The sequence below is a fragment of the Convolutriloba macropyga genome, chromosome 11 (genome assembly GCF_964194025.1).
Source record: "Convolutriloba macropyga chromosome 11, txConMacr16.3, whole genome shotgun sequence".
Taxonomy (NCBI): Eukaryota; Metazoa; Xenacoelomorpha; order Acoela; family Convolutidae; genus Convolutriloba; species Convolutriloba macropyga.
The window spans coordinates 35803163-35875251 of record NC_134478.1 but is presented as its reverse complement, the minus strand read 5'-3'; the positions used below and the strand labels follow the sequence as shown (position 1 = coordinate 35875251).

Below are 72089 nucleotides of genomic sequence, written 5' to 3'. Positions count from 1 at the left end.
CTTCGAGTCATGCAAAAATAATTGTTTAAATTTTAAGGGTCAAACAAATGGGCCTATTGACGTGCGGGCGGAGGTTATGTTCTGACCCTCTCTTGTACCCAAAATTTACTAATGAGGCACCCTTCAAATAACAATTTCTGCGCCTCAAATTTGTTTTTTTTTAAAGGGTCTATCACAAACAACTTTATCAACTTTGAATCGCTTTTTCCAAGCTGATAAAGTATGAATGTAATTCGCATCTTGACTTTTGTGACTCACGATGCCAGCAGTAATTACAAAAAAGTAGTTCTATTTGTGTGCAAATTCACGTAAATTTATCCTCTGCATGTTTAGAAAGTAGAAATATTTTCTTTATACACTACAGTTTATCTAAAAACTTAACCGTTGGCAGACTTGACGGATGTCATTTTGCAACAGATTACGTTTCATTTTGGATGAAACTAGGGGGGGTGTGTAATGTGCGTGCGCACGTAATGTTCCAAACACATCGCATCATCATAACCCTTTTGCACAAAGAAAATATATAGTAGAACTTCATAGTTTCTGAAATGATTAGCTCCTGAGAGGTAAAATATTTGAATTATTATTGTAAAATGTTTGAATTATTATTTTACTTGATCAATAAAAGCGAGATTTTTTAAAATGATTAAATCAACTGCCCGAAAAAAAAAATTACCCCAAAGTCTACAAACCTCAATTAATCAGAAGAGCACCGTTGTAACATATTTCTGTGCTAGGTAAGGTATCAATATCAAGGATTTAACGATTTCAAAAGCAAAGACAACAAGAACAAGGTTTTTCACTTTTCGTGAAGAGAACTCAATACATCATCTAGGGTACAGCAGAAATGAATCACCGGAAAATTCACATCTCTTTTGAAATGAATTTTAAACTCAACAATAACGCGGATACAGAGACATTTTCATTTTTAGGGAGAAAAACCGAAAATAACAAAAATGAAAAATTGACATCTACTGAATCCAAAAAATGCTTGAATTCACATGCCACATTTCCAGGAACAAAAATGTCTTTTAACAATGGAATTCGTTACACAAGATGACAAAAAAATGAGGTTGATAAGCAAAACTGAAAACTAAAAGGTTTTTTTTAGAAGGTTGAGGAAGATAACAACCTAATGTAAATTTCGCATAAGATAAAGCGTGTTATGGCTTGACAGGAAGCTCTTCATGTTTAACGTAGCATGGCTAGAGAAATGAAGCTTTGAGGAGCAGAAAGAACATGAGAATGGGTTATATGAGATGCCCAAATTCATGGGCTTAAGACCAGTTGGTTTAACATTTAGCACACCAGGCTCGCAATAAAGAGATGCTGGCTAAAATCCAGCACTGGGCCATTTTCAAAGTAGTTCTGCCTGCTTAGATCCCCTAACAGTTTTCAACATGAACCTGCAAGAAACTTTCAACATGAGAATTGAAACATGAAAATTGTAACATTCGAGGTATCTGCCACAACGTTTTTGTTTTCTTATTTTTTGCTTTAGCGTAAAGGCGTAAAAACAATTGTGAAAGAATAATTAGACACGCTTCACCTGTCATTAGAACTAAGAAACATAAGTATGTCATTTGAATTCGGTGTCATATTCGCACCAAGTTACAGTAATTTTGTGTTTGATCCTGAGTATTTTCGGAATACCAGAAAAGTCGGGGTTAAAAATGGAAAAAAATACTTAAACGAATCGCTTGTTAAGAAAAACTCCTGACTGAATTTCAAATTTGACTTGATTAATAAACCGAAGAAAAATTAGATTGCGGTTCTGAGAATTCCAATCGTCCTGATATCTCATTAAAAGGAACCGTTATTTATGACAGCTTCGACAGTATTTATGGCAGGTAAATAACCAAACAAAATTTCACAGACAAGACAACAATTTCTGCGTTGCACAATTGTGAAAACATCACTGAATCTGTTTTTACTTGAGCCGTCCACTTTTATCTGAGGTGTTACGATATTTTTGTTCACCAGTCAAAATAACGAGCAATCACTCATCCGTAAAAAAAGTGTTGAATTTCAAAATTTCATCATAACCAAGAGGTATTGATTTCTGTTTGATCCGAGAGCACAAATGACGGATGCCGAAAAAATTAGAGGGAAATAGAAATAGTTTCTGAGACTTTTATAGTGCAACCCTCTTGACAAAAAGCCATGGTAATTAAAAAGCCAACATCTGAATTCATTGCTTTTTTTTATTTGACGAAAACGAGAAGAGGAAGTAACGTTGATTAGGGAATAGATTTTGCATAGGAATTGAGTGATATATTTTTTGGTAGATTTGATTAAGATAGTTAACTTTTATTTACTAGAAATTACTTGAGTACATTGTACTATCAGGAGATAACGTTTTTCAAGTTAAATCTAAATAATGAAATAATTTACTAAATTGAGGAAAAGGTAAAATATACTTACTACTAGTTTCGCTTTTTTTATAAAAACTTTTAGCATTATTATTTTACATACCATCTTTAAATTAGTAATTATCCCACAAATTAAAGTTTTTTATGAGATTTGGGTTAAATCGAATACAAAAAAAGTAAAATGTCCAAAAAATACAAAAAGAATATAGGTTAAAGTTGAAGGTTTAGGACTTAAAGAATACAAACAGTAATCTCGGTAAGCTCACAACTAATGAAGGAGCCCAATAATTTCCTTTTCCGGAGGCATAATTTTAATTTTAACTGTCATTGGCATTTTTTGGTACAAAACGGGACAACAATCGCTGAAATTGCCTGATTCTTAGTCAAATTATTTAATTTTGTCTAAATTGGCAAAACCTGGGTTCAAAATAAGCAATATATGGTCGTCCAAACTTAGGATCTTAAGGTTGATTAACATATAAGGTAAGAATAATCACGTATTATTATCTAAATTCAACATACTTTTTGTACCTAAAATCAGAAATAGACATGTCTAGTTATCCTAAAAGTAATTGAAATTACAATAAAATGTTAAAATTCGCAAAAACTGCAAACTTCGATAGCGTTGAATAAATTTTGTAATTTATTTATTTGAGGTTCATTGGCAGGCTTTTTGATGATGCCAATCAGAATTCAAACGACTGAATTTAATATCATACGATTGAATTTTACTATATATCCAAATTTAGAAACTCAGTGATTTGGTGAGTGAAATGGCATGACATATTCAATAATTCTCTTATTTCAAGACTGATTGAATGCTTCGTTGCTAAAGACCTCCGATTTCGAGGATAGCTGGCGGCCAGGGGAAACCAATCCAAAAAAATTCGAAAATCAGTCAAGGAATAGAAAAATGATTTTCCACGCGAGGAAACAAATTAGAGACAACAGAGGGCAAGGTACACCAATATTGGGTGAGAAGAGCATATGACTGTTGTCATGCTAGGCAAGCAAATTTGTTACCGGCGGATTTTGACACTGATTATGTTCGGAACCTGCCCCACATAACATTGAGAGTTCCAGTCGATCCGCAAAACAGAAACTTGAACATCACGAGCTAGATACAATTGAGCTAATTATTATCCTGAATTTTACCCTGAATTTTTTTATAGTAGCGTTACAGTTGTGGAAGCTATTTAAACTGCTCCACTCTCTTAATTCTTGGTTCCGAAAGAAATTGATTCTGTGAAGGATCAGCAATTAAGTTCATACTCAAAATAGCTGCTGCAAATGCTTATTACAACGATAACAATTATAGATACTGCTACAAAGATCCTTATTTTATAAAGATTAAAATCGGAGTGAAATGATTGGGGGGTTAAAAGATAGAGGGGTTAAATGATACAGGGGTGAAAAAATCGGGGTTAAATGATAGGGGGTTAAATGAATAGGGGTGAAAGAGGGTGACACCAGATAAACTATCAGCGAGAAGCACCAAAAACGACATTTTTTTTTTGAAGTTGTGTTTGATAAAACTGCATATAGTAACTTAAACCTCGAGCCATTAAACGAAAAACAGGAACCACATTTTTGGCCTATAGCGGTACTTTTGGTGGCAAACCAACAATTTTCATTAGAGTGGAAGAAAACGGAGCGTTAATTTTAGAGAAAAAAATATAAATTGTAATAATTGACTGTGGTATTTATTGTAATAAATGACTGTGTAATAATTGACTGTCTTTGCTTGTGAAATTGAAGTCAGCATTTGATCTGAAACTCGATTTACCACCGGATTTACTAAATATATTGTTGTGGCTACATTGAACCTGTGCGGTTGAATCGCGAAAATATTGGTGGCAGAGAATAGAAAACACGCACTGAACACTTAAGATCTGTCTACAGAATTCCTGATTTTACTTTGAAACTTAGTCAATTTAATGCCTATTGCTCAGCTGGGAAAACGTATAAAAAAGTTTGCAGACAGTCCAACGGAATCAATAGAATAAATTAAGGTCAATTAGAATTAGGGTTCAATTAAATAAATAGAAATTAACAGGCAAACATGACCTTAATTAACAGGTTAAATTAAGGTCAATTAGAATCAAGGTTCAATTAAATAAATAGAAATTAACAGGCAAACATGAAATTTCCATTTTGTTTTAAATTAAACACAAATCCGAGAAACAGTTTTTAATTTCTGTACAGAAAATTTTAAAAAATATTGTTTCAATTGCAAATATCATTAAAAAGCTATTGTATTTGAAGTTGAATTTTGGTTAGCGGCTTTAACCCGATGAGGGTAGATATACCTAAAGCATTGGTTAATTGAACGTACTTAATTGATTGATATTTGAAGGAACTAAGTACAGAATTTGAAATATTAGCAATGGTAGCGTGTTAGTTGCTTCAATTCACGAAAATCCAGTTGAAGTTTAAATTGTTGAGCCGTTTCCGTTGATCTTGCCTCTATGGAAAGAAAATGATATCAATTGCAAATATATGAGACGTTTCAGCAGGTTACTATACTGCAAAATAAAATTGAAGCTAAAGAAATTAACAAGGAGGCTCGCTAATGTACGTTTGGACATAAAGTTCTGACCCCGCTCAGCCAACCTTTTTGAATAAATTGTTCACCAAATTGCGAAGAGATGAAAAGCTTAATTCAAATAATTACTTGTTCGAAATTAATTGGTGTATCCATTTAAAAAATCGTTTTTCACGAAATACAATGGAAGATCTTGAAAGCTTTCAAAAGAGAATCTTGAACTGGATCTTTCTATGGTAAGAAGAAAAGTTATGGTTCAAGAAACATATATCGATTCACTTGTTTCAACAATGCAATGACCCGCTGATCACATCCAACATTTTAGAAGACTTGATTAACCATAAAATATCACTTTCCTGCAAAAAAATGAACAAGGCAGAACAAGAGAGAAGTGAGAACTCGGGAAATTCAAAACCGATAAGGCGAGAGGCAAAAATGTCCTTGTAAAAAGCAGACCTGGAAAAATTTCTGCAGAGAAAATTGATTGTATATAATATCCTTGGGGCATAGTGGAAGTTTTTGCAGTCAAGATTGTTGGAGACCAAGACATCTACATGATAACTGTGATGCGACGGCCCAGGTTGTTAGAATTACAAAAATATAACAAAAAGGAACTGGGAGATATACCTTTTAAAAAAGTAGAAAACCCCCAACAACATTATAAAAATCAACATTTACAAAAATTTTGTTAATTTCACAAACATAGTTCATGTTTCCTGCTTAACGTAAACAGAGAAGTGAATGTTATCGTAACGTTTATAAACAAGCAGTTTAAGCAATTTTGCAATATGAACGTTCACTGTCTTCGGTACGTTGATCTGCGTATACTTTAGATATTATTGACAGATTTTTGTCTTTTGCATTTTAGCCCTTACTGTGGTACTGTGGTAGTTTGTGAGGGGTATGTTTTAAAGTTATATGACCAGCAATCTATCGTGCATCAATGAAAAAGTTCCTCTTTTTCTTATTTTGTTGAGAATTAGGCTCCATTTTTTATTTAAAAAATCTTTTTCCAATTGGAACTTTTATAATAGATGCATCATAAACATCTTCGAAGAGAGATGTTTTTCATTGAAATAAAATTTTGATGGAGCATCTTTTGCTTAGCTTTTCGACATAGTTTGGATCTGCATAAAAAGTTGTCGAAACTTGTTAGCGTGTTGTTTCCGTCGGATATTTTCCGCAACGTTGTGTTCTGTAATCATTAGCAAAACTGAAGCCTACATACAGAAAGGTCATATTTTCAATTTTTTATCAGAAGAATCAGTAGGTTGTGTGCCATTCGACATAGAGGCAGAGGAACAAAACTTATAGCTCTATCAATTTGCTTTTGTCCAAGTGATCGTTAGTAATCCAATTTGTTGCTGAGACCTGTATTTTTCATTTTTAGCCATTTTAGTCTTATTTAAGAGCCATGAGCATGAAAAATAGTAATCATTTTAACTAAATATCCAGTATAGGAGTTCAGGTTGTTTCCCCAAGTTGTCTTAGGTGATACATTTCGTTTAAATAGGAAAAGAAGCTATAGTTGTTTTAAAAACTAGTTGGCTATAGTTTTGATTCCACTTAAAAAAAGGTGGGACCATTAAATTCCACTCATCAGGATGTCCGCAATGTATTTGAAATTTTAACCTAGACTTTCTGAAATCTTCTCTTCAAGGTTATACTAAACGAACAGATATAATAAGATGATAGGATGTGGATTGTTGTAGAATGTGACACAAAGTTTTGCGTTAGATGCAATCTTAAAAGGGATTTTTACTAGAATCTCACGAAATGCTTTTTCATTTTTGTCACTAGACCCCAGTTCATTGATATTAGCATTTTGGAGATAAAAAATTTAAGTCAGCAGTATTCTTCTCAAACGTTTTGGCTACTGCTCGCATACTCAGAAAAAAAAATTGTTCTCAACTAAAGACAAATATACATCGACAAAAAGGTGAGTTTATTCGTTTAGGTGAAATTTGCTGATTCTGAGAACTTTTGCTTTTCGTCAATTCGAACAATTAGTCAGATAAAAAGATAAAAACATGTATTTTTACGGTTCGATTTTTTAGTTTACTTTGAAGTTTTCCTTCACTTTCTTTCATTTGTCCTCGAAATGGGATTATTCATTTTTTGTTTCGTTCCCGAACTCAATTTTGCTAACATCCAACTTTTGAAACAAAAATCAGAAGATGAGAATTAAAATTTTTTGTCCGTTCCCTCACCTCAATCGCGTCCCGCCAGTTGAGCTTGGTTCGCCGTTGCCTGAAGTAAAGCGCTGCAATTGTTGTTAATTTTCTTTTTTGCTGCACTGATCAATTAATTTCCAAATGAATGCTTTTGAGGATCCAGAAAATTCATTTACATGCTATCCGACAAATGAATGCAAATGTTGACAGTTATTTATTCTTTTGGTTAATTTTCTACAGGTCTGCCCGACAGAGGTGAATTTTCATTCACTACACGTTATTTCATGAGCCAAGCAGTACTTTAAAATCCAACCCAATAGAAATTTGGACGCCTTTTGTGTATTTTTTTGCGGTTCACTCGACAGTTCGATTTTTCTTCTGAGCTGTCTTCCAGTATTTTCTATACAATCATTACCGAACATTTTTCTGAATAAACAGTTTTCGTCCAGTTTCCTTAACTGAATCGTAAAGAATACACAAAATTTTTGCACAAAAGTGGTGCATCGGAACTGTTTGTTTAGTGTCTTTTCCACTTGGTATTTCTTGTGATGGATTGGAGCACAACTGTAATAATTTGATAGGTTTCCTGTATCACTTGGTTTCCTATACGTCTTGAAAGTTACTTTTTCCATTTGGTCCACGTTCACACTATGGAAACGAGGTCCACAGTTTTGTCAGATATTTTCGGTGTGATCTCAAGGTCAGTCATTTTGGCTGTGCAGACTATATCGTCGAAACAATTTTTCGAATAGATTCCGTTCTGTAGTAGTTGTCCATTTTGGCATCTTTTCAGAATGACTGCAGCTACATACTAGATCTTTTTTCTTCATGCATCTCTTTGTTAATTGTGTTTGATTATAGATTTTTGCTTTTACTTTGTTCACAAATGTAACCGTACATAATTTGAACAATTTATCAAATAATCATTACACTTTTTTACATTCAAATTGCCAAACAAATTAGACTCTTTGTTCCAAAGTTTTTCAAAATTTGCAGTTTTTTGTTTCCATTTCCTGATCAAGTTTTGCCTTCAATCCTTGTTGACGTTTTTGAAGTTTTGGGGTTGAGGAAACCAAAAACTGTTTTTTAACCAAACTATATGCGAAATTTGAAACTCAAATTTGCAAGTGAACTAATATTTTAATGTCAGTTGCGCCCACAAATCTTATTGAGCGTTTCTAGTTGCCGTTCGGACCTATTTGATTTTTTCACAAAGAAATCAATGCGCCCCGTTTCATTTGTTCCGGAGAGTCCTTATCGTAACAAAAGCATTCTTGACTCAAATTTCAGAAAAGGCATTGGTAGCTAAAATCAGAACTTCCATTCTAGTAGCAAGACAAAAACTTAAAACTCTGTAGTTTGACTCGAATAAGCATATTGTATCAATAGACGTGAAAGCGTAAGTTAATTCTCCCGTCATGGAAGCCATCGAAGTTTCCCTGTGGTGTCTCTACACAATTGAAAACCCTTCCGACATTACAAGATAGACACTTAGGCTCCTACCAAAACCAGCAGTTGCAAATTTTTGTTTTAATAGCAATAATAGCCGGTGCTGTCTAACAATGGACGCTTCCCTGGCAGTTATCTTGGCCAATATTTAGATGAAAAATTTTGAGGATAAACTTTTGAAATTAAACTTTTGGAATTGTTACTGTTCTGTGGTAGTTGTCCATATTGGCAACGTTTCATAATAACTGCCGCTGAATAATAGATCTAACTTTTTTGGTTATCCATTTTTGCTCAAAATTTTTCTCCACTGTAGATGAACATACGAGTGCAAGGAGAGTTTTATTGTCAATTCAAATTGATTTTGCTTACTAAAACCATAAGTTATCGAATTTGCGTTCATTGTCAGCTTGACCTAAAACTGATGCACAATCAGTTAAAAAAAATACAAAATTGTTATGCTTGTTATACTAGTCTTTGGCCAAGCTCATCATTTAACTCTGCAATTTGAATTGAAATAACAATGAATTAATAAAATTTTTACAATTTTACCGGCATTCATAACTTTTTTTACATTTGAAATACAAAAACACAACAATTTTGTTCCAGAATTTTCAAAGTTTCGGGTTATTTTGCTTGCTTTTCACAAGCAAGCTTTCACCCCCATCCTTGCCGTTGTTTTCATTGAGTTTTACGGTGTAGTTGAAACTGCAAAGTAACAGTTACCACTTTTTTAAATTCTGAAAGTCAAATATGCATTTGAACTAATATTTATATTAATTTTAATTGCTCCCACGATATTTATTAAGCAAATCTAGTTTCCGTTTGAAACTATGGGTTTAGATCACATAGAAAAAAACACCAACGAAACCCCCACTTTTCTGTTCCGCGGGTTCTTTATCTTGACTTAAATAATCTTTTGACTCGATTTTTAGAAAAAGCTGAGGGAGCTAAAATACAAACTTCTTTTTTGGTAGCTAGACAAAAACTTGAAACTTTTTGGCTGGAGCCAAATAAGCAAATTGTATCAATAGATGTTAAAACTTTAACTAATAATTCCGTCTGGGAAGCAACTCAAATTGCCCTGCGATGTGACACCATTGACACACGTCCCGATGTTGCAAGATCAACAGATAGGATCCTACTAAAACTGGTAATCACAAAATTTTGTTTTTAAAAGTAATGAGTAAGTAAATCTGGGAGCTTACAATAAAATGTTAGTTAACATTAGCCATGTTAATTTATTCGAAAATTGCATTCAAAAAAAGAGCGTTGAAATTTTCTTAACCCGACCCAGAAATGTAGAGAGTAACACAAAACAGACAAGATCATAGATCCAAATTGAGGTCCGAAATGAAACCCAATTTTAGTAAATTTTTGTTTTAACGATAAAGAAGCTTCCGAGAATTTCTTATTTTACTGCTTTGCTTCTTGATTGAATTGAATTCACGTTAAATTTGAATAAATGGATTTTAAATTGCATTTTCTTGATTGCATTTGTGATTGCTATTGCGATTTCCACATTTGCGTGTGATGCCACAAATACATTTGTTTTCCTGTGTGCAGACTACAAAATCAACGTCAAGTTGTTTTAGACACTGTTGTTGTACATAATGTACATGAGAGTTTCTAATAATTTGAATAAATTTTTGCACTAGGCTCTCCAGAGTTTTTCTTCCGTGGAAAAATTATTTCAGTTCTCACTAGTCATTTTTTGCTGATGTGCAGTTCCACACTGCTATGTTGCTGGGTCGTAGTTTCCTGAATATTCACGTTTTGACAGTTCCACGTCGTATTTATCTTCTTTCAAAGCAATAAGGTACAGTAATTTAAGCATTTCAAAGGACTGGGAGGAGGGAGTACCATTAAAGTTAAAAGTCTCTTGATGTTTTTAAGTTTCTTTTAAAATTCAAGCGGTCGCATTTTTTGCAGATTTTCGATTTTATTTACTTGCGTTGTGTTGGTAGCCATTACTATGAGCAGTAATTTTTTTTATTTTTTCAAGGTTTTAAAAATTTTTTTGAAACGTTTTTTTACTGTGAAAAATGCTCATAATCTTGTTCGTCTCCTGTATAAGCAGTTTTCATTCCCAGCAAATTTTGCCGAAATTTGAAGCCCTAAGTTGCGTTGATTCTTCAGCTGATTTAGCAGATAGTGGTCAATAGACGATGCTATACGTTCCTTGAATTTTAAGAGCTGCGATTTGTAACAACTAAGTGTCATTTGCTTTTCTGTTTAACAAGCTGGCAAATTTGAAATTGCCTCCAAATCCATTAGTTATTCAGGCTAACCACTGATAAACATGATGAAGAAAACAAGTCCTATTTGTGAACCAGTGTGAGACCCAACTGGTAATTTCTCGCAAATCAGATACCTCGCTGTTAATATTCGGCATATTGTTACCGGTTCGTTAGATATAATGGAATTGATTCAATTAATTTTCCTTCACGGCCGATGGTACAAAATTTCTGTATCAGAACGTTATGCGACGCCGTGTCAAAAGCTTTCGTAATGTCAATATATAAGATACCTAGGTCTTTGACTGCTTCATTGCCAACTTTTTTGTATACTGTATCCAGAATAACAAGTAGCTGAAATCTGGCCGATGGGTTTCTTCTGAAATTCAATTGATTTTCACAGAAATGGTGTCGTACAAGTTCTTAAACTTCATCAAAAATTATTTTATAGAGAGCAATGGATATGCAATTTAGAAAATTTATGAGTAGAAATCGATTCATATCCGACTTCCTCATGCCTTTAAAAACTGGTGTTATCCCACCTAATTTTCAGTATTTGGGATATTAACATCGGATTTCATGCTAAAATTTTAGTTCAAATCATAACTTTGACAAATCAAAATTTTTGGATAAGAATAGGGCAAAAGTTCTTTTGTGCATGACAAAACAAAATTTGAAAAACCCCACAGGAGGGATACTAAGCGTTTAGGGCAAATTCGATATAGCAAAAGAAATACAAAAACATGGCCAAAATCGAAAAATCCAGAATAGGAATATTTTTATAGAAACTGATAACTAAAGCTTGAGCCAATGCACGGAGGGTGCATCATACGCAGATTTAAGAGGAGCTCCTGAACAATCGGATTTCATTGCCCCTATTATTGAGCTTCTGTGACGTATTAGATTGCTGCTGCCAAAGACGTGGTTTAAGTGTATTTTTAGGTATAAAAAATCAAACAGTTACAAACCCTATCTTGCATACTTGAAAGACCTAAATAAGGTCATTTAGCTAAGAGCCAAGAATTTGCTAGCGGTACCGTTTGACAAGTCTGCGGTTTCTATGTGATGAAGGTGTCAACGTAAAAAGAAAAAATTGAAGATGTGCTAAACGTGGACCAGTTCCACAAAATCAATAGAGCAGTAAATGGAATCGTGATGAGAACTTTAAAAGAAACCGATAGAAAACAGTCCGCAACAATTGATGAACCAGGGTGAAAATAGTGACAAAACTTATCAGAGACTCGGATCAGCTGGTTCACAACCTGCGAGGCTTTATTGCCTAGCAAAGGTTCACAGAAAAGATACTCCTCTTCGACTTCCTCTTTCGATGCCTGGTAGCAGTTATGAAAACGTGAACAGATTTCTGGAAGTTTTTTTTCCTAAAACTACCGGGTTGAGACCTTGAAATCAGCTCTCAAGAAGCCAGAGAAGCTTCAGAATCACTTTCTGTTGAAGATAACTCTAAGAGAACTCTACTCAAGCAACCTAGTGCCAGAAATCCATGTCCGCAATGAAAAGTTCATTAAAGCTAGAGGTGACAAAAGTTCATTTTTATTGTAACAGGATCTATTATGTAAAATCAGATGGTCTAGCTATGGGTGTATCAGTGGCTATAATACTGTAAAAGCATTCTTGACTCAAATTTCAGAAAAGGCTTTGGTAGCTAAAATCTGGACTTCCATTCTGGTAGCAAGACAAAAACTTAAAACTCTGTAGTTTGACTCGAATAAGCATATTGTATCAATAGATATGAAATTGTAAGTTAATTCTCCCGTCATGGAAGCCATCGAAGTTTCCCTGTGGTGTCTCTACACAATTGACAACCCTTCCGACATTGCAGGACAAACACTTAGGCTCCTACTAAAACCGGCAGTCGCAAATTTTTAGCAATAAAATTTTAACGTTTTAAAAACAATAATAGCCGATGCTGTCTAACAATGGAGATTTCCCGGCAGTTATCTTGGGCCCTATATAGATGAAAATTTTTGAAGATAAACTTTTGAAGATAAACCTTTGGAATTGTTACTGTTCTGTGGTAGTTGTCCATTTTAGCAACTTTTTATAATAAATTCCGCTACATACTAGATCTAATTTTTTTGATTATCGGTTTTTGCTCAAAATTTTCCTCCACTGTAGATGAACACACGAGTGCAAGGAGAGTTTTATTGTCACATCAAATTGATTTTGCTGATTAAAACCAAAAGTTATTGAATTTGCGTTCATTGTCAGCTTGACCTAAAACTGATGCACAATCATTTAAAAAAATACAAAATTTTTATGCTTGTTATACTAGTCTTTGGCCAAGCTCATCATTTAACTCTGCAATTTGAATTGAATTAACAATGAATTATTAAAATTTTTACAATTTTACCGGCATTCATTACACTTTTTTTTTTCATTTGAAATACCAAAAAAACTACCATTTTGTTCCAGAATTTTCAAATTTTCGGGTTATTTTGCTTGCATTTCACAAGCAATTTTTCACCCCAATCCTTGCTGTTGTTTTCATTGAGTTTTACGATGTAGGCGAAACTGCAAAGTAACAGTTACCACTTTTTTAAATTCTGAAAGTCAAATATGCATTTGAACTAATATTTATATTAATTTTAATTGCTCCCACGATATTTTTTAAGCAAATCTAGTTGCCGTTTGAAACTATGGATTTAGATCACATAGAAAAAACACCAATGCAACCCCACTTTTCTGTTCCGCGGGTTCTTTATCTTGACTTAAATAATCTTTTGACTCGATTTTTAGAAAAAGCTGAGGGAGCTAAAACTTCTTTTTTGGTAGCTAGACAAAAACTTGAAACTTTTTGGCTGGAACCAAATAAGCAAATTGTATCAATAGATCTTAAGACTTTAACTAATATTTCCGTTTGGTAAGCAACTGAAGTTACCCTGCGGTGTCTTTACACCATTGACACGTCCCGACGTTGCAAGATCTACAGATAGGATCCTACTAAAACTGGCAATCACAAAATTTTGTTTTTAAAAGTAATGACAGCCGGTACTGTCACAGAAGTCCGCAATGGGCGCTTCACTGGCAGAAATTGTGGACAAAGTCTCAGCAAAAGCTTTTGAATGTAAACTAAGTGCTGAGAAGAAGACGAGCTCTGGAGAAAAAAACTGCAATACATTGATGACCTGGCTAAAATAAAATATGGTTTGGAATGGCAAGACCGTTGAGTGCGAAAAATGAGAAAACTAGTTTCAAATAAAAGGTCAAGATGAAAATAAGGAGCAATACAAAGAACGGGCGGGGTGCCGTTTGCAAATGTTTTTACTGTAAAAAAAACCAACTGAACACAAATCCAGAAACGAAAACTGTTTAGAAGATATGTAGGCAACATTATTTGCAGAGTGAACGGCGACACCAGAAAATTGCTTCAACTAGGAAATTTATATAGAAAATTGGAGTTTACGATAGAAAAATTGAGTGACGAACGTGAGCTAACGTTCTTCGACATGAGAGTCTACGTTCACGAAGTAGAAAGGCTTCTTGTAAATTGTATCAAAAGCCAACAGAAATTGGAATAATTTGGAACTTCTGTAGCTGCGCACAACTCAAGCAAAATAAAATGTTGGAGAGGGGGTCCATCCATAGTTTTTTTCAGTCTACTAGCAACTGCCAATACTTGGCCAAACCCCCAATTTAACAAAATTGCAGACACATAACCAAGCAGATAGCAGAGCATCAAAAACTAGCCTCCTTTGTAATTCAGCATGTTAGCGAATGTTGTGGCGCCTCAATTGCGTTCGATTGACCATAGTTGAACAGTGTAATAGTAGTAGTAGACACGGTCTTAGGGTTGACCCAATTGTTTTGGAATTCTCAATTCAGTATAATAGTGTCATTTTGAAGCAGTTACGGTAAGCAATGTTTTAATTTCAAGAGAATTTTCATCTGTGCAGAGTTTTTGCAATGTATAGGCTAGGCTTTCAGCATATTGCACAGCTCAGCTGTAATTTCTGTACCACAAAAGCTCATGACTCTCGAAGATATTCATATAGCAGAATTGAAATAACTGTTGAACACGCGAGATGAGTTCCTAATCTAGGAGCCTACAATAAAATGTTAGTTAACATTAGCCATGTTAATTTATTCAAAAAATACATTTAAAAAAAGAGCGTTGAAATTTTCTTAACCCGACCCAGATTTGTAGAGAGTAACACAAAACTTTCAAACAGACAAGATCATAGATCCAAATTGAGGTCCGAAATGCAACCCAATTTTAGTAAATTTTTGTTTTAACGATAAAGAAGCTTCCGAGAATTTCTTATTTTACTGCTTTGCTTCTTGATTGAATTGAATTCACGTTAAATTTGATTAAATGTGTTTTAAATTGCATTTTCTTGATTGCATTCGTGATTGCTATTGCAGTTTCCACATTTGCGTGTAATGCCACAAATACATTTGTTTTCCTGTGTGCAGACTACAAAATCAACGTCAATTTATTTTAGACACTGTTTTTGTACATAATGTACATGACATTTTCTCAGAATTTGAATATATTTTTGCACTAGGCTGTCCAAAGTTTCCGTTGAAAAATTATTTCAGTTCTCACTAGTCAATTTTTGCTGATGTGCAGTTCTACACTGCTATGTTGCTGGGTCGTAGTTTCCTGAATTTTCACGTTTTGACAGTTCCACGTCGTATTTATCTTCTTTCAAAGCAATAAGGTACAGTAATTTAAGCATTTCAAAGGACTGGGAGGAGGGAGTACCATTAAAGTTAAAAGTCTCTTGATGTTTTTAAGTTTCTTTTAAAATTCAAGCGGTCGCATTTTTTGCAGATTTTCGATTTTATTTATTTGCGTTTTGTTGGTAGCCATTACTATGAGCAGTATATATTTATTGATACATTGTAACATAAAACGACGTTTAATTTTTATTTTTGCAAGGTTTTAAAAATTTTTTTGAAACATTTTTTTTATTGTGAAAAGTGCACATAATCTTGTTCGTCTCCTGTATAAGCAGTTTTTATTCACAACAAATTTTGCGAAATTTGAAGCCCTAAGTTGCGTTGATTCTTCAGCTGATTTAGCAGATAGTGGTCAATAGACGATGCTATACGTTCCTTAAAAACTAAGAGGTGCGTTTTGTAACAACTATGGGTCATTTGCTTTTCTGTTTAACAAGCTGGCAAATTTGAAATTGCCTCCAAATCCATTAGTTATTCAGGCAAACCACTGATAAGCATGATGAAGAAAACAAGTCCTATCTGTGAACGAGTGTGCGACCCTCGCTGTTAATATTTGGCATATTGTTACCGGTTTGTTAAATATAATGGAATTGGTTCGATTAGCTTTCTTTACGGCCGATCGTACGAAATTTCTGAATCAGAACGTTATGCAGTGCCGTGTCAAAAGTTTTTGTAATATCATTATATAAGATACCTAGGTCTTTGACTGCTTTATTGCCAACTTTTTTGTACACTGTATGCAGAAAAACAAGTAGCTGAAATTCGGCCGATGGGTTTTTTCTGAAATCCAATTGATTTTCACAGAAATGGTGTCGTACAAGTTCTTAAAGAGAGCTATGGATATGCAATTTAGAAAATTTATGAGTGGAAATCAATTCATATCCGACTTGCTCATACCTTTAAAAACTGGTGTTATCTTACCTAATTTCCAGTATTTGGGATTTTAGTTCAAATGTTTGTTCAAATCATAATTTTGACAAATCAAAATTTTTGGAAAAGAAGAGGGCAAAAATTTTTTTGTGCATGACAAAACATAATTTGCAAAACCCCACAGGAGGGATACTTAGGGTTTAAGGCAAACTCGAAATAACATTAGAAATACAAAACATAGCCAAAAACAAAAAATCCGGAATAGGAACGTTTTTATAGAAACTGTTAACTTATGTTAATAAAACTTGAGCCAATGCACGGAGGGTGCATCATACGCAGATTTAAGAGGAGCTCCTGAGCAATCGGATTTCATTGCCCCTATTCTTGAGCTTCTATGATGTATGTGATTGCTGCTGCCAAAGACGTGATTTAGGTATATTTTTACGTATAAAAAGTCAAACTGTTACAAACCCTATCTTGCATACTTGAAAGACCTAAATAAGGTCACTTAGCTAAGAACCAAGGATTTGCTAGCGGTACCGTTTGACAAATCTGCGGTTTCTATGCGATGAAGGTGTCAACGTAAAAAGAAAAACTTGAAGGTATGCCAGGCGTGGACAAGGTCCAAAAAATCAATAGAGCGATATATAGAATCGTGATGAGAACACTATGGAAACAGATAGAAAACAGTCCGCAACAATTGATGAAGCAGGGTGAAAAGAGTGACAAAGCTTATCAGAGACTCGGATCAGCTGGTTCACAACCAGCGAGGCTTTATTGCCTAGCAAAGGTTCACAGAAAAGATACTCCTCTTCGACTTCTTCTTTCGATGCCTGGTAGCAGTTATGAAAACGTGAACAGATTTCTGGCAGTTTTTTTCCTGAAACTACCGGGTTGAGACCTTGAAATCAGCTCTCAAGAAGCCAGAAAAACTTCAGAATCACTCTCTTTTGAAGATAACTCCAAAAGAACACTACTCAAGCAACCTAGCTGCAGAAATCCATGTCCGCAATGAAAAATTTTTTAAAGATAGAGGTGACAAAAGTTCATTTTAATTGTAACGGGATCTAGTATGTAGAATCAGATGGTCTAGCTATGGGTGTATCAGTGGCCATAATACTATCAAATGTGTGAATGAAATCGTTTGAAGCTTCACCGCAAAAACCAAAGCTTAGTGAAAATATCTCTGAATCTGGTCAAAACGGGAAATGCAAAGACTGCAACAGGAGAGTGACTCTCTGCGGAAATGGGTTAGAATATTAGACTGTGAGTTATGAAGACTCACATTCTAATATTCTACTGTGAGTGATCTGCGGTCTAATATTCTACTGTGAGACTGTGAGTCATCTGCGGTTCATGCAAACTGCCAGAAATAGAATTTCGCCTACATGCAGGATGTTGTTTGGATTTGTACGAATTACAGCAATCAACAGATAGAGGGGCAGGTTGAGGGAAAACAGTTGTTCAGAAGATATGTGGATGAAATTATCAGCAAAGTTTGTGATGAGCCGGACGAGTACTTAAAAATTGCAAACTCTTTACACAATAACCTGCAACGCAAATGTGAGCAATGAAAACAAAGTTACCTATTGTTGGTATTAAAGAATAAGTGACACAGGAACAATACTGAATCTTTGCAGTTGTGCATCGCTTCAGCATAAAAAAGGAGATTCAAGGGACGGTTCACAGTGTTTTTAATGCAACATCTATTTGATTGCCTTCGATCAGCCGCTTGAAAAAAAAGAAGACATGCCTGTCCATAAATCCGCACCCAGACAAATGGTCTTCGAACATAGTGATCTAGATCTTCGAAAAGAAAAATGGCAGTAAAGATCACTTAGAAGCAACACTAAAAGAGCATCAAAAAATTCAGAAGAACGAAATTTTTTTCTACAAAACAGAGTCAACCTTAAAAACTTTTTATAAGCACATTGAAGAAACCACATAACTTGCTAATGATTTTCATAACCCGAAAATAATGATCCTGCCTCCTTACCCTAAAATCATCTTTTGATAGAAACCTGAAATCCCATGTGGTATATGCGATAAAATGTAAGAGATTCGGATCCATCTATATTGGGCAGACAAGCCGGCTTGTTACCACTAGGATATTAGTACATCAAAAAAAGGATTCAAAGAGGCGTCGACATCCTGTTGAATGTGGTGACTCAACGACTGACATTGAATGGAAAATTCTGGACGCTTGTTGCACAGTAGAGAAACTCATGACGATCGAAGCTATAAATGTCAGCAAGTTGAAGCTGGGACCAAAAACACACGCGATGAATATAGCGGGCGGGAACTCAAGCTAAAATGTCAGTTGAAATCATAATTTTGACTTCGGAAACAAAAAAGGGCAAATATTATTTTGTCCATCCGAAAACAAAAATTTGGAAAACAGCCCACAAGAAGGATACTAAAGGTTGGGGCAAATTCGAAATTACCCTAGAAAAACAAACTCATGACCAAGTTCGAAAGTCTCAAATAGGAACGTTTTTAAAGAAGTAAATAAAGCTAGAGCCAAGCCAATGATGTGCAACAGACATATATAAGAGCTGCAACAGATATAAGAGGAGCTTTTGAACAATTGAATTTCATTGCCTCTGTCCATGAGCTTCTATGAAGTATGTGCTTTCTGCTTCCAAAGACATGGCTTAGGCATAATTTGAAAAAATCAAACTTACAATCTCTAACATAAATCCTTGAAAACCCTAATTACGGTCACTAGCTGTAATTATCGACGTGATTTTTTCAAACAATGCATCAACAATGATATCAAGCCGGATTTTTTGAGTTTTTGCGCTTATAAACATAAAGTTTTTCCTGAACAAGAGTTGCACAGTTTTCAATTAAAACTCCTGAAACAAAAAATAGTATGTCCTGAACAAAGTCGTCAATTGTGCAATGAACACTGTAAAACAGTTAACAGCAAGTTTAGGGAGAAGCTGAGACCAGAACTGATGCCTTCCGCTGTTAGCGGCATTAGTTTTGAAATAAAGAGTAATTCTGCATTGGTTCAAAACAGAATGTAAAAAAAAACTGATAAACTATCAGAGATACAGTATAGACCACTGCAGAATTTTTCCATAGGAATGTTGCGTTAAAGGATGGCGGTGAAGCTCGAAATTTTGTACTTGACGTCCTATCGAGTCAGGTTTTATAAAGTGCACTGCGTCGCAGACTTTAAAGAACATGTATGTTAAAGACTCGAGATTAACACGGAAGGTGAGAAACTTTGTGAATTTGAGGCTTGCAAAAGATAGTATGCAAGAATTGTATGCGGAAACCCGATGGACAGAAGGGTGAAGAAAGTTATTGATTAATTAAAAGCCAAAGAATTAAAGTGAAAGGAGAATTCTGAATGCCTGTCGCAGAGTAGAGATACACATGACCATAGAAGCTATATACATCGGCAAGTTGAAGCCGCGACTTAACACCCGCGATGAAAATAGAGAACGGGAACTCGCGCTCAAATATTAGTTCAAATCATAATTTTGACTTCGGAAACAAAAAATAGGGCAACATTTTTTTCTTGAAAACAATTTTTGCAAAATACGCCACATGAAGTGTAATGGTTTGGGTTAATTCGGATTAACCCTAGAAATACAAAAACATGGCCAAAATTGAAAAATCAGGAACAGGAAATTTTTAAAAAAATTGACAACAGATGTAATTATGAAGTTGTAATTAGACTAATTATTGTATATATGAAAAAATTTTGATTTTATTTCTTCAGATATGTCCTAGAATTGTTTGAATTGTTGTCTCAGACAAACGTATATCCATAATCATTTTATACTTTAACAATTTATGAAACATTTTTAATCCGACGATGAACGTAAACAAAAACGTTTTTTCAAATATCAGAATCAATTGTAGTTTGTCAAATTAGTTTCTTCTACTTATTTATATTAATTCCCCTTGTTAATTATTGATTGGAATAAGGTTAAATATTAAAGAATAAAGACGTAAATTTAAGTTGGAAATAGACATCGAACAGACAAAAAAAACAAAATGAGCACCAAAAGCTATAAAAATTACATTATCTCTAAATTCAAAAATCTGTTAAGAATAAGCCCACTCAGTCATTTCTTGACTCCGTCATCTGATAGGGGCTAGCGTGGACTGATATGGTTGTTGCAATAATTTTTCCGCTGCAGTAAAACATCATCCGATAGGTGTCCGGATGTTTTGACGATTGTTTGTACAAAAGATAGATCTCAACGACTCGTCGAATGGTAAATAGACTCATAGCCTAGTAATAGTTTAAATTTGACCGCTTTTTTGTATTAGGTCTTTCTAGTTTTGCCAGATTCGTTTTATTAACGCCTCTCCCAATCAGTTCAGCACTACAAAAAATTAGGAACAATAAATGATTGAGAAAGCTTTTTTGAGATGCTCTAACTCGGATTCCGCTTGCTTTAACTTTAGCAAGTGCAATAAAAGGGACGAAGACTTCTTCTGAACATTCGCCACATGTGCATCAAATCTCAAATTATCCGTAGCGATGATCCGCTAAACTTTCAAATGACTGCATTGAACTATACTAAGAATATGTAAAACATGCGGACTCGAATGGAAATACACACAAATTATGACACTCGTAGACTCATTAAAGGTCTTATTGTTGCTTTCAACCAATGTTTTTAGCTCCATTAACGCTGCCTCAGTTTTTTTGAGTTCATCGGATCTACCAGGAATAATTGGGGTAATGTCATTAGAATACTCGATCAAATGTCCCGTCGCTTCTGAAAATTGCAACTCATCGCAGAGTAAATCGAACATGATAGGGTCACATATGGTTCCCTGAGGAACACCACAACTTGTCCAAAACACAATTGACTGGTAGCTGTTGATATCTACATAGTGGGTCCAAATATGCAGAAAATTGGTCTGAACATTGACAATATGCAAATCATTTGTCATCAACTCCCTCAGTTTCTCAACATTTCGTTGTCTAGGAAGCCGGTCAAAAGCCTTTGTCAGATTGAGAGCAAAAATTTGCACATAAACAGAATTTTTGCTGTAATGCTTGCAAATGTGTGGTATCTTCAGCAATGCATGCTATGTTCAACTTCGTTTCAAAAAACCAATCTGCTTTCTAGCAAGTTTTTATACAAGCAGAAAAAACAAACTGGTCAAAAATGAGTCTCTCAAAATAACGAGACAAAATCGATGTTATCAGTGTCGGCCAATGAACGCTTATAGAAGTAACGTTTCCCTTTTTTGGAACTGGAGAATGAAGGAGAAGTTTTGAGAATTCTGACCAAAAAACCAAGAAGAAAATCCGTCAGTACCAGAATAAAATTTTTTGATCTTTTTGAGATTTTTATGAGTCTTTTCCAAAGAAAAGGTAGGGGGCAATTCTACGCCAACCGGGGAGGAATCAAGTGAAATATCAGAAGAATTAGTAGATACGTAACAAATTGTTCGTTGATCTCACTCGCAGGGAAGGAAATTCGGTCAGCCTTTTGTTTTCTACTCAGTACTCTATTGCACGTTTTCCACCAATTTTTACTGTTGCGGTAGTCCTTGGGCTGCAGATTTGAAGTGATCGTTTGCTGAAAATTGTCATTCAGACACCTAACTTCATATTACTGCCTCCTCTTTAAGGCCCCCTGGTTAATAAAAAGAGCTGAAGATAAGCAGAAACTTGTTCTAGTCGTTTTGTGACCCTTTTACTCCCATCATGTACCTGCACGGACACGTTTTTTATTTTGTGGGTTTTGGATCGGAACCATCAACAATAAGTTGGCCCCTTTGTCTAAATCAGGAACAGGAAATTTTTAAAGAAATTGACATCAGATGTAATTATGAAGTTGTAATTAGACTAATTATTGTATATATGAAAAAATTTTGATTTTATTTTTTCAGATATGTCCTAGAATTGTTTGAATTGTTGTCTCAGACAAACGTATATCCATAATCATTTTATACTTTAACAATTTATGAAACATTTTTAATCCGACGATGAACGTAAACAAAAACGTTTTTTCAAATATCAGAATCAATTGTAGTTTGTCAAATTAGTTTCTTCTACTTATTTATTTTAATTCCCCTTGTTAATTATTGATTGGAATAAGGTTAAATATTAAAGATTAAAGACGTAAATTTAAGTTGGAAATAGACATCGAACAGACAAAAAAAAACAAAATGAGCACCAAAAGCTATAAAAATTACATTATCTCTAAATTCAAAAATCTGTTAAGAATAAGCCCACTCAGTCATTTCTTGACTCCGTCATCTGATAGGGGCTAGCGTGGACTGATATGGTTGTTGCAATAATTTTTCCGCTGCAGTAAAACATCATCCGATAGGTGTCCGGATGTTTTGACGATTGTTTGTACAAAAGATAGATCTCAACGACTCGTCGAATGGTAAATAGACTCATAGCCTAGTAATAGTTTAAATTTGACCGCTTTTTTGTATTAGGTCTTTCTAGTTTTGCCAGATTAGTTTTATTAACGCCTCTCCCAATCAGTTCAGCACTACAAAAAATTAGGAACAATAAATGATTGAGAAAGCTTTTTTGAGATGCTCTAACTCGGATTCCGCATGCTTTAACTTTAGCAAGTGCAATAAAAGGGACGAAGACTTCTTCTGAACATTCGCCACATGTGCATCAAATCTCAAATTATCCGTAGCGATGATCCGCTAAACTTTCAAATGACTGCACTGAACTATACTAAGAATATGTAAAACATGCGGACTCGAATGGAAATACACACAAATTATGACACTCGTAGACTCATTAAAGGTCTTATTGTTGCTTTCAACCAATGTTTTTAGCTCCATTAACGCTGCCTCAGTTTTTTTGAGTTCATCGGATCTACCAGGAATAATTGGGGTAATGTCATTAGAATACTCAATCAAATGTCCCGTCGCTTCTGAAAATTGCAACTCATCGCAGAGTAAATCGAACATGATAGGGTCACATATGGTTCCCTGAGGAACACCACAACTTGTCCAAAACACAATTGACTGGTAGCTGTTGATATCTACATAGTGGGTCCAAATATGCAGAAAATTGGTCTGAACATTGACAATATGCAAATCATTTGTCATCAACTCCCTCAGTTTCTCAACATTTCGTTGTCTAGGAAGCCGGTCAAAAGCCTTTGTCAGATTGAGAGCAAAAATTTGCACATAAACAGAGTTTTTGCTGTAATGCTTGCAAATGTGTGGTATCTTCAGCAATGCATGCTATGTTCAACTTCGTTTCAAAAAACCAATCTGCTTTCTAGCAAGTTTTTATACAAGCAGAAAAAACAAACTGGTCAAAAATGAGTCTCTCAAAATAACGAGACAAAATCGATGTTATCAGTGTCGGCCAATGAACGCTTATAGAAGTAACGTTTCCCTTTTTTGGAACTGGAGAATGAAGGAGAAGTTTTGAGAATTCTGACCAAAAAACCAAGAACAAAATCCGTCAGTACCAGAATAAAATTTTTTGATCTTTTTGAGATTTTTATGAGTCTTTTCCAAAGAAAAGGTAGGGGGCAATTCTACGCCAACCGGGGAGGAATCAAGTGAAATATCAGAAGAATTAGTAGATACGTAACAAATTGTTCGTTGATCTCACTCGCAGGGAAGGAAATTCGGTCAGCCTTTTTGTTTTCTACTCAGTACTCTATTGCACGTTTTCCACCAATTTCTACTGTTGCGGTAGTCCTTGGGCTGCAGATTTGAAGTGATCGTTTGCTCAAAATTGTCATTCAGACACCTAACTTCATATTACTGCCTCCTCTTTAAGGCCCCCTGGTTAATAAAAAGAGCTGAAGATAAGCAGAAACTTGTTCTAGTCGTTTTGTGACCCTCTTACTCCCATCATGTACCTGCACGGACACGTTTCTTATTTTGTGGGTTTTGGATCGGAACCATCAACAATAAGTTGGCCCCTTTGTCTAAGCAGTTTTGATATTTCGGAAAATCGTCGGAAGAGAGACACATGCACTTTCGTACTGTAAACAGCAAGTTTATACAGAGCGGATAAAATCTACCGTCGACACAAAGCATTGTCAACTGTAAGCAATAAAGACCCGCGGTACTTATCCAACTTTCTTCCAAGTCTTTGAACGTCCAATACTTCTCAGGAAACTTCCAATTGCTTCAGCAAACTATGGGTTTCAGTTTCAACACAAGTTTCGCTCTGAGATGTTTTGACAATTTTTTTAATTTTATATAATTCGGGTCTTTAGACCAATCGGATTCAAGAAATCCACGTCATTTCCGATAATATTGACAACCCGGCTCATTTGGTCAAAGAACTCAAGTCGGGTTATTTCGGTCCTGACGTTTTGAGGTTAAAGAATAGATTTTTTTCATTTCTCTGCGTCACGCGGATTTGGAGTGGGGCACCAGTAGAATTTCAGCTGCAGTGAACTCGGAAAGAAAAGTATGCTGTTCATTTGCAGATTGATAGAGAGAGGTAGTAAATCCACTCGTAACAGAAGCTCTTCGTTGTTAAGTTTGTAGTTCTTTGTTATCCACTTCAGTACTTTTTTTGAAACTCCTCTAGTTTGTGCAAGTCCAATCAAGAGACGTGACAAAACTGGATTCCATACGTCAAAATTGACTGTAACAACATTTTGTACAGACACATCTTGACTTTCTGGTTTATTTTGTTCGACAGTTTTCTTCTCAAAATGTACCTTGTTGGTCTTTTTAATCGATTTTCTAAATGCTCAGACTCTGTAAGCGACTTATTGGCAACTACATTAAGGTCAGTTACCAAGTTTGATGACTCTAGAGGGCCTCCGGAAGTCAAAAACTGGGTATACGTCCTTCAATAACTATTTGAGAATACATATTTGGGGCCAGCTCCATCTTGTTTTCGTTCACCTATCGTGCAAATTGTTCAAGGTCAGATTTGAATCTTTGACTCAAGATTTCCGTGTGCCTAGAATTTGAAATTATCCGCAAACAGAAAAAGTTTGCAGAACTTGACGACAACTGGAAGATCATTCACAAATTGCAGAACCATGGAGAACATCCCTGGTTATAGACGGGTTTGCATCTAAACGACTCGTCCAATGGTAAATGGACTCTTAGCCAAGCAATAGTTTTAATTTGACCGCTTTTTTGTATTAAGGTTTTCTAATTTTACAAGATTAGCTTTACTAACGCCTCTCCCAAACAGCTCAGCACTACATAAAATTAGGAACAATAAATGATTGAGAAAGCTTTTTTGAGATACTCCAACTCATATTCCGCATGCTTTAACTCTAGCAAGTGAAATGAAAGGGACGAATACTTCTTCTGAACATTCGCCACATGTGCATCAAACCTCAAATTATCCGTAACGATGATCCCCAAACCTTTCAAATGACTGCATTGACGTATACCAAATATATATAAAACTTGCGGACTCGAATGGAAATACACACAATTTATAACACTCGTAGACTCATCAAAAGGTCTTATTGTTGCTTTCACCCCAGGTTGTTAGCTCCGCTAACTCTGCCTCAGTTGTTTTTGAGTTCTTTGAACATACCAGAAATAATTGGAGTAATGTCATTAGAAAACTCGATCCCAATGTCCCGTCGCTTCTGAAATTTTCAACTCATCGCAGAATAAATTGAACATGATAGGATCAAATATGGTTCCCTGAGGAACACCACAACTTGTCCAGAACACAATTGACTGGTAGCTGTTGATATCTACATAGTGGGTCCAAATATGCAGAAAATTGGTCAGAACATTGACAATATGCAAATCATTTGTCATCAACTCCCTCTGTTCCTCAACATTTCGTTGTCTAGGAAGCCATTCAAAAGCCTTTCTGAGGTTGAGAGCAAAAATTTGCACATAAACAGAATTCTTGATGTAATGCTTGCAAATGTGTAGTATCTTCAGCAATGCATGCTATGTTCAACTTCGTTTCAAAAAACCAATCTGATTTCTAGCAAGTTTTTATACAAGCAGAAAAAACAAACTGGTCAAAAATGACTCTCTCAAAATAACGATACAAAATCGATATTATCGGTGTTGGCCAATGAACGCTTATAGAATTAACCTTTCCCTTTTTTGGAACTGGAATAACACGTGATATCTTGAATACCGATGGAAAATAACCCTTCTTGAGGAACTCATTCTACAATGGATGGAGAACAGATGGTGGTAAGGATGGTGGCGAGGTGTTGCGAATTCTGACCAAACATCCAACAAGGAAATCCGTCAGGACCTGAATAAAATTTTTCGATCTTTTTGAGACCTTCATGAATCTGTTCCAAGGAAAAGTAGGGTCAATTCTACGCCAACCGGGGAGGAATCAAGTGAAATATCAGAAAAATTAGTAGATATCTAACGAATTGTTCGTTGATTTCACTCGCAGCAACGAGATTCGATCAGCGTTTTGCTTTCTACTCAGTACTCTATTGCACGTTTTCCACCAATTTTTACTGTTGCCGTGGTTCTTGGGATGCAGATTTGAAATGATCATTCGCTAAATTTTATCATTCAGACACCTAACTTCATACAACTGCCTCCTCTTGAAGGTCTCTTGTTTAATAAAAACAGCTGAAGATAAGCAGAAACTTGTTTTAGTCAAATTGTTTTACCCACTTATTACCATGATGTACGTGCACCGACACGTTTCTTATTCTGCTGATTTTCGGATCCGAACCCTCAAGCGTAAGTTGGCGCCTTTGGCTAAGAAGTTTTGTTATTTTGGGAAGGCCGTCGGAAGAGAGGTCAGGCGACACATACATTTAAGTACTGTAAAAAGCAAGTTTATACAGAGCGGATAAAATCTACCGTCGACTCAGAGCATTGTCAACTGTAAGCAGTAGAGACCTGCGGTACTTATATGACTTTCCTCCAAGTCTTTGAACGTCCAATATTTCTCAGGAAACTTCTAATTGCTTCAACAAACTCTGGACTTCAGTGAAATTATGCTGAATTCGTGCATGCACGTTTCCCCTCAACTCTGGTAAACCTCTAATTCATAATGCGTTTGACCACGCAGCACGCTTTGGTTTGCTTTGAATGTTGTTATTGTTTTTGTTGTTGTTATTGTTGTTGTTGGTGCTGCTGCTGTAGATTTTCAGGTTGTCCTGAGGAGATTTCTCTCCCTTTTGTTGGATTAGACTCTTGACCACCGATATCGGTACAGATGGCAATCACATGCCAGCTGCCAAAAACACAAGTTTCGCACTGAGATGTTTTGACGATTTTTTATAATTTTTATATTTCGGGTTTTTAGACCAATCGGATTCAAGAAATGCACTTCATTCCGACTCATTTGGTAACAGAAATCTTGCGACCTCTTCCAATTCTTAGCGCATAAAGAAAGATTATTTGCTCATTTCTGCGTCACACACATTTTGAGGTTAGAGAATAAGTTTTTTCTCTTCTCTGCGTCACGAGAATTTGGAGTGGGGCACAAGTAGAATTTCTGCTCCAGTGAACTCGGGAAGAAAAATAGGCTGTTCAATTGCAGATACATAGAGAGAGGCAGTAAACCCGCTCGTAACAGAAGCTCTTTGTTGTTATGTTTGTAGTTCTTCGTTATCCACTTCAATACTTTATTTTGAAACTCCTTTAGCTTCTACAAGTCAAATCATCAAGAGATTTGAAGGGACTGGATTCCATACGTCAAAATTGACTTTAGCAACGATTTGTACAGACACATCTTGACTTTCACGTTTAATTTGTTCGACAGATTTTTTCTCAAAATGTAGCCTTGTTGGTCTTTATTAATCGTATTTCCAAATGCTCCGACCTTATAAGCAAAGTATTGACGACTACATCAAAGTATGTTATTGGATTCGATTACTCTAGAGGGCCTCCGGAAAATCGAAGAATGGATTTAGTTCCCTAATGACTAATTGAGAACATTTATCTGGGGCCAGCTCCGTCTTGTTTTCTTTCACCCATTGTGCAATTAGTTCGAGGACAGATTGAATCTCTGACTCAAGATTTCTGTGTGCCAAGATTTTGAAATCATTCGCAAATAGAATAGGATTGCAGAATTTGACGACAACTAAAAGATAATTCATAAAAATGCAGAACCTTGGTTACCACTGGTTACGTTCAACGTCTTGGGGTAGACAACCTCCAACTCTAATATCAGCTATCTTCTTGATCAGCTCAAAATGACGAACCTTAGATAAGACTTTTGAGAAATCAATTAAGAAGGCCACATTTTTCTCATTTGAGTTATCGTCTAATGATTGATAGATTTTCTGTAGAAAACCAACCATGTTAATTGAGACAGATCTCTCTTTTGCAAAACATTTTTACAAGATAACCCTTCCACCCACGAGCCTTGTAATGTCAAGTGAGAGAAAGATCTCTCATTTTACTGCGTGAAACGTAGAGGTTCAGCAAAACAGGGCTCTCGCTCATTTTTTTCCCTTAAATTTGCTCTCTCTTTTCGGAGAAAAGACCAAATGCAAAAATTCATTTGAAAGATTGGCTTTATGTTTGTTATCATTGCATATTCTTTCACCCCAAGTGGTTACTTCAGGTAAAGTTGAAGATTTGTTCAAACATTTCAAGTGTTTGAAGGCAGCATCGGTGTTTGTGGTGCTCATCAGCGCTTCTTGATACGCCTTTCAATCCTTTTCACATCATTCTTTGACACTAATTTCTAACTGCGTCACCTTCAGCTTCAAATAACTGGTCGGTTTCTGTGCCAGGATATCTTTTTGGGTCTACAACTGTTTCGAAAAGTTTGAATTCGACGAAGTTATCCAGGGACACAACAATTTCCGATTTCTGGATCTGAGCGGGACATGCTCAACAGTTAATTGATCCACGTAGTCGTAGAACTCATGGCACATTTTGTTTAAGTTTGTGACACAGAAGGGGCTAAAGTTCCTTTGACGGGGCTAAAGTTCCTTTGACGGGCCTAAAGTTCTTTTTGACTCATATTGTTTCGCACTCCTGCGTAGTCCACAGATCCGAAACTCCTGATATTTTAATCCGGATACCTCAATAAAAACAATCGACTAACAACTTGATTGCTACATGAGCAGAACAGCAAAAGTCTTCGTTGAAATTTTAATCCACTTCAGCAGAGAGGGCATTTTTTTGGCAAAAAGTGATAACCAAGGAGCAGCTCAGGACCTTTATTTCTTGCTGAAAGATATAGGTATCCATTAGATCAACGACTCGGCTTTCTTCCTCACTGTTGCTCATCATAGAATGCCAGTTTCTAAACGTCAAAATGAGGTCTCCGCGCCAGATACAAGTGTTCTTTTTATTGGGTATAGCTTTCAATATCTTTTCAAAGTCATTGAAGGCCTACCAATACTGACTGCCCTTGGGTAGATCACAGAAACCACAAACAAAGATGAATTTTTTGTTCGTCTTGATTTTTCAGAGATCACTGCTTTCTGGATGATCAGCGTTTATTCGGGTTAACGAAATTGACTTTTTCTGGGCTAAAAAAAGCTACCGTGAGCCAAACCGTCGCTACTTGGCCGGTCAGATGTCATATTCTGCCAGTAGAAGTACTGAGTCTGCGATGTTGTCGCTTAGTCACGTTTCACAAACTCATGCACAGGCACATTCACCACCTGTTATTGCACTGACAAGTTTGAACCTTCTTTCATAATTTCTAAGGCTTCTGGCATTTATTTGCAAAACGTTTAGGGATACCATTCATACTGAATGCTTATTGCGTTTAGCATTTTTGCGTGGTGACTCAACTTCCACACCGTCGTTGAAAACTTCGAAATTTCAGATTTTTCAGCAGGTTTTGGTACTCCCTCGTGCAGAAGTTCGCAGCGTTTCTTCAGACACATGTTGTTTTCATATGAGTAGTCTTTTGACAGAGCGGGCTAGAATAAGACATTCTGTTGTATCAACAGATCTCGTTTTTCCGCGCTTCTGGCTTGCTTGAGGCGAACGTCATATTCATTAGTCATTATCACCAACAACGTTCTTGGTCTACAACGATCTTTATCAAAACTTCTGAGACGTCGCCATTGCTCATTTTTCAAGCCTACTCCAGGAAAGTTCACGAGTTCTATCAACTTCTCGTTCCTCGGCACAAAATTCTCATTCCGTGACTTGCGTTGATTCTCAGAAATCCTTTGTTTTCTAAAGCTTGATTGGACGGTCTTGGTTGACTTTCGCTTGCCTCTACCTGACATCTCATTTGATGAAGCCGTGGCAGGTTTCAAATCAACATCTGCATAGTTTCGTTCCATTTTTGCAATGCTTCATTTACAGAGACCTGATTTCGGTCTTCAAATACGTGAGTCATTTTTTGCTCAATCTCCATTTTCTTGTCGAGGTCGAAGCTTTTTACTGATTCTTTAATTTTCTTTGCAATTACAGACTCTAGTAACCACCCCGTTTGCCGGTCTCTACACATTTATTGCACAGGATTAACACGTTTCCCCCAGCTCTTTTATGCTAATTATTGCTAGACTTGACAAACCAGTACAGATTGGTTCCAAATGCAAATCGCAATGGCAACTCACACAGTGATAAGTTGGTTCATTGTCGGTGATTTTCTTCGTACACGTACGACAAGAGGGTGACATTTTCTCAGTAAGTGGGTGCAGCTATAAACACTATTTAAAAGGTCCACAGAGCACGATCATAAATTGAGAAAAATTAATCAGTGGTCAAGACCCTACTCAGCAGCTGTAGAAGTCTCTGCTTGGTTTTTCAATGCGTTTCGCCTTCTTCTAGAAAGTCGGTTCTTCTGTTCCATCAAAGAAAGCAGAAAAATTGAATTCTTGTTGAAAATTGCTAAAGTTTTGAGTTCCAAAGAAGCTTTTTGATGGACCGCACGAAAACGCTGAACCAGCTCAACGTCCGTGATCTTCCTGTTGGATAGCAGTCGTTGACGACGTGGATAGTTGAAACGCGTGATTTCTTCAACAGTTCAAATATGTCCTCAGCTCTCTCCCGGTGGCAGTATAAAATGTTCACTACAATTCAAACCTTAGAGGATTCCAATCAAGATGACAACGGCTTGAACATATTGCTTCGATGAGGGGTGATAGAATTGTTCACAACGTCGTGCCACAACAAAACCTCGCATTCTTCTCGAAGACTTCGCGTCGTGGCAGAACAAAACCTCGCGTTCGTCTCGAAGACTTCGCTTCAGATGGTACTGGACTGTCTTCGCCTCGTCGACTGCTCGGGGGTTCACACTCAGTCGAGGAATTGCAAGAATGTTTCGGGGATAGGATACCTTTGTCTAGTTGAGTAGGGTAGCGACTGAATGGCTCGATTCAAAGACCTTGAAGCAATAAGTTTCATAACCAGGGGGCCACAACTGCTGCCCCGGTATAGCAACTTTAATCTATTTAATGAATTTATCGCAACAATTAGGCTAACAGGAGGAGCTCCATTCATAACCTTGATTTTAGTTTTACAAGGAATAACAACTATCAACCTTTTGAGTGACGCCTAAATAGCTTGGAACAACACATTGAGACACATTGGATGCGGCAATTGATTTAAGTATATCTTTGGTACATGAAAGCTTAGGTTGTATAGACTTAGTCTCGCGCAATTGGGCGACCGTTTCTCGCAGAAGACACATCAGCCAGTCCTTCATCATCTTTTCCGTGAATACCATGAATTCGTCGCTGTTTGCCTGGAGTTCGTCAACCGTAGGATAGTAATTCCCGCCGCGTGAGCCAGCTGTCGAGTTGTGCCGACTTGCTTCAGAAAATATGGATTTTTTCCGTTTGTGCCCCCCCAGCTTAGTGGGTGCATATTATTTGCAACCCCCAGACGCACATGCAATATTTTTACATAATGATTTACTATGTAATGACACGTGCTCTGTCACTGGGGGGAGCATAGCGTACTGGGGGGGGGGGCACAAACGGAAAAGATCCGAAAATATTAATTGGGGATTTTGTTTTGAAATATTCAAGTTTTGTAATGTTTAACTATCTGACCATGTTTTAAGATACGGAATTCTGAATATTGTATTGTGGCTGGCTTCGTGAGAGATCTAAAATTTTGTAACGTTAATTTGCCAAATGAGTCTGGTCCAGTAGACTTGTGAATATTGAGATAGCTGATGTTTTTTTGTGGACTTTAGTGGAGTCAACTTTTATAATATTCAGAACTGTTTTGCCCAAGTTTTTCCAATTTTTGTTTTAAGATTAAAGATACTTGCAAAGAAACATTGAAGCTATCTAAAGAAACATAAAGGTCTCGGCTTTTCGGTTATCGGTCGTTAGTTTCAGATGCTTCCAAAACATTACAGATGGTACGTTGAATTTTTACGGATAGATAAAAATGTTTTTGTATTTTGCTAAATTTGCGGTTTTCAAAAATTTGAGCTTCCTAATTTGAGAGATCAGTATCATTAAAGTTTTGAACCTCAACCTCTAATATTTGGAGCTTCGGTATGGAACTGAGATCAGATTTCTCTAATCTCTTTTTAGTGTCCAATTTTTTAATCATATGGGTTGTTGCATTGGAGGGAGGGGCTTTCTTCTAATTGCCTTTTCACGTTTAAATTTAAAGGATGCTAATGAATGGCTGGTGGTGAACGCATATTGTCAACCGACAGAGTAATCTGTTATACTTAATTGATCCAAATTTATCAAAGGGTCGTTAACAAATTTTCCAAAATGAGAAGGAGTTCCAAGTTTGGTGACATAGCAGAAGAGAACGAAGTGGAGAAGACCTCAAATGTAAACAATCGTGATTCGGAGTCTGCTAAAAGTCCGGATGTGGAAGAAGATAAGCTGGATGCAACAGGGATTGCTGGGGCTATGGGATTCACTTCAACTGACATCTTCATGTCCGCTGCTAAAGGTCATCTAAAGAAACTAAAATCCATCTACAAACAGGACCCGACAATTATATACCACAGGGATGAAAATGTACGTAATCATTTGTGTCTCTACAGTAATGAAAAAAACGTAAATTCCAAACACCTCACCCAACAATTGGTAAAATTCACTGCCGATTGGGCTGCTACTTGTTGATCAAACTTCGAACTCATTCTGATTTTGTCTCGTTAATAGCTGTTAAGCGATAGCGGGGTTATTTTTGATCTCATCGTATATTTGCAATTCAAAGAGATTTAAACGTTTTTAACTACAATTGGTATTTTGACACATTTTTTTCACACAATCTTTACAGTTTTCTGTGTCTCATTTAGGCTCAGGCATTTGGAAAAATAATTGTAATTGCAAAGGGAAATCACTAGTGGTGTCCCCCAAGGGTCTATACTGGGGCCGCTGATGTTCTTAGTTTTTATTGATGATCTGCCTGAAACCCTAAACAATGTTGAGTATTTTGATTTTGCTGACGACAAGAAATTGATTACCCTCAGTAAAAGCATACTTGATCAATCAAGCGCAAAAATATCAGCATTGTGCCGCAAAACAAAATGAACCTAAATGTGAAAAAGACACAGCTCTTAAATTTCAAAGGCTCGATGTCGACCAGTGTAAATAATGTAGCTCTAACTGAAACTGATGTGCAGCGTGACTTAGGACTTCTTGTTAACAAAAAGCTTAAATGAACGAAATTGGTCATCTTCGTAAACGAAAAGCGCTAGGTGGATTAAATGTCATTGGAAAACCAAACTAAATGCGTATAAAGGCTACGTTGTACCAATAGCAAGCTTTCGCTCCCAAGCTTAGATGCCAAGCTGAACAAAAATGCAAGACCCAGAGAAATTGCAGCACACAGCAACAAAACGGATTATAGGGGGTTCAAAAAGCTACAAAGAGCGACTAGACCAACTCCAGATTCAGCCGCTGAGGTTTTATATTGAAATGCGTGATCTCATGCTGTTCCTTGCTAGAACTAGTGGTCAATATGACATACAGTTCAAACATCATGAAAATACACAACAAATTCTGACAAGACAAGGCGGTAAAGGCGAACTTTGCAGGTGATAATTTATTCCATAGAACTCAACAATTATTCAATTTTTTCACAAAGGTCTTTTCAAGATATGGCCCTGATATGAACAAACGAACAATAGGAAAAATATACTGAAAATTTTTCACGAGCAAGTACTCAGAATAAGCAAATGGAGATTACTATGCAGAGGTGGAAATTGCTGCAACTTAATTATCAAAATTGACTAAAACTTTTTCTAAACTTTCAATGGACGAAAAGTGGGTACAAAAGAACCCTAAAGAACCCTTTCTTATCTACTACTACTGCTAATAATAATAATTAGCAATTAGTTCATTGCAATAATTGAGTGGTGACTCTATTCTAATTGCAATAATTGATTAGAACGAACCAATCAAATGATTGGAGAAAATTGAAACTTCAACTTGAGAAAATATTCTTAGACCACAAATTGTGTGTAATTTGACAGATTTGGATGTTGAAGTTTCGTCATTGATTAGAAATTGGATACTTCAGATAATGCAACCATTTGCGTACATTTTTGGCAAATCAAGGCAAAATTGTTGTAAGATCTATGAAAAAATTATTGATAGAACTTCAAGTTTAATTGATCAATAGTTGCTATTGTTGCAATAATTGATTTTTATTTTTTGCCGATCAAATTAATTGATTGCACCTCTTTTCGTCTAGTCAATTCAATGCAGTGAAGTTTTTCCAAATCCCTGTTTAGGCTGAATGTCAAGAAATGTTCTTTTTGATGGTCTCTTGCAGGTATTAATTCCATTTTTGTTTGCTGTGAGCAAAATTAACTAATTAAAAATTTGAGAAAAATCGACTTATTTTATAAATTTGTTTTTTTCCAATCTTCTTAAATTACCACTTTTGAGTTTACCTCAAAATTTAGATGCTACTTTTTCTCTTTCTGTTCATTCTAGACCAATTGATCCAATTCTTATGTTTTTCTGTGCTAACTTACTGATGTCTGGATTTGCTTCCCATTTTTTCCTAGCTTTGACTCAGTTTCCTTTCGATTGCTGTAATTCTGATTGCTGCTGGTAAAGTTTTTTTATTAAATTGAGATTTTGGAACGATTTTTCTTTGTTTTCTTTTTTCTATGGTTTCTATCTTACTATCTGCTTCAGATTATTTGCATCCAACCTGAAGAATTATGTCCTTCCCAATAGGAATTTGTGGTGTGTTTTGGATGGTCTCGTTGAGAGAATCTTTGGATTGATTTCATACGTTTGGTAGGATTTGTTTCTTAGGAACCACTCTGAGCACAAGATATGAGGGTAGTTGGCGCAGTTGTGATGCTGTCTGTTTTTGAATAAATAAAACAGAAAATTGGTTCTGATTCTTATTGTCAAAACTTTGTTCATGCAATTTTTTTAGCAAAACTATTGCAGAATTTTTACAAAAACCAATGCTTCATTCTGTTTTTGCAAGCCTATTAGTGAGATGCAGTTTGAGATTTTTTGTATCTGGGTGAAATTTTCAATGATAAAACTTACAAAACTTCTGATTTTTGTGCTATTGGAAAAAAGTTTGTACTTTTTAATCTTTTTGGTTTTTGAGAGACTGTTTTCCTATTTTCTGGTGAGCATAGCAAGGGAACTGAATGAATGATTTGATTAAAAAAAAGGATTACAACAGAAAAATCAGAAATTGTTTTTGAATTTAATGATCTAAAAAATATATTTTGCGTTCTGTTTTTCGGAAAGTAATTTTAACTATGAGGTAGAAATAATTTAAAGCTCTTTTCTTTTTGTTTATTGCAAAAGCTCATTTCAGCAGTAAGATTTGTAAGCGCTTGAATTAATTTCGTCGAAAATCAGAAAAAGTTTTTTTTTGAATTAATTTAAAAAAGTTTTTTTGCGGTTTCTCGCTTTTCGAGTTGTGACTGTGATATGGAAGTAATTTAAAGCACTTTTTTTCTACTACACACGGTCAATTCAACTGTTAGATTTGTGAGTGCCTGAAATTTTTGTGCCGAAAATCAGAAATTGCGTTTTGAATTTGTTTATTTAAAAAAGTTTTTTTTTTTGCGTTTTTCTGTTCTTTTGCGCTTCTTAATGCCTTTTTGTAACTAAACTCTGTCTGTCATAGCAAATTCGTATCATAAATATAGCGAAATTTTTCTGGAGAGAAATTTCCGTTTTTGAGATTTTTAGTCGAGAAAAATCTGCGTTTTTGGACACATCTAACTGGGAAATTGACTACCGAGGTGACGTCTGGAACTAAAAAAAATCAGGCGTTCTTGCTCGGGTGACATCTGAAACCCTTGAAATAAAGTTTCTTCGTCTTTGGTTACTTATGCAACTTAAAATTGTCTTGAAGGGCTTGTCTTGATGCTGGGGGCAACTTCGTACTGATTTCCCTCCTTGGGGTTAACTTCGTACTGATTTCTTTTGTCTCTGGGGTGCTGGCACCCTCTTAGTTTTAAAAAAGCTTGTTGTGAAATATTTATCAAGTCAAAATCAAGCTCTCTTCTTTTGCAAGAGAACGTCTAGGTTTCATGTTACTGGACAAAAAAGTCAATTTTCACGTTGCAATTTTAGCGTTTTTTTTTAATCGTCATAATATTCTTGAAGGTTGCAATAACATTGGCAACAGCAGCAGGGTTGAAATCTTTCTTTCCTAGTTTCTTGGTCTTATTTCGTTATTGGTTTTTTGAGACTACAAGTGATTGCAGCTATATCTCGAAATCTGTGTTTGTGTTACACACTACTAATATATCTATTATTATTATTATAATACAAATGCAACTAGGGTACCAGTTAAAAACATCAATAAGCGCCTGTATCCCGCCAAAGTTACCTGCGAATTGCAGCTCTGTGCGACAGCTAAAACAGCAACAACATTGCAGCTATTTTCTGGCAATATTCCAGATACGGTGAAGTAAGTTTGCTTTTGATTAGGGATTTGTTCCTCTTCACATTGCTGCTCTGCACTCTAAGCTAGACGTAATCAAGTTCTTCATTGAGAAGGAGGCTGAGACCACTGCCAAGAACGCGAAAACAAAAAGCGAACAAGCACCTGCTTTAAATCCCAAACCTGCCTTGATATCTGTGAGAAGTCAACATGGCTGGACCCCTCTCCTGTTGGCAATCAGTGCTCCAAAGTCAGTGAGGACAGAAGCACTAAATTCCATGAAATGTATCGAGTTCTTGCTGGAGAAAGGAGCTGATCCCAATGAGTTAGTTTAAAACTCTTATAACGAATTATATTGTCACAGCTCCAGTGAAAAGTATGAATTATGTTTTCGACTAATAAATACGTTCAAAAAATTGACCAATACTATGACAATAGCAGCGAGTTTCAAGCGGGGTTTCTGTAAGCTTGTTAAGTGTCACACATAGTGTTATACAAGTTTCGTTTTCAATTTTGATCACTGGAAAGGGGCAGAGTGTATTTGATGTTTTTTTTACATTAAATTTTTGTCTTTAATGAAAAAGTTGTGCATCAAGATATTGTAGCTTTTTACATATGAGCAAAAGTCTTTAAAATTTCTTGCAACTGTGTTCTTGAGTGCATAATTTGCTCCCAATCGAGTTTATTCAATGTCATTCGTATCTTTTACAAATTATCTTGGTCAATTTATATTGAAAGTTTGTCAGTTCAAATTTCTCCAGTTACAAACATCAAAGACGTTAACTTCAAAATTGGGCTTTAATACTTTTCTAAAGGATTTTGTAGCAATTATATTAGTCCTGATGGTATTATGCAATTTTTCGAACTACCGACCATTCGCAGGATATCTTTTCTTAAATCTGATCTGCTTTGAAAGACGACTGATTTTCATGAAGTTATTTTGTGTTTCGGTATAAGCTTGTACGTTTATTAAATAATAGCTCAAAGGTGTGGTTTATAACCGCATTTATCATCAAAGTTAAGTGTGGTGCCATAAACTCATATATGATGCAAAAAGTTCGACTTCGAAAGTCATGAAAAATAGAAATTATAGTCTATGATTTTACAGTGATGTTGAATGTGTACTGAATAAATCCTATCGCTCCTATATATTAAATGCATGACAGTTTATAAGGCACCATGCTTAACAATAGGTGAAAATGCATGTTTAAGACGTCTCTGAGTATGTTTAGGAGCTCCCGGAGAGCATGTTTAAGAGCTCTCCAGCAGCTTCGTTAAGAGGATAGATCGCGGGAGGTCAATGACCGAAAATATTGTTCTCTCAAAAGGTCAATGTCCGAAAAAACGGGGGTTGAAATAGTCATTGACCGAAGTGCAAAAGGAGTGCATGATCGAAAATGCAGATACCAGACGGTTCTTACGCCAAGAAAAAATCGGGATCCAAGAAAAAGTCAGTGGCCAAGAAATAAGTCAAAATTAGGAATAGATGCAAAAAGAATGTACTGTCCAAATAAAGCTGATGGAAAATGAGGTTACAATCCACTTTTCCGGCTTTCGCGAAATAGTTTTTTTGGCGTAGGAGTTTTACAATTTTCGCTCACGGTCGAATCATTTAGCGCTTAATTGCTTTCCAATTCCTTTTTTTTCATGCAGTTTTTGCCTGCGAGATCTGGCTTTTCGTTGTACTTATATGTCTTTCTCGATTTCTGTGAGATGTAAATTGTGCTCTCCTGCAGATATTTAAGCACAAACAGCTTTTTACTTCTGAAAATGAGGTAAAAGTTGCACCAAGTTTTTTAAAAAGTTTTTGTTCCAACATTTTTTCAAAAGGGGGATTACATATGCGTGGCCGACTTCTCTGTCGGTTTTTCACTTTGTGTACACATCGTAGATTGCTTTTTCGAACCTGCTAGTTTGAATTAAATAAAAAGGAAAGGGGGTGAAACGGTTACGGGCCGTTTACAAAGCTTGATTCACCCACCTCGATTTAGCCGTAGCTAGCTGACGAAGCCGACTGCCCCTTAGTCGTTTGAGGGCGGTTCGCCTGTCGTTAGTCGAGACGAATGTTTTCATTTTCGCGCATGTAAAATCAATTTTGACACAATGAGCAAGAATTGATCTGAATGAGACATTGTTTGTTTTCTCTCTAGAGCTAACGATGATGGATCCTCTGCATGTCATATTGCAACGATAGAGAATGTGCCCGAAGTGTTGCGACTCTTAATGAAACACCAAGCAGATGTTGCCTCCCTTGACAACAATGGCAAGAAGCCAATCGACATTGCTAGGGAAAAGTCCCACAAAGAATGTGCTAGGTATTGTGAACAGTTGACCATGTTATTTTGCATTGTTTCACTGTTTAGATTGTTTTACTGGCGTCTTTTAAGGAACGCTTATGGGCCTCGCGATAGTAATTTTACCGCCAAATTTCATTTTTAGTCGCCGTCAGTCTTTCAAAGGTTGTTATTTAAGCGCTCTCCTTTTTACAATTCAAAGAATTTGAATTGTATGGGTGAGGTGTCTTTTTTACGACTTGAAGAGGATTCAATAGACGCCTAATACTTACGGAGTTTTTGATAGAGGAAAAAAAAGAAATTTTTCAAGGTTTTCTATTTCTTTGCGGTTTTTCGTGTTTTCTATAGTCTTAGACACTTGTAGTAGCCTATTATGTTCCCTATTGTTTTCCGAGCATTTTAATACTCTTGTTTGGTTTAGTGATTTGTTTTTTCTGGCGTTATGTGCACTTTTAATATAAAAAATAGTTACTTTTTTCTTGGTTTTTTTTAACATCCTTTTTATCATGATTTTAATTCAAATATTTTTGATTCTCATGTGTAGATTAGATAGGTAATGGCTTTTAAAATGGGTTGTGTTTTTTTTCATGTGGTTGCCGGAATTCTGTGTTTGGTTTGCAAGATCTATTCACACATTTTCATAATATTTGAAGTCAAATTCAAGTCATTTTGGTCACGCTGGAATATGAGGTGCAGGAAAAAAGCAATTGGTTTTTTCAGATGCTTCAATTTTAGTTTGATATTTACTGTTTCGTTTTGTTTGATCGGATTTTCCAGTTTTTGCAACCCATTAATAGTTCATTCTAGGTCTAATTTTTTTGTTGAGTGGATGACAATTCTTTGGTCAATTGTTCGTCAGGGATTGTCCTGCTGTTTTTAAAATTTGATCTTAATGATCACGTATTTGTTTTGTATAAGTCAACATTTTCACGTTTGACGCCTGAAATACCCCACTCACTCTTTCACCTGAAGGGATTTTAAATACTTTCACACATTGAATTACGTAATAGTGAATACGGTCAATATCAAAAGAGCAAAATCAAAAGAAACGGCATAAACCGATATTGGCCGGTCATTAAGTCAGTGAATTAGGTTCTAAGAGTTCATTAAAGAAGTTGCTAGCTAACATTAGTATTAAGCTTTAAAGCCTTCAGTTTAAAAGCTGAATTAATTGTGATTTTAGAAGCTAACCGAATTTGAACCCCAAATTAGAACACTTGAGAAATTTCTCAATATCTATCTCTTCTTTTGTGCGTCAACGACCACTCTTTTTCTGCAATTCGCCGGCTGTGTATCGATTTTTAGTTTCCCAAAATTTGATGACAAAACTTGCTGTTTTTGCAGAAACCCAATGTTAGTGAACCAAACAATGAAAATTCTTGATCGTGCTTCTAGTAATCAACTATTTTCCGTCTGGTCTTATTTCTGAAGTTGAAAAGGCCACCTTCTTTGTAGCTCATAATTTGTAGAAATATAAACAGAACGTCGTTTTTTGAAAATCTTAATATGCAGCATTTTTGCCAAATCGCTTTTAAATCGTTTTTCATTTCATCTGCCATTTAAATTTCAAAGACAAATGGAGCAGTTTTTACACAACGGGATTATACATTTGAAAACACATTATTAGGCAAAAAAGACTTTCTTTTGTTGCTAGCTCGGCCCCAATAATTTTTTATTTAAAGAAAGGATTCTGCTGAAAATTCCAAAGTAAAAAAAGTGCCCCAAACTTTAACATTTTCAAAGTTTGCATAAATTAGCGTTATAGGTTGTTAATTAATTGCTCTTGAATGAAGTTCATAACAATTATTGTAAACGTGTGTCTTTTTTATGCAAAATTTTCGCTGGACAATTGTGACTTTTCGAGTGACTTTTACGCCCTTGACTTTATGCGTTTCGCGTGATCTAAAATTCTCTCTCAATCAAAATTTCAAGCAGCTGAACTCAATTGGCTGCAATTTGATGCTAAAAGTCAAATGAAAATTGCGCCGAAGCTGGTGCCATTTTTTTTACTTTAAGTCTTAATAGTGGTATATGTTAACCTCAAATGTGGTTATTTTAAGACCACTATTGAACTTCTTAGTCCTGTTTATGCTCCCCCCACCGACTGAAGCAGGCTGCAGTTGGTTAGAGCTCCTACTAGTCGTTCGAGAGCAATTCTTCCGACGTTTAGTCGGTTATGTTTTAAATATGGCTTTTCTACCAATGACATCTCAATTTTTCGCTAAACATAATGTAGCTTTTGCCGCATACAAAACAGTAAAAGTCTACATTGTTTTCACGTTTATCCATCGTGAGTTACCCATTGCAATAAAAATTGCTACAAATTAATTTTTGTAACAAATTATTTTTTGCAGCTACTTGCCGTTTTAATTTTTGATTCAAATTTTTGTAGACTAGTTTTATGCATTTGTGATTATCTTTAATACTTGTTCCGGCCAAGCTGCTACGTTAGCTTGAAAAACAAACATGAGACAGTTAAAACCAATGAAGCACTGTTTCTTGTTTTGTTCAATAATGAAGTTCGTTGTTTTAATGAATTTTCTTTGTTATAATTCTACGTAATGTTTTTTTAATCTTATACAAATTTTTTCAGGAATGATAAGAAAACGAAGAATAACAAACTTGGAATGCGAAATATATTTGTCTCATTATTTGTCGGCAAATTTTTATTCCTCATCAAGTTGTTTTGTGCAAGGTTACTTACGGCAATTTTTTCGTCTACCTTTCTGACCAAAAAGTTTCAGTATTTTTGTCTTGACAAGAGGATATACTGTTGAAAACCGAGGCCCTAATTCTCGCGCGTCACCTAAACTGACCAAGATCACTATACCAAGAAGCTAATTTTCCCGTATTATCTTCCTGCACAACTGCAACATTCAGGTTTTCCAAATGGCTGTGGAACTAATGATACTAACGCTAGTGGTTTCGGCGTTGATGGTAACCCGTTGAAGCCCATTCCCCATGTACGAACTTCAAGGCCACATGTGGCTTTGGTTATTTAACTTCGCGAAGGCTCCAGCCAAAATGAACTTCACTGGCTTGAAATTGGGAAACCAACAGCGCTCTCGAGGGTCCAGCATGCCTCGATACTTAAATTTTTCAGTTCAGTCCCAGCACCCAAATAAACTCGCTTATGTCCCAATTATGCCTATCTTATTGAATCGCCAGCATCCCCAAATGTACGTGCTCTCCTGTCCCTGTCCGAAACCCCATGCCCCGGCAGTTATTGCACATTCCATTACATCTAACGTTTCCTGTAAATAACTCCTAGAGCGAGTAATGTAATTCAGAACAATGTAATGTGAACAATTTACCAGCAGCGCTTGCATCCCACAATGTAGTTCCTTCAGTCCCTAACTCCGGCTTTCTGCAAACGGCAGAACCCATATCATCAGCAACGCGGTGTCATGAACGAACTAGGTCAAAGACGTACATGAAAACTGTAATGACTGGAATTGCTCAGTTCGCATACTGAGGCTTGATGTACAAGGACGCACATAAGACTGAGTGAAGGTTTTGTTAGCTCAAAGGCGCCGTCCCGTCAGTGCGGATTTGGACAAACAGTTTTCTTGCTTTAAGTTTGCATAAATGTGAACAACTTAGATTTTTCCCAAGCCTTGTCGGCGTCTGTTAAGCACCTCATAGAACTCCGAGAGGACGCCGCACTCTTTAACAGGGCTGGGCTGCGCAAGCGTTGCCACCGAAATTGAAAGAATCTTATTTTCTATAACGTAAAGAAGCACTACGAGAAGCCCACACTGTTTGACTCCAATGAATAATTTAAGAAGAAGGCTCGGGCGTTCGAAATTTTGAAACAAATTTAACAAAGGGAAAACCGAGGACGATACCATTTCATAAAACCGAGACCAAAATTGTTTGAAAGAAATTTCTGCCAATACACGGCAAAAAGGCACATTAACCGTCTGCAACCTCAACAACGTCCTCCACTCGTTGCGTCTTCTGTACGGGCAATCACCGCCTTTTGCAGTGCCGCTTCTCCGAGTAATCTCCCATACATTGAGAAAATTAATGTCAGTCGCTAAACTTTGCTTCTTGTGCTTGAGAGAAAAGAATGTTCCGGCATTGCCGAGTCCGATGTAAATGCAGGAAGGATGGTTGCCACAGCTTCCATGGAGCTGAGAGGCTTACCCATCAAAATCCTCTGCAGGCAACAACTCTAATGCTGGCGCAAGTCAAAGTAACCCATACAGTAGGCAATCATCGACTAAGACTACGAGATAATGTCAGTGTCAGTAATGTGAAATGCCTACTTCAGGTGACTGAATTGACTTAGAGTTGATGGATTCTTCTAGGAAGACTACCACGGCTTTTGAGCGAAAAAAATAGTAGTAATTCCAGGTGTCCAATAGTCTTGCAAATAGTTAGTTTGCTTGTTAGAGCTTCTGAACAGCTTTGACTTTTAAACGGTTAAGGGTATAAATACCGAGGTTTTGCTACACCAAGAGTGTCGAATCGCTCTAATTGTACGCAAAAATCAATCTCAAAGTATTTAAAGTGGGACCTTACTTAAATGATATCTTCAATATGGGCTGACATAATCGAAATTGAAGCAAAACAAGAAAATTTCCCTCGCTTGATAATTTGACCCCCAAACATTGCATTTGCATAACAAGGTGAAAGTTGGTCAGAATATATACCAAGCCGTGCGCTTGTTAGAGTACTTGGATTTCGACGGTAAATTGATTTTCGTTGATCGCCTGGCTATAGGTTGGTTATTTGGTGTTCCATTACCGTCATCTCCGGGTGTAGACTCGTCTTCAAATCAAATATGAAGCAATTTTTTCTACTGTATCATCAAGTGCAGTTTTGTTACAACATCGAGTGGTACAGCGCAGTTAAGCAAGTAGAACTGCGATCCGCAATTGGTACTCGCATTCTCGACGTTCACAAAAACACCAGTGTATTTTGGAAAAGATATGAAATTGGAATTTTTTGGCCTCTCGACAACACGCAATTGTCGAAACCGACTTTCCGCACTTTTACAAGTAAAGTATGTGAAAACGGCCCAAAAAATGCACGAGTTTTAGTGGAAAATACACATACCAACAATGAGGACTTCGACGAAAGTTACATTGTAACGGTTCAAGGTCGCCCTAAGTTTGGAGGAGGTGGGTTGAATGGTGTAAAACTTGAATACCCACACCACATCTTAGGTGCTAAGGATTCGCACACTTGTGCTGATGATGCTGAAGACTATCCATGCCTCAAAAGCCGTTGAGGACTTCAGGATTACCTAGATGAGAAGTTTCTCAATATGTCGAAGTACTTGTTGCATCGCCTCCATTCTGGTAGGCTCAAATTTACTAAATTTGTAATTTTGCCAGTTCTATCTGACGGAATTGATGGGTCTCGTCAGTTCACTGAAGCAAAGGTCTTTTTTTCATCGGCGGGAGAATTATCTCGTGCTTGGGCTAAAGTTTTATCTCAACAATTTAACTCTGGTTGTGAGTCGGTGTGCTGTCTGCACCATCACAAGCTTAGTACTAGCTCGCGCACCGTTTTTCGTAGATGCTATTCATTTTGAGAGACGTTTGGCGTGTCAATGGGCAAAATTGAAATGGCTAATCAGCTGATGCAACGGCTGATAGGTTACATACAAGTTTTTTTAAAAGGGGAATTGTTGAGCAGTGATTCTGTTCGTGGACGATGTTCATGTCGACAGACACTATCATTGTCTTTATTGCAAACCGTTAAATATTAGAATACACCAGCGTTGACCAATGTAGCCACTTCGACTCTTGTGATAATCGGGATGATATTAGCACGCGCATCGTAGTAGCTGGGCAAAAGTGTTGTTGACTTCTTCAGAATGAAGCAGTTCTCTGCTATTCCTAATACTTGTCGTCTATAGTATCAAGCTGTGTTGTGTTCCAAGAACTCTATGATAACTCCTCATCTTACCGAACCTGTTGCGCTTGGCGAAGCGGAGAGCAATCTATAATATCTTGTTCAGCGAAAGTCCTTTAATACCAAGAAAAAGGTCTTGACAACCAGCTAGTCGGGTGGAATACCCGGATTGCTCCGTTTTCACCGTTCTAAATGGTGTTCATAGGTGGTTCTGGTGGCCGGATTAAGCGGCTATTTGGAGGTAGACGCAATTTTCAACCTTGTTAAATTGTTTTTGCTAGATATTCACCGGAAAATCACAATCAGGGGGCTGTTTTCTTACGGTCGAAAGTGCGGGAAGGTTATGCCATCCTTAATCTTCATTCGTCATTACGTTCCATCAAGGGAGTGAATCGCGTACATGTCTCTCCCCTTCATAAACTCACGGGTCAATTTTATTTGGTTCCTTTTGAATTTTGTCAGACTAATTGTACTTTACATGTTGAAATCGTTCCGTCCATGCTAGTTCCTGTGTACTGGGTGTTGATTAGTTCCTCGGAGTACCTCGGCTTTGATTTTTTAAGCTAACGGTACGAACTTCTGTGGAGCCGTGAGAGTATTGTGAGGTAGGATATCAGTAACATTGCCTCGGAACTTGCGCATAACTGCATGTGCATGACATGGAGGTTCAATCAGTCCAGGTCAACACAGAAAGGTGGCATCTGGGAGAGGTTGGTTTGCAGCTTTTAAAAGAGTACTTTATACCATCCTCGGTACACGCGGCCTCACAGATGAGATTTTTGAACGCCACATTTTGGTTTGTTCAATACGCATTGAACGTACTCGGTTGCTGCCCCTAAGAGCTATTCGTCCGACCTAAGCACAAGAAGACCTTATCTTTTTTTGGTTGTTAACCAAGCAACTCGACTTCGACAATTGTTGGCGTTCACAAGTTCGATTATCGTAAACTACGTCGCGCGCAGTTCTATCCCAATGTAATTTGACCACGTTTGGTCAAGATGACTGTTGAAATCTTGAAAAGACGCGGATCGACACACTATGTACTTATAGAACGCTATTTAAGTGCAAAAACGTTGTCTGAACCGACTTTTGGTATTCCTGAATTCAATAGAGTTGTCGCCCAATATTCAATGCTCGAGCTTAATTCAGAGAGTTTGTTTTCATTTTAGAGCCCTTTTGGCGGGAGAGTGGGGAACTAGTGACAACTATTTTCACGGAGAGGTGGCCAAACTGATGCACCTGAAACGATACAGGGATGAATTGAGACGAGAACTGGATATTATTACGCTGTTTGAGTCAGATATAGAACGCACTGCCAATTTCAAAGAGTGGCTCCAAACGAAAGGATTCCAAGGGGATGACAATAGCAAAGAAGGACCACCAAAGCTGCTGAGCAGTGACATCGCAGAAACCGAAAATGTCCTTGTCACCAAAAGCGACGTTGAGCGCACACGTGAAACGGTTTTCGGAAGACGAGCTACTAATCGGAACAAGGATGGTGGGAAGTCAACGAAATCACATCAAGTAATTCCGTCTGTTCCTATGTCAGCACCTCCAAAACATAGTGGCTCCATTTGTAATGTATGCGCTGGGCCTGTGCAACTAGATGAACTCAATCGAAAAGATACAGAAAAACCACAGCAAAAAGTTGAAGTTGAATTGCCAGATTTGCGGTCGTCATTTATTGAATCTGTTCTGTTTGGGAGTAGTGTGAAAGAGTCCAGACCACCGGCCACTCGGTTCTTCAAAGGATCTTCTATGTTAGACCACCAAAAGAAGCGCTCTTTCAGCCATTCTAGACAGGAGTTCTCTAAAAGCGCCAATCCTTATCATTCAGATGTGGGGTCCATATTGAAGGAAATTCCGCCTCCGCTTAGCTATTTTGATCAGAAACCTAATTCGAAACAGAGCAATGTCTCTGCAGCTATGAACGAATCGGATACTCTTCTGAATAAAGCTGCCAAAGTGCCCATTATGTGGAGAGGGAAACCATCAACAGTCAAAGAATACCTTCTGGAGAAATCCTACATATGCTGAATTATCTTTGTTCTCAATCATGCTATATGAGATGCTCCACAGCTCATTCAAGTCGCAGAATCATCAATTGTTTCTATTTGTGCTATGATAAAAGATCTATTTTTTCTGTACCCATATTTGTTTAATTGCTCTCAAATGAAAATGCGGTGTTTTTAGGCCAATTTTTGCTTGACTGATTTTGCAAACGGGATAAACAGGTAACGCCCAGAGGGCCTTAAGTACTTTTAAAGCGTTCGGCTTACTAGACTCTAAGTATGTGATTCACCGAAACTGTTTTGACGACATAAATTTATGTTGTGAAGGGCGGCGGTTTTTAGACTTTGACCCCACTTCACCCGCCGTGCCTCCTCTCCGTCGCGCTCACCGCTCGACCTTTCAATTAAGCTAAAGCTAGCCTCCCTAAACCGTCTAGCTGCTGATGAAGCTAACCTCTCGACAGTCGTTAGATCAATTCACTCGGCGTTTGTTGATGTTTAAAATGCTTGCACCCCTGGGCTTTCATCCCTACGTCCTATCGCAGTAGTTAATTAAGCTGATCAATTTAATTTTCATTCAGGATTTGTAATAACTCTCATCAGAATTTGGATTTTACACAAAAAACCGGGCGGGTTCCTACTTGTACGCATTACATACAGAAAATACACGAATTTGCGCATTTTTTGAAAAGGCTATTGTAAAATTTAACCGGTGCGTTCGTCAGTCAGTTTATGATAACAAATCTCTATGAGGTTTAATGTAGAATGATTTAATTCTGTAAATATGAAAATATTGTAAATATGTGTGTTTAAAATTTTGATCTCTATCTCGATAAAATTTAATTTAGCTTGTCTGAAGAGTTCAAAAGTGTTCATTCGTACGTATATTTTCAATGTTATTCTAATATCGCTTTTAATAGATATTTGATTTGATAGTTTGTGCTAAATAATTGTTTGCTTTCAGGCTTTGTTTGTGGCCGTTTGATTAACTGTTGTTTGCGTGCTTGTCTATTGTGAGAGATTACCTGTTTTTGGTTGAGGATTGATTGAGGACCGAAGTCATCCAAATCAAATTTGAGTCGAAAGCGACCTTGACAATACAGCCAGATTTCTATTTCGTAGCCATGTTTTCTGCTGTTGAAGCCGCCCCTCCTGTGAAGGTTTTCCAACTCACAGCAGACTTCAAAGCATGCACTGGGCCGAACAAGGTCAACTTGGGAGTAGGAGGTTAGTATTCTTTTTCCGACATTCTAACAGGATGGAATTTTATGCTAAGCCCGTTTTTCTTGAGCAGTGTTCGTCTTTTTTCGAGAGCTTCTCGAAACATAATATAACAAAACCACATAACATAACTTCTAAACTTTAAGGTGTCTGACATCTTTTAGGCAACGTTTTCATTGATATCTTACGTCAATTGGAATTTTTTGTTTTACTAATTATTAAGTACAACTTTTTTAATAGCCACGAAGCGATAGCGGGTTTTATTGGGGACATCGTGGTTTTTTAAAATTCAAAGAATTTGAATTGTATTGGGGCGCTGTCTTTTTTTTTAAGATCTGTTCACACATTTTCATGATTTTTGAAGTCAAATTGGAGTAGTGATTTTGGTCACGCCGAAACAGGAAGTGGAGCGAAAAAGCGAGTAGTTTTGTGGCGGGAAAATTTTTTACTCTAATTTTAAAGTAGAGTGAGAAAACGGTGTTTGAACAAAAATTTGCTTTCTCGCTAGTGGTTTTTTGTTCACATGCGGCAATTCCACCTTGATTTTTACTGTTTTTTGGTTTTTGGATCGGATTTTTTCCAAATAGTTTTCCCAATCAATTCATAGTTTATTCTATGCCTAGTTTTTCTTTGAACAAAATTTTCCTTTCTCGCTAGTGGTTTTTGTTCATATGCGGCATTTTGTCATTGATTTTCAGTTTTTTTCTAAAAAAAAAGTTTGGTTTTGATCTGATTTGGAAATGGTTTTCCCAAATCAATCGTCCGTTCTAGGTCTATTTTTTTGTTTAGTCAATGCAAATTCTTTGAATTGTACGCCAGGTATTGTCCTGCTATGTTTTTTAATTCGTCGTCACCATCGATGATTCTTACGACCTGACTTCTTGGAATTGACTTTTTCACTAACTTCAGTGACTTCTGCTTCGCAGTTAGAATCTGTGTACATGACGTCATTTCTGCTTTTAGGTCAATTGTGTGACTTATCTCACTCAAAAAATGACTTCTGAACTCACTTATGAAATTTAAATTTAATGAACCTTTACTAGTTAAAGATCAATAGTGTGCATCTAAGTAGTGCCAAACTTATATGCCCTAATTTTTGAGTATTAGCCTCGAGTTTTTGATTTTGAATACCAATTTTGAAAAAGGTCTTTTAGGGTTTTTTCCTTATGGACCGCATGTGTCATAAAATTGACAGTCCGAATCTAACCCAAAAAGTCTAGTGGTCTATTGAAGGATGTGTGGTCGATCTGTTTATCTTATTTCTTTAGTTGTTTCAATTCATGGAAGGCCACAAGCATCTATCGCGGCTATTTTACGGCAATCTGCATGCTATGTTTGTTATTAACAGTACAAAAGCAAGCTACTTGAGTTGAGGGCAAAATTAGGCTACCATTTTGTGATTAGGGAATGAAAGTGGTACCTAATAAATTCTTTTGATTGCTGTGTAAAAAATTTTAAAGTTCCTAATCAAGGGAAAACAGATTAATTTTTTTCTGTTCATTCCAAATACATTGGATGCTCAAGTGTTCATAATGTGCACGTATGTATATGCGTGTGCATGATGCCCAATGATGCCTGATTGATCTACGAATATACTTTGAAGACATTGTGCCTGAGCTTGAAATGACAAGTTCTCAAACCTAAATCTTGCCCATAGCAAACTATTTTATGTTGAAGAAACATACAATTGCTTTGTAGTTAATGTACGTAAATCATCATCTGTTGTGTGTGTGTGTTGCAGCGTACCAGACCAACGATGGAAAGCCCTACATCCTGAAGGTAGTGCGAGAGGCAGAGCAGAGGATAGCGAGTGACTTCTCCCTCAACCACGAATACTTGCCAATAGATGGACTGCCCGCATTCACAGACGCTTCTACTGCCGTGATGTTTGGCAAGGAACACCCCATCGTTGTCAACAGAAAGGTACCACCAATCCAATACCTATATTTAATTAGCCTGTTTCATTGTACCGTAGATTACTCGAATGAGTCATTCGACCTTTCCAGTTGCCCCACTGACATGCTTAATTGCTCTCAAACGAAGTTTGTAGCAATTATATTATTAAAAGCCGCGAAGCGATAGCTGAGGCTATTATTGGCCTTCTCTTGCACAACCACTTCAAACCTGCTTTTTGTTCATTCGTTCATGCAATTTCAACTGAAGGCGTGCGTGACGTCATTTTTCACTCTTATTGGAGCTAGTTTTTTTGTTCATTTGCTTGATTAAATTTTTGGTTTCACGTTACTTACCCCACTCTTATGTCTTTATAGCCATACTGATGCTTAATCAAAACTTAACATCTCAGCCCTTAATGAAAAGAATAGGTTTCTTTTTTGGTCTCTTTTTAACCTTTTTTGAGACTACAGATCTATGAAGCTATTGCGGCTATTTTCTGGCAATTTGCCAGCTATGTTTCCTGTGGTCATTTTTATGCGATTTCTCGCTTGACCGACTTTTCTTCAAACGCATTTGACTTTTTGTCCTCAAACGGGATAAACAGGTAGCTCTCGGAGGGCATCAAGTTCTCTTAGAGCCCTAAGACTTACTATACTCTAAGAATGCAATTCATCAAAACTGTTTTGGAGAAAATTTCATGGTGTGAAGGGCGGTTCTTAAGCTTAAAAGTTTGACCCCCTCAGTCACCATTCCCCCGCCATCAGCCCCCCGCCCTCCGCAAAACTCCCATTGTCAACCCTCCTCCACCTGTCGAATTGAACCCCCCTCTCATCTAGCCTTTGCAATCCTACCCCCATCGCGTAAACCCTCCCCCCACTGCTAACATCCCTAAGCCCCATTTACCGATTTCGACGATAGTCGGTTATGTTTTTTTTGTTTTACATTTGTTCACCCAGCAAAGCTGAAAAAGTCAAATTTTGTTGAATTCCTCTCACTAACGGCGTTTAAGCGCGTGAAGTTATTGCTTGCTCTCTTTAGCCCAAGTTTTCCGGTCATTTGCGTGATTAAGATTTGATCATACGTGTATTGGTCATACTTAAGTTAACTTTGAATAAGTTGAAGGTCAAAGGATTTCATATGCATAATAAAGGTCCCTAATGAAAAGGCTTCTGCGGAATCAATTTAATAAGGTTTTTAAATTTATTTTTTAATGTTTTTTGTATAGCTTTTCGAGCGTAGCCAGTCCCTTATATCTGTATCTGTTTTTATCTATACTTAATGGGATGCAAGTATATTTTGCGGATATTCTTGCAATCTGCTGGCTATGTTTTTGTTTTTGACAGTACAAAAGCAAGCTACTTGAGTTGAAGGCAAAAATCTTTTTAAGCCTGCTATGTTTACAATTGAAAGAATTTTTTGAATTGTATTGGGGCTCGGTCTTTTTACGACTCGTCAAGTTGTTATGGTTGTCTTTTTGTACGACTCGAAGAAGAGTATTGGAGTAGTCTCTTTTTAATCACTTTTTTGGAGTAAATTTTGTTTGTTTCTTCTTTGTTTCTTTTATTTCCTCTTTGTTTCTTTTATTTCCTCTTTTTTGGCTCAATCTTTCTAAGCATCATTAGCTGCTTCAGTAGGTAGTTTAAATTATTTTTTAAGTGAGTTCCTTTGACATTATTATTCGAGTTGTTTCCGGAACTCTTGATAGTGGAGAAAGGATAGATTGGTGTTTTTGTCCCTACCGGTTTTCGAAAGAGCGAAAAAATGATGTGAATAATATGCGCTAAGCAGACAATTTTTCATTGTTTTTTAGTTATTCTAAAATCTTCGGTCGATTTTAGTTTTTCAGTCAATCTAAAATCTTTTGTCGAAGTTTTTTTAAACTTCTTTTCTGATCTTTTGACGTGTTTTTGTTTTGTTCTTCAGCTTTATTTGTTAATGAATGTTGATTAAATTATATCAGTTTTTGCCTATTTTTGGTCCGTTGGCAATTTTTTTTTCTGTTTTGTGTTTTTCAGAATAGTACTGTGCTTTACATTGAAAATTTCTCGTTCGTTTTGGAGGCTCACTAAGGGGAGATACTTGAATTTTTGACTGGCCAGTCTGTAATAAAGTAAATGAAACATTTTTGAAAAAAAAATATCTGTATTTGTTTTAAATATTGTTTATGGTATAAGTCAGATAGATGACCAGTCCTTGAACAAATGCAGTATCAGAAAATCTCTGGAGAACCAGCGATGACACGTCGCTTCTTCTAGATGGCATTGTAAAATTGATAAAAGGTGGTTTTTTAAAGATCTGTCGACTATTTTCATTATTTTTAAAGTCAATTTGAAGTGATGAATTTGGTCGCGCCGAAACAGGAAGTGGAGCTCTTAAAATGGAAGTGGTAAACTTTTTTCACTCTAATTGTTATTTAGGGCGAGAAAACGGCGTTTGAACAGAAATTCGCTTTCTCGCTTGTGGATTTTTGTTCACACGCGGATTTCTTTGATCGGATTTGTTTCTAAATGGTTTTTTCAATGAAAACTCTTTGATTTTTCAGGTCTTGTGCTGTTATGCAGCTTAGAGTAGTAGTACTACTCTACAGCTTAGACTAGTTTTTGGAGCAGAATTTGGATTTATAGTAGTCTATTCAACCAAATTTACTTCCCAAATCTTCAATAGTTTTATATCGAGGGAGTACAACATCTAAAGGATTCAACCAATAGATTTTTAACATCCATTTTAAGTATGCGCATTTTATTCATCCAACCATGGAATGAAATTTTTTATAGAAGTCAAGTAGCATCGTTTCTATGCTGTTATTTCGCTTTCATCTGGGATATACACTTGATTTCATATACTCGGATTCGGTATTGTCCATTATTGCCAACAAAGTAAAATGGCGAACTGATTGAAATTTTTTGGACATGAGATGCTGGTGGTTTTAGTACATAGCGGTTCAATCTCTCGGAGGGACTGGTGCGTTGAAAGTGTGCTGTGAGTTCATGTCTCAGTGTCTTGGACGGACAGTAGCATACGTCTCCAAACCCACATGGCGTAAGATTTATCATCTTCCGTTGCCAACCACGCATAAATTGACATCACGTTAATAGCCTTTGATTGGTTGATAAATATAGAAACGGAAATATATTGTGTGCAGTAAAATTTTATAATTTCAGTTGCTACTACTACTAGCGCCCTACTATTCTGTTGGTTCCATACAGCACTTCAAAATAGCATAGAATTTAACTTTAGAAGAAATCAGTTTTTTTTTGCCTCGAAAGCAGCATTCGAAAAACGGCAAAATTTTGAATGAAATTGCAACAAATAAAACCGTTGGCTAGCCTGAAGTGACATAGGAAAAGCTATGAATAGGAGACTAAACACAATCTATCTAAACACAAGATGCTGAAGCCTGAATGATTTAGAAATCGAGTTTTTCTTGGGGCTCGTCTGGCTTCTTTCCTTCAATAATTTTAAATAGCGGATAGTTAGGTGATTTTGAAGCAGTGATCCTTGTTCATTGTCTTTGCATTTTTTTGACATTCTCCAAAGCTTTTACCTAGGGGTTTGTGTGGATAAGGTCTTTAATTGTTACAATTTGAAAGTGAAGCGTAGCAAATAGCTGACTATTTTGATATTTTTCCCGGATTTTTCTCAGGATTAAAAAATAAAAATGAGACTATAAACGGAAGATATGTCGACTTTACTGAATTATAAATGGATTGTTGTGTTTTAGCAAATCATAACTCGGTGCTGAAGATGTCTGGCATTAAAGACGTCCGAGAGTACAGGTATTGGGACCCCAACACCAAAGCAGTCGACTTTGCTGGCATGGTCGAGGATTTGGAGGTATAGAATTCGAAAAGTTCCTTGCCATGAAAACCCAAGAATTGAAAAATTGAAGAGAGCGCTGATCAGATTTTTTTTAGACATCCGAATTTTCCATCCTCATTTTTGCCGTTGCGTAGAAAAAAGTGACATGATCAGAATATGGCCATAGTAAAAATACAATTTACGTATCATGATTCATAATGATTCAACGTTTTGCTATGACCCATGTAGTTATGATGATAGGTACATCGAACGGGTGTACAGTATCAATCAGTTGCAGTTTGGATAGACAACCATTTGTTCATTTTGTCTCTTCTCTAGGGTGTGCCCAAAGATGCGGTGGTGGTGTTGCATGCTGTTGCCCACAACCCAACAGGAATGGACCTGAATGAGCAACAATGGAACCAGATACTCGACATTGTCATTGTTAGTGCGTTCTCCATCAACCTTACAATATTAAACCTTATCTTGAATGCTAATAATTTTGTATCTGATTTTTAATTGCTCTCATTATTAGTTTTGCTAGACTTTTTTTAGCCTTGAAGCTGCAAGCTCAGCCTAGCTATATTGCAGTGTTCTTGGTTTACGACTCGAAGAGTGTTGGTGCAGCGTATTTTTTTTATTAATAGCGGCGAAGCGATTGCTGCGTCTTAAGATCTGTTCACACATTTTAATTATTTTTGAAGTCAATTTGGAGTAGTGATTTTTGTCACGCCTGAAACGGGAAGTGGAGAGAAAAAGCGAGTGGTTTTGCGGCGTGAAACTTTTTTGCTTAAATTTTAATGTACAGTGAGAAAACAGTGTTCGAACAAAAATTTGCTATGCCGCTAGTGGTTTTTGTTCACATGCGGTAATTTCACTTTGATTTGTACTGTTTTTTTTCGATTTTTTTGATCGGATTTTTTCTAAATGGTTTTCCCAATCCATTCAAAGTTCACTATAGGGCTATATTTTGTTTGAACCAAATTTCCCTTTCTCTCTAGTGGCTTTTTTTGTTAACATGCATTAACAGGCATTTTGACTTTTCTGCTTTTTTAAAAATTTGTTGATCTGATTTTTTTAGACATGGTTTTCCCAATTAACTCATAGTCTGTTCTAGTTCTAGTTTTTTGTTTAGTCCATGAAAATTTTTTGAATTGTACGTGAGGACTTGTCATGTTTTGTTCTTTGTCATTTTTTTTTGGTCGTCAAGATTTTTGTTTTGACCATATGACGTCACAATCACTTCAAATCTGCTTTTTGTTCATTCGTTCATGCAATTTTAACTGAATTGAGTGTGTGACGTCATTTTTCACTCTTAGTGGAGCGAGTTTTTGTTCATTTGCGTGATGAATAATGTTTGTGGTCACACTTGATTTAGTTCTCTCAAAAATGACTTCCTCGCTCGGAAAGACTTTTCTTCACTTTAATTCAATGAGATAAAGTCTCACTATAAACTGAGTGTATACCACTCTAATTGAAGGTTATTTAAGATCAGTGAATAGAAACAACAATAAATTATACAGATTCTTAATCAAAATGTAACATATGAGCCCTTTATGAAAACAATAAATTTCTTTGTTGATCTTTCTTTTTTTTACTTTTTTGAGACTGCAGATCTACGAAGCTATTGCGTCTATTTTCTGGCAATATGCCAGCAATGTTCGATAATTTCGTTTGAATGTATTTGAAACAAGGGAAATGCGTAAAAACAGTTTATAATGAAAATGCAAATTTCGGTCAAAATTCTGAAGAAACCTGAGAAACAGAGACAAGGGAGTGGTTTTCTGTTTTTGTCGCGTATTTGAGAGAATGAGTAGGTGTGAAAAACTGTTCACTAAGCGAGCAAAATAACTGAACTTTTCAGTAAAAGGCGTTTCTCTTCTATCTAAAGTGGTATTAGTCCGTTTGGAAGCGTTTTTGACCATCTGAAGTGAATAATACACTTTAAGTGTCAATTTTCGGCTATTTTTCAAAACATTTTGCCTTTTTTCAGCATTTTTTCCATTCTTCGATTTTTTAATGCATTTGGGGAGTTTCTGGTTGAAGTCAGTTGTTCTAACACCTTTGGATGGCTTTTAATTTGACTGGTTTTATTTTCGATTTAATTTCATTTAAGAAAATCGAGTAATTTTGACCAACTTTTTGCCTTTTTTTTGTCTGTTTCTGGTATTTTTTTGGTTCTTGCTGAAAGTTTTCTTCATCAATTCTTAATTGAGAGCATTTCTGTAGCTGCTTCGTAAAAGCTATATATTGCTTTAAACTGAAAAAATGAGGGTAAACTCGTGAGGGTATAAGTTTTTCAGGTTTTTTATTGGTTTTTTAAATTGTTGTTTATTATTAATATGGAAAGTATTGGGTGGGTGGCTGATCGATAAATTTTATCCAATTAATTGCTGGGATCTTGCGTTTTATTGTTTTGTGGAGAATTTTATTCGAGTTTTATAGAGAATATTCATTTTTTTTGTTTTTGTCCTCAACTTTCTCGTTCTTTGACGAAGTGGTTACATTTTCTGTCAATTGGCAATATTTTGTTGCGAACTTCTTCGTTATTACTGTTTTGCATGGTATTTTTGCAACAGTTTTGGACTCTCAACTTAAAATAAGTTTTATCAGATGCCTTATCAGTTAATTTTCTTATGTAAATTTTCGTTGTTTTTTAAGTTTAATTAAGGTGATAGGAGATTAATGAGGTCACTGAGGATTGTCATTTTTCCAATTCAAGTCGTTTCTGGAAATCTTCCGCCTATGTTTTTCGTGGCGGTGTCTGACGCTCTTTCGTTTCACATTTGTTGTACAAATCGGAACACATTGACATTCAGAAAGTTTTTTTAACTGTTTCAATCAATGATATCAATTGCGGCTGTTCTCTGCCAATTTGTCGGCTATGTTCAACATTTGCAGTTTCACTGATCAATTAATTAATGGACATGGTAGACGGCAACTTTGCACATAATGTCATGGTAACGGCTATCAAAGCCAGGTACTCTTGATAATTAATAGTCATTTATATTTTCAGAAAAGGAATGCGACAATTGTAATGGACACAGCCTACCAGGGATTTGGCAGTGGAGATCTGGACAAAGATGGGACGTCTGTGCGAATGTTGGCTGATAAAGGCGTCGAATTCTTCGTTTGCCAATCTATGTCCAAAAACTTTGGGCTCTACAGTTAGTTCCCGTTGCTAGTAATTCAAACTCAATATGAAAATTTTTGAAAAGGCAATGTTAAAAATGGGCCTTTCAGTTCTTTCAGAAATCTATTGTCCTCGGCCGGGTGCAGCCAACAGAAAATAACTTTGTTCGGATCTTTTCCGTTTGTGCCCCCCCCCCCCCCCCCCCCCCAGTACGTTATGCTCCCCCCAGTTACAGAGCACGTGTCATTAAATAGTAAATCATTATGTAAAAATACTGCACGTGCATCTGGGGGTTGCAAATAATATGCACCCACTAAGCTGGGGGGGGGGGGCACAAACGGAAAAGATCCGTTCTTTGTTCTTACCACTGTCTCTGATAGAAGAGCTATTTGCCACTTCTTATTTCAGAAGGTTTCTCCCATCATAGGTGTTGTTATTCATAATGAAAAATTATCTTCAAAATGGACATTTTTTCCAGTGTCCAATGTCGGCTTTTTCTCTATTGTATGCATTGCTCTTCAACCTGAGACATTTCCATTTTATCTGATCTGAAAATGGGAGGATGAGAGATTATAATGGAAAGATCCAAGAAAGCTGTAGTTATTAGGCAAACCACTATTTTTGATCTATATGTAGTCTGGCGATGGGATCCGTCTAAACTGTGTATTTCGATGAAATTCAACGAGTATATTGATCATTCTAGTTGGCTAGCTCGAGTAGCCATCTTATAAACGGCTGCTCCTATTCCTCAAAGTGTATGCTTTTTTTCCTCCGCAATTAGCAACGGCATTGTAGCCAGATCACCGCGGGTGCGTGAATAATGCTCTATTGAATGTGCCCCGGCCGGCGCTCAGAGAAGCTAGATTTTTTCGCCGTATTTTTCAACGATATTTAGGGCGTTTTGATTTTTTTTCTGGTATCCCTATTCACGATTTACTATTTTCATTTACATTCAGACGTTCACTCTTTGTAATCTATGAATTTCAAGGTATCTGTTTATAAAACAAAACTGTGTGTGCAATGAGCCTGATGGAAATAGTTTGACATGTTGTGTCTTGGTCTGTAATATATCATGCGTAGTCTGTCTGGGTTCCATTTTGCCAATCTAGTTAGTTTTTTCTCTATTAGGAAAGACGGGATCTGTTACGTTAACCCCTTATCTTAGTAGGCGCAAACTCTCCCGGCTTAAAAACCTCCCAGCTTAGCTACATACCACTCTTTACTTGCCGTAGTTATGCACAATAATGTGATATATTGGGGGGGGGGGTCGGATCTATTCTGTTCCCCCCCCCCCCCCCAGTGTTTTTTATGACCCCCAGTTACAAATTCTATGTTGTTATATAGCACGTTACTATGTAAGAAAATAGCACGTGCGTCTGGGGGTCATAAAAATTTATGCTCACTAAGCGGGGGGGGGGGGGGGGGGGGGGCGAAACAGAATAGATCCGGGGGTCTATAATGGGAAAGAGCTAGCAAACAATTGAACAATTTGTAAGCGTGGGATTATGGGGTGCGCTGCGAGGGTTAACGGAAAAGATCCGAAGTATGCTCTCTTCGACGTGCCATCTGATATCGTTTCATCGTCGATGCTTCCGATTGACTAGTTGACGCATGAGTTCTGTCCGGACTTTGAACTCCTCTTTCTGGATCTCTCGCAGCTTCTCATTCTGTGCCTCCATTTTGACAGTCCTTGGATCCACGTATGGCTCTTTCTTCACCCAGCTCTCATTCTTCAGATTTTGGATCTTGGCCTTCTGGTCTGGGATCGGATGCAGCTGCAACAGACTCCTCGGTTTCTCACCTGTGATGGGCTTTGCCTTATCTATCGGGTTGTTTTTGTATGACTGAAATGTCTTCTGCAGCTCTTGATTTTGGACAATAGGTAGAAAGCCAAGTGTCGAAGGGTGAAAGTTCATGTCTGCCATGTTTTTTTTTGTTTTCTGATTAGGTAGTAGTTCTGTAAGTTTATCTTCTGTCTTTAGTCAGTGGGGAAAGTGACAAGGTTGTTGTTTGTTGCTTATTGCACGTGGTCATTCATAATTCGCTTTATTGAGTATTTTAACACGTGGTGATTATCCACCTAACGATGGACTACTCGATTGAATACCATGCAGTGCTATTTGTTCATTACCCCCCCCCCCCCCCAGTATGTTATTCAAACCCCCTTTTGGCTTTTCCCATTATAGCCCCCCCCCCCCCACACAAAACTATAGGCCCCCACATGTTAGATTTACGGTAATGGAGGGGGCGCTTTTAGGTTTAGGCTCCAGTCTCAGTTAGGCCCCGCGAAACTAAAGCCCGCATTATGGTATATTAACGGTAATGGGAGGAGGAAGGGCTATACAGTTATTGAGGGGGGGGGGGGGTGGGGTGTTGGATCAAGTTGTACTTTCTCATTATGTTTCTGTGTGCAGACGAGAGAGTGGGCAACATGATAGCTGTGATCAACAGTCCTGACAAGATAGAAGCTGTGAGAAGTCAGTTGAAGAGGATAGTGCGTGCCACCTGGAGCAATCCTCCTTCCCACGGGGCAAGAGTGGTGGCCACAGTACTCAATGACGAGACACTCGCACAACAGTGGAGGTAACAGTGACAATTTTGCTGTATTCAATATAGGCAGCAGTTTTAAAATAAGAATTGAATCCGCGAAAAATCAAAAAAGCAAAAAAAAGGAATTAACGGGAGTGGAGATCCTGTTTTGTCATCACTAATTTAGTTTCATATTATTAATTGCTGTCAAACAAAGTTTTTAGCAATTAAATTAGTCCTCTAGCCTTTTAATGCGATTTCGCTTGATAATTTTTTCTTTCGACTTAACTTTCGCCCTCAAAAATGGGATCAACAGGTAAACATAACGGCATTGATTCGCTTAAGCAGCTCTCTTAGAGCGTTAATTCATCGCAATTATAAAATTATTGTGTAAAGGGCAGTTTTGCGCTCGTCCTATCCTCGCACGCGTAACCCCCCCCCCCCCCCCCTTGAGACCCTAATCCCCTCTTAACTTAGGAAAAACATTTGTTACACGCTTTGTGTGTTTGTTAGACTGGAGTTGTTGGAGATGGCGCAAAGGATCAAAGACATGCGACAGCTGTTGTTTGAGAAGCTGCAGACACACGAGATCACATGGCCACATGTCATCAACCAGACTGGCATGTTCTCATTCACTGGACTCACTCGTAAGTACCCCACCCAACCCACTCAACATTGTAGATCATGCATACGCGCGTAACTCACAAAAAAGTATCTAGAGCGCTGAGGTATTATCATAGATTGATTATCATATGTTGTAATGTTCTCAAGTTTTGGTCTTTCATAGAAGGGAAACTGATTGAGGGAGTATTTTGGACATTTTTAGCCCAGTGGCTCTTAATCTCAGTTAAGGAAACCAGACATGATAAAGGCTGTCGTTGGTCTCTATGAAATGACGAACGAGAAGTTTAAAACGCTTAATCGCTGCTTATGCTGTCTAACACTGAACCCCCAATATTTAATCTACACTGTTTCAGAGGCACAGGTGAAGTTCCTTCGTGACGAGTACGACATTTTCCTAATGGATGACGGACGTGTAAACATGTGTGCATTCACAACTGACAACACACAATACATTGCGGATGCAATTGCGGCAGCCGTGAAAAAATTCTGATTATCTACTAGACGAACTGATTGATGCGAATATGTAGAAACTTCTATTTTTATTAATCATTCAAATCAGCGGCGCTGAATTGTCAATTTGAAATAATGAGCACTCTTGATATCTTTCATATTAACTCTTATTTACTAAGTTGTTCAAGATGTACACTGATATATTAACTCATGCAATTTACATTGTATCATAATAGCAAAAATATGTCCAAAGTTTCTTCTCAATCAAGCGACCTGCAGCACGCCGAAGACTAAACAATTGATTGTGCCTCTGGAGTTCCTAAAGAGGTGTACAAGTGGAAGACTAAACAAACAGCACGCGGAATCACCGTTTGCTGTGCAAAGTATAGCAATTGTTTCGAACCAGTCATTTTCACAAAAAAACATCAAGCCGAAGAAGGGAAAACTTAAGCACTCAGAGATTGTCACATACATACACACTTGTCATCACACACATAATCGACCGCTCATGAGTTTACCAAAACTTGCTAGTAGATTGCCAGAAAATATCTGCCCTTCTTTTATTTATAGCTGAGAAACTGTAAGCTGAGCGGAGCTATATTGCGGTGCTTTCTTTTTTACAATTCAAAGAATTTGAATTGTATTTTTAAAGATCTGTTCACATTTTCATGATTTTTGAAATCAAATTGGAGTAGTGATTTTGGTCACGCCTAAACATGAAATGAAGCGAAAATGCGAGTGGTTTTGTGGCGTGAAATTTTTCGCTCTAATTTTAAAGTAGAGTGAGAAAACGGTGTTTGAACAGAAATTCGGTTGTGATTTTTGTACACATGCGGCAATTTGACTTTGATTTTTACAGTTTTTTCGATTTTTTGGATAGGTATTTTTCTTAAGGGTTTTCCCAATCCAATCATAGTTCACTATAATCCTAGTTTTTTGTTTGAACCAAATTTCCCTTTCTCGCTAGTGGTTTTTTGTTCAGATACGGCATTCTGACTTTGATTTTCTGATATTTTTTAAAAAAAATTTTGATCTGATTTTTTGTTTTGGAAATAGTTTTCTTAATTTATTCATAGCCCGTTCTAGCTCTAGTTTTTTTGTTTAGTAAAAAAATTCTTTGAATTGTACGTCAGGACTTGTCATGTTTTTTCTCGCCGTCAAGATTTTTGTTACGACCATATGACGTATGGTTGTCCCAATTCATTCTGAATTCATTCTAGGCCTAGTTTTTTGATTTTCTGGTTTTTTTTAATTCTTTGAAATGCTTTTCCCAATTCACTCATAGTCTTTTCTAGTTGTTTGTTATTTGCTCTCAAACTAAGCTTGTAACAATTATATTAGTCCTGTCGGTCTTTTACGAATCGAAGAGGAGTATCGAGATTCTACAAGTTTTTTTTTTAGCAGAAAACAAGTTTGTTCATGACTTGAATTTTGACTTCTTTATGTTCGAGTATTTACCTCCGTTCTTGAGTGTTGACTTCTGTTTTCGAACATTGGACTTTAACAGTAGCTTCGTTTGTAATGTATAGCAATTAGGAACTGCTGATTTTTTGTTTCTATATAAGTCAACCCTAATTATCTAACTACACCGCACAACCTCCCCCCCCCCCCCCAACCAACCACCTATCTACCCCCCCCCCCCAACAGCCACCTACCCCCACCTACACCTTCCCCCTCCCTTCACCTAGCTACCTCCATCCCCCCCCCCCAACTACCCCAGCACAACCCATCTCCCCAACCTATCTGACCACCTACCTACCCCCCCCCCACCACCACCACTCACCACTTTTTTAAAAAACGTTAAAGTGGTTTGTTAGGCTACTTTTTGTTTTTTTCTCTTGTCTATTTTGATGTTCTGATTTTGGTAAGGTTAGGTTAGAGATTATAATGCACGACGATTCGAGTCGTTTCCGGTATTCTACCGGCTGTGTTTTTTATGCAACTTTTCGCTTGACCAATTTTCGTCTGACGCTTTTGACTTTTCGTGCTCAATAACGAGATAAACAGGTAGCGCCTAGCGGGCATTAAGTGCTATTAGAGCCTTTCAGGTATGTTTCAGCTCAAGTTGCTTTGGAGACTTATACTTATTGTATGAAGGGCGTTTCTTAGAGGTTGAAGACACCGCCACTGTTGACACCCCCACTACTGCACCCACCGCGCTGTTGCCCCCCACCCATCTGCTGCCCAACCCCCTTCCCTCACCATAAGGCCCCAGGTGCACCCCAACCCCCCGTGGATGCTGGATACTGACGAACCACCGAGATAGAAGACCCCCCACCCACTTGACCCCCCCACTATTGCCCCCACCACGCTGTTGTTTCCCACCGGATGATTTCCACCCCCATCAGCAATCCGGTGACCCCCCCCCCCTTGTAGCTGGCTACTGAGGAACAACCGCTCGCTAAAAACACGCAAAAATATACTAATTTTCAGAATATTTTTCAAGGTTTGTGAAAATTTGTGTCATATTTTGAGTTTTAACAGCCCTAGATGACAAGGAAACCACTCTAGGGGTTAATAATATGTTACTGCATAGTTTATAGTGTTATTAGAATTGTTTCAACATTTCAACATCGCTAATTTTTGCATTTTGTCAAAACTTGCACATTTTTTCAAGGTTTGTGAAAATTTATCGTATTTTAGGTTTATCCAGCCTCAAGAGTCGAGGAGCCTCCTCTAGGGTTTGTTAATAGGTTACTGTATAGTTTCTAGATGTAAAGAATTTTCCAAAAGTTTAACATGATTTTAGCGTTTTTTTTTTGACAAAAAAAGCATTTTAAAATTTTTTTGGACATTTGTTGGCATTATTAAAGGTTTTTAAGCCTCAGGATTCGGAAAAAAATCTTTAAGGTTTGATAATAGGTTGCTGCATAGTTTCTAATGATAGTGGAATGGTTTTCAACGTTTTAACATCACAAATTTTGGCAGTTGTTTGACAAAACTTGATTTTTTTCAAATTTTTCAAAATTCATTGTCATTATCGAAGTTTTTCCAACTCCAGGATGCAGGAAACCTCCTATAGGCTTTGATGAAGTGCTACTTAAACTCTTTTTTTTGGTCATAGATAGAATATTTTTCAACTTTTTAATATCACAAATTTTATCGATTTTTTTTAAAACTTGCAATTTTTTTCAATTTTTTTGAAAGTTTTTGTCATTTTATAGCTTCATCTAGCCTCAAGAGCCAAGGAACCTCCTCTAGTGTTTGATAATAATTTACTGTAAAGTTTCTACATGCAATGGAGAGTTTTTAAAGATTTTAACATCACCAAATTTAGCATTTTAAAAAAAAATTTACTAATCTTCATGCTTTTTGAAATTGCTCCTCTTACTTAGGTTTTTCTAGCCTCAAGAGGCAAGAAATCTCCTCTAGGCTTTGGTAATAGGTTACTGCATAGTTTTCAGATGCAATATTTTGTTTTTCAACTTTTTAATATCACGAATTCGAGCAATTTTTTAAAATCTTATGCAATCTTTGAAGATTTTTTGAATATCTTTTGATTTTTTTTCGTGCACCAGGAACCTCCTTCGAGGTTTGACAGTAAGCTGCTGCTTAGTTTCCAGAGTTAATGGAATGGTTATCATTACGTTAATGACTCGCAATGTTAATGACTCTTTAGCAATTTTTTGACACAATTCAATTTGAAAAAAAAATTGAAAAATTATTATCATGTTCGAAGCGTATGGATCTTTATGGGCCAGCGAAACTGTTTAAGGTTTGAAATGGGGATACTGGATAGTCTCTTGAGATGATGGAATGATGTTCTGAAGATTATAATATGACGAATTTTTGCAGAATTTGTTGAAATTTGCTGTTGTTTCTTAAATTTTTGAATATTTTTTGTCCTTTTCTGAGTTTAACGAGCATTACTGGCCAACGAAGGTTTCAACATTTCAACATCGCGAATTTTGAATTTTTTGTCAAAACTTGCAAATTTTTTCAAGGTATTTGAAAATTTATCGTATTTTAGGTTTATGCAGCCTCAAGAGCCGAGAAGCCTCCTCTGGGGTTTGTTAATAGGTTACTAAATAGTTTCTAGATGTAAAGAATTTTTTTCAAAATTTTAACATCATGAATTTTCTTTTTTTTTTCGACAAAAATCGCATTTTTAAAATTTTTTTGGACATTTGTTGGCAATATTCATGGTTTTTAAGCCTCAGGATTCGGAAAAAATCCTTAAGGTTTGATAATAGGCTGCTGCATAATTTCTAATTATAGTGGAATGGTTTTCAACGTTTTAACATCACAAATTTTGGCAGTTGTTTGACAAAACTTGATTTTTTTCAAATTTTTGAAAATTCATTGTCATTATCGAAGTTTTTCCAACTCCAGGATGCAGGAAACCTCCTATAGGCTTTGATGAAACGTTACTTAAAATCTTTTATTGGTCATAGGTAAAATATTTTTCAACTTTTTAATATCACAAGTTTTATCGATTTTTTTTAAAACTTGCAATTTTTTTTCAAATTTTTTGAAAGTTTTTGTCATTTTATAGCTTCATCTAGCCTCAAGAGCCAAGGAACATCCTCTAGTGTTTGATAATAAATTACTGCAAAGTTTCTACTTGCAATGGAGAGTTTTTAAAGATTATAACATCACCAGTTTTAGCATTTTCAAAATAAAAATTTAAGCAATCTTCATGCTTTTTGAATTTGTTTCTCTTATTCAGGTTTTTCTAGCCTCAAGAGGCAAGAATCCTCCTCTAGGCTTTGGTAATAGGTTGCTGCATACTTTTCAGATGCAATATCTTGTTTTTCAAAATTTTAATAAGACGAATTCGGGCAATTTTTTAAAATCTAATGCGATTTTTTCAGGATTTTTTGAATATTTTTTGATTTTTTTCGTGCACCAGGAACCTCCTTCGAGGTTTGATAGTAAGCTGCTGCTTAGTTTCCAGAGTTAATGGAATGGTTATCATTATTTTATTGACTCCCAGTTTTAATGACTCTTTAGCAATTTTTTGACAAAGTTCAATTTGAATAAATTTTTGAAAAATTTTTATGTTCCAAGCGTATGGAATTTTATGAGCCGGCGAAACTATCTAAGGTTTGAAATGGGGATACTGGATAGTCTCTTGAGATGATGGAATGATGTTCTGAAGATTGTAATATGACAAATTTTTGCAAGAATTTGTTGAAATTTGCTGTTGTTTTCTTAAATTTTTGAATATTTTGTCCTTTTCTGAGTTTAACGAGCATTACTGGCCAACGAAGGTTTCAACATTTCAACATCGCGAATTTTGAATTTTTTGTCAAAACTTGCAAATTTTTTCAAGGTATTTGAAAATTTATCGTATTTTAGGTTTATGCAGCCTCAAGAGCCGAGAAGCCTCCTCTTGGGTTTGTTAATAGGTTACTAAATTGTTTCTAGATGTAAAGAATTTTCCAAAAGTTTAACATGATTTTAGCGTTTTTTTTTGACAAAAAAAGCATTTTAAAAATTTTTTTGGACATTTGTTGGCATTATTAAAGGTTTTTAAGCCTCAGGATTCGGAAAAAAATCTTTAAGGTTTGATAATAGGTTGCTGCATAGTTTCTAATGATAGTGGAATGGTTTTCAACGTTTTAACATCACAAATTTTGGCAGTTGTTTGACAAAACTTGATTTTTTTTTCAAATTTTTGAAAATTCATTGTCATTATCGAAGTTTTTCCAACTCCAGGATGCAGGAAACCTCCTATAGGCTTTGATGAAACGTTACTTAAAATCTTTTATTGGTCATAGGTAAAATATTTTTCAACTTTTTAATATCACAAGTTTTATCGATTTTTTTTAAAACTTGCAATTTTTTTTCAAATTTTTTGAAAGTTTTTGTCATTTTATAGCTTCATCTAGCCTCAAGAGCCAAGGAACATCCTCTAGTGTTTGATAATAAATTACTGCAAAGTTTCTACTTGCAATGGAGAGTTTTTAAAGATTATAACATCACCAGTTTTAGCATTTTCAAAATAAAAATTTAAGCAATCTTCATGCTTTTTGAATTTGTTTCTCTTATTCAGGTTTTTCTAGCCTCAAGAGGCAAGAATCCTCCTCTAGGCTTTGGTAATAGGTTGCTGCATACTTTTCAGATGCAATATCTTGTTTTTCAAAATTTTAATAAGACGAATTCGGGCAATTTTTTAAAATCTAATGCGATTTTTTCAGGATTTTTTGAATATTTTTTGATTTTTTTCGTGCACCAGGAACCTCCTTCGAGGTTTGATAGTAAGCTGCTGCTTAGTTTCCAGAGTTAATGGAATGGTTATCATTATTTTATTGACTCCCAGTTTTAATGACTCTTTAGCAATTTTTTGACAAAGTTCAATTTGAATAAATTTTTGAAAAATTTTTATGTTCCAAGCGTATGGAATTTTATGAGCCGGCGAAACTATCTAAGGTTTGAAATGGGGATACTGGATAGTCTCTTGAGATGATGGAATGATGTTCTGAAGATTGTAATATGACAAATTTTTGCAAGAATTTGTTGAAATTTGCTGTTGTTTTCTTAAATTTTTGAATATTTTGTCCTTTTCTGAGTTTAACGAGCATTACTGGCCAACGAAGGTTTCAACATTTCAACATCGCGAATTTTGAATTTTTTGTCAAAACTTGCAAATTTTTTCAAGGTATTTGAAAATTTATCGTATTTTAGGTTTATGCAGCCTCAAGAGCCGAGAAGCCTCCTCTTGGGTTTGTTAATAGGTTACTAAATAGTTTCTAGATGTAAAGAATTTTCCAAAAGTTTAACATGATTTTAGCGTTTTTTTTTTGACAAAAAAAGCATTTTGAAAATTTTTTTGGACATTTGTTGGCATTATTAAAGGTTTTTAAGCCTCAGGATTCGGAAAAAAATCTTTAAGGTTTGATAATAGGTTGCTGCATAGTTTCTAATGATAGTGGAATGGTTTTCAACGTTTTAACATCACAAATTTTGGCAGTTGTTTGACAAAACTTGATTTTTTTTCAAATTTTTGAAAATTCATTGTCATTATCGAAGTTTTTCCAACTCCAGGATGCAGGAAACCTCCTATAGGCTTTGATGAAACGTTACTTAAAATCTTTTATTGGTCATAGGTAAAATATTTTTCAACTTTTTAATATCACAAGTTTTATCGATTTTTTTTAAAACTTGCAATTTTTTTTCAAATTTTTTGAAAGTTTTTGTCATTTTATAGCTTCATCTAGCCTCAAGAGCCAAGGAACATCCTCTAGTGTTTGATAATAAATTACTGCAAAGTTTCTACTTGCAATGGAGAGTTTTTAAAGATTATAACATCACCAGTTTTAGCATTTTCAAAATAAAAATTTAAGCAATCTTCATGCTTTTTGAATTTGTTTCTCTTATTCAGGTTTTTCTAGCCTCAAGAGGCAAGAATCCTCCTCTAGGCTTTGGTAATAGGTTGCTGCATACTTTTCAGATGCAATATCTTGTTTTTCAAAATTTTAATAAGACGAATTCGGGCAATTTTTTAAAATCTAATGCGATTTTTTCAGGATTTTTTGAATATTTTTTGATTTTTTTCGTGCACCAGGAATCTCCTTCGAGGTTTGATAGTAAGCTGCTGCTTAGTTTCCAGAGTTAATGGAATGGTTATCATTATTTTATTGACTCCCAGTTTTAATGACTCTTTAGCAATTTTTTGACAAAGTTCAATTTGAATTAATTTTTTTGAAAAATTTTTATGTTCCAAGCGTATGGATCTTTATGGGACAGCGAAACTGTCTAAGGTTTGAAATGGGGATACTGGATAGTCTCTTGAGATGATGCAATGATGTTCTGATAATAATAATTTCATGAATTTTTTGCAAGATTTTGTTGAAATTTGCTGTTGTTTTTTAAATTTTTGAATATTTTGTCCTTTTCTGAGTGTAACGAGCATTACTGGCCAACGAAGGTTTCAACATTTCAACATCGCGAATTTTGAATTTTTTTATCAAAACTTGCAAATTGTTTCAAGGTTTTTGAAAATTTGTCGTATTTTAGGTTTATGCAGCCTCAAGAGCCGAAAAGCCTCCTCTGGGGTTTGTTAATAGGTTACTGTATAGTTTCTAGATGTAAAGAATTTTTTTCAAAATTTTAACATCATGAATTTTCGCGTTTTTTTTGACAAAAATCGCATTTTTTAAAATTTTTTTTGGACATTTGTTGGCATTATTCAAGGTTTTTAAGCCTCAGGATTCGGAAAAAATCCTTAAGGTTTGATAATAGGTTGCTGCATAGTTTCTAACGATAGTGGAATGGTTTTCAACGTTTTAACATCACAAATTTTGGCAGTTGTTCGATGAAACTTGTTTTTTTTTCCAGTTAATGGAATGACTATCATTACTTTAATGACTACCAAATTTAATGACTCTTTAGCAATTTTTTAACAAAGTTATATTCGAATAAATTTTTGAAAAATTATTATCATGTTCCAAGCGTTTGGATCTTTATGGGCCAGCGAAACTGTTTAAGGTTTGAAATGGGGATACTGGATAGTCTCTTGAGATGATGCAATGATGTTCTGAAGATTATAATTTCATGAATTTCTTGCAAGATTTTGTTGAAATTTGCTGTTGTTTTTTAAACTTTTGAATATTTTGTCCTGTTCTGAGTTTAACGAGCATTACTGGCCAACGGAGGTTTCAAAATTTCAACATCGCGAATTTTGAATTTTTTGTCAAAACTTGCAAATTTTTTCAGGCTTTTTGAAAATTTATCGTATTTTAGGTTTATGCAGCCTCAAGAGCCGAAAAGCCTCCTCTGGGGTTTGTTAATAGGTTACTGTATAGTTTCTAGATGTAAAGAATTTTTTTCAAAATTTTAACATCATGAATTTTCGCGTTTTTTTTGACAAAAATCGCATTTTTTAAAATTTTTTTTGGACATTTGTTGGCATTATTCAAGGTTTTTAAGCCTCAGGATTCGGAAAAAATCCTTAAGGTTTGATAATAGGTTGCTGCATAGTTTCTAACGATAGTGGAATGGTTTTCAACGTTTTAACATCACAAATTTTGGCAGTTGTTCGATGAAACTTGTTTTTTTTTCCAGTTAATGGAATGATTATCATTACTTTAATGACTACCAAATTTAATGACTCTTTAGCAATTTTTTAACAAAGTTATATTCGAATAAATTTTTGAAAAATTATTATCATGTTCCAAGCGTTTGGATCCTTATGGGCCAGCGAAACTGTTTAAGGTTTGAAATGGGGATACTGGATAGTCTCTTGAGATGATGCAATGATGTTCTGAAGATTATAATTTCATGAATTTCTTGCAAGATTTTGTTGAAATTTGCTGTTGTTTTTTAAACTTTTGAATATTTTGTCCTTTTCTGAGTTTAACGAGCATTACTGGCCAACGAAGGTTTCAAAATTTCAACATCGCGAATTTTGAATTTTTTGTCAAAACTTGCAAATTTTTTCAAGCTTTTTGAAAATTTATCGTATTTTAGGTTTATGCAGCCTCAAGAGCCGAGAAGCCTCCTCTGGGGTTTGTTAATAGGTTACTGTATAGTCTCTAGATGTAAAGAATTTTTTCAAAATTTTAACATTATGAGTTTTCGCGTTTTTTTTGACAAAAATCGCATTTTTTAAAATTTTTTTTGGACATTTGTTGGCATTATTCAAGGTTTTTAAGCCTCAGGATTCGGAAAAAATCCTTAAGGTTTGATAATAGGTTGCTGCATAGTTTCTATCGATAGTGGAATGGTTTTCAACGTTTTAACATCTTAAATTTTGGCAGTTGTTCGATGAAACTTGTTTTTTTTCCAGTTAATGGAATTATTATCAATACTTTAATGACTACCAAATTTAATGACTCTTTAGCAATTTTTTGACAAAGTTATATTCGAATAAATTTTTGAAAAATTATTATCATGTTCCAAGCGTTTGGATCTTTATGGGCCAGCGAAAGTGTCTAAGGTTTGAAATGGGGATACTGGATAGTCTCTTGAGATGATAGAATGATGTTCTGAAGATTATAATATGACAAATTTTTGCAAGAATTTGTTGAAATTTGCTGTTGTTTTTTTAAATTTTTGAATATTTTTGTCCTTTTCTGAGTTTAACGAGCATTACTGGCCAACGAAGGAACGAAGGTTTCAACATTTCAAAATCGCGAATTTTGCATTTTTTGTCAAAACTTGCAAATTTTTTCAAGCTTTTTGAAAATTTATCGTATTTTAGGTTTATGCAGCCTCAAGAGCCGAGAAGCCTCCTCTGGGGTTTGTTAATAGGTTACTGTATAGTTTCTAGATGTAAAGAATTTTTTTCAAAATTTTAACATCATGAATTTTTGCGTTTTTTTTGACAAAAATCGCATTTTTTAAAATTTTTTTTGGACATTTGTTGGCATTATTCAAGGTTTTTAAGCCTCAGGATTCGGAAAAAATCCTTAAGGTTTGATAATAGGTTGCTGCATAGTTTCTATCGATAGTGGAATGGTTTTCAACGTTTTAACATCTTAAATTTTGGCAGTTGTTCGATGAAACTTGTTTTTTTTCCAGTTAATGGAATTATTATCATTACTTTAATGACTACCAAATTTAATGACTCTTTAGCAATTTGTTGACAAAGTTATATTCGAATAAATTTTTGAAAAATTATTATCATGTTCCAAGCGTTTGGATCTTTATGGGCCAGCGAAAGTGTCTAAGGTTTGAAATGGGGATACTGGATAGTCTCTTGAGATGATAGAATGATGTTCTGAAGATTATAATATGACAAATTTTTGCAAGAATTTGTTGAAATTTGCTGTTGTTTTTTTAAATTTTTGAATATTTTTGTCCTTTTCTGAGTTTAACGAGCATTACTGGCCAACGAAGGAACGAAGGTTTCAACATTTCAAAATCGCGAATTTTGCATTTTTCGTCAAAACTTGCAAATTTTTTCAAGCTTTTTGAAAATTTATCGTATTTTAGGTTTATGCAGCCTCAAGAGCCGAGAAGCCTCCTCTAGGGTTTGTTAATAGAATACTGTATAGTTTCTGGATGTAAAGAATTTTTTTTTCAAAATTTTGTCATCATGAATTTTTGCGGTTTTTTTGACAAAATCGCATTTTTCAAAAAAGTTTTTTGGACATTTGTTGGCATTATTCAAGGTTTTTAAGCCTCAGGATTCGGAAAAAATCCTTAAGGTTTGATAATAGGTTGCTGCATAGTTTCTAACGATAGTGGAATGGCTTTCAACGTTTTAACATCACAATTATTGGCAGTTGTTTGACAAAACTTGATTTTTTTCAAATTTTTCAAAATTCATTGTCATTATCGAAGTTTTTCCA

The 72089-nt window shown here is 36.1% G+C and overlaps 2 protein-coding genes across 2 annotated transcripts; both read left to right on the top strand.

Moving 5' to 3' along the window:
- Positions 1-32772: 32772 nt before the first annotated feature.
- Positions 32773-48079, top strand: LOC142349672 (uncharacterized). Its single transcript, XM_075401396.1, has 4 exons — positions 32773-33162; positions 37072-37349; positions 39175-39339; positions 46356-48079. Exons 1-4 carry the CDS (start codon positions 32908-32910, stop codon positions 47221-47223), a joined length of 1566 nt encoding a protein of 521 aa, XP_075257511.1. The 5' UTR covers positions 32773-32907; the 3' UTR covers positions 47224-48079.
- A 72-nt stretch (positions 48080-48151) lies between these two features.
- LOC142349673 (aspartate aminotransferase, cytoplasmic-like) lies at positions 48152-61101 on the top strand. Its single transcript, XM_075401397.1, has 9 exons — positions 48152-48425; positions 50161-50342; positions 53246-53354; positions 54037-54149; positions 54453-54557; positions 57130-57280; positions 59661-59829; positions 60289-60422; positions 60753-61101. The coding sequence occupies exons 1-9, from the start codon at positions 48323-48325 to the stop codon at positions 60887-60889; spliced, it is 1203 nt and encodes a 400-aa protein (XP_075257512.1). The 5' UTR covers positions 48152-48322; the 3' UTR covers positions 60890-61101.
- The last annotated feature ends 10988 nt before the right edge of the window (positions 61102-72089 follow it).

Bases quoted from the DNA above. Each gene is read 5' to 3' on its own strand.
- LOC142349672 (XM_075401396.1), top strand. From the start codon at position 32,908: ATGAGAAGGAGTTCCAAGTTTGGTGACATAGCAGAAGAGAACGAAGTG. The intron at 33,163-37,071 runs GTACGTAATCAT...GCTTTTGATTAG, and splicing joins TATACCACAGGGATGAAAAT to GGATTTGTTCCTCTTCACAT. The intron at 39,340-46,355 runs GTATTGTGAACA...TTTTCATTTTAG, and splicing joins TCCCACAAAGAATGTGCTAG to AGCCCTTTTGGCGGGAGAGT.
- LOC142349673 (XM_075401397.1), top strand. From the start codon at position 48,323: ATGTTTTCTGCTGTTGAAGCCGCCCCTCCTGTGAAGGTTTTCCAACTC. The intron at 53,355-54,036 runs GTAAGATTTATC...GTTGTGTTTTAG, and splicing joins CGTCTCCAAACCCACATGGC to CAAATCATAACTCGGTGCTG. The intron at 59,830-60,288 runs GTAACAGTGACA...TGTGTTTGTTAG, and splicing joins ACACTCGCACAACAGTGGAG to ACTGGAGTTGTTGGAGATGG.